Consider the following 71,927-nt stretch of genomic DNA (forward strand, 5'->3'; position numbering starts at 1 on the left):
ATGTACAGTTGTTGTATTTGGAGTACTACCTACAAGCTATACTGAACACCGTATTGCAAACATTATAGCACTCCTGAAATGGAGAGAAGGCCTATGGTGTAACGTATATAACTCAGGGATGCTGACAATGTTATATTTGTCAGGGGGCCAGGAAGTTCAGTAGTTAGGGCATGGACTAGGGAGCAAAGAAATGTGGGTTCTATTCCCAGCTCTGCCAATTGGGTCAGTAACTTCAAATGTATATGTAGCACTTTAAAGACTAACAAGATGGTTTATTAGATGATGAGCTTTCGTGGGCCACTGTATTTTGTTTCAGCTACACCAGACTAACATGGCTACATTTCTATCACTATTAAAATGTATATTGTGCCTTAGCTTCCCCACTTGTCAAATGAGGATAATATTTGTGACCCACCTGTGCAAAGCACATTTGGATCGTTGCATAAAAAGGTGCTGCAGAAGTGTGTATTATAACATGGAAGCTGATACTTCTACCTATGGTGAAGGATACAGAACACACTATCCTATTTTTCATCTCTGTGACTCATATATATGCACGGACCATTTAACATGTGTGCTAAAATGTCAGGAGAGTCACATTCAGGCCTTGGCTTGATGATCCTGGAAAAACTATACAGAAAACCCACTAGTACTTCCGAGAATGGTGGGGAGGGAGAATGTTGCGTAATTCTCTAGTGACTTCCTCTGATCCAAGAAGTGTTATTGGTCCTAACCTGTCGGTCATCCCTCTTCTTCCTTTGGTAACAGGGGGTCAGGATGTGAAAGAGCAAATGAAAGGGTTTCTAAGGCATCAGAACAATTCCTTTCCCCCTTAAAAGGTGTGCAAAGCTTTCAGGACAATGCCCATTTATAAAACATATGTGAGTGATACAATTTGGTCTAAAAAGCCCCAAGTAAACACCAGGGATCCTTGGTTCTGGCAATTTAATCTCTAAAAACGTGTATTACAGTAGCACTTAGAGACTCCAGTTGGGAATTGGACCCCATTGTGTAAGGTGCTGCACAAAGAGGTATTAAAATCCATGCTCTGGCCCCATCTCCTTCCACAAATTCATTGCACTAATATGCAGTGAATTTCTTTTTCTAGTTTTGGTTTTACTTATTCAAAACCATAAGCCAAATGCTAGTCCCCTGGGACACATGGTGCTTTAGCCCAGATCCACAAGTAACTTTTTACACAGGTGAGCAGTTCCATTGAACTTGGTGAGACTAGTCACATGTGCACTCACTTTTCTAAGTGCCTGAAGGTTGCAGATCTTGACTTGCCTTTCTTTCATAGACCCACATGTTTGTATGTGTTCAGGGAGGGAAGGTGGAATAGCTCATAGAAATATTAATAAGTCAATGCAATGCAAGACAAAAGAGAGATTTTCTTAGGCATAAAATGTAACAGGAGCCCTTCAGAGGTGGAGGGATATTCAAAAGCATTTAGTACTGGGCTAGCTCTACTTCACAGAAGTCAGTGTGAGTTTTGCCATTAACTTCCATTGGAGCAAAGTTAAGCTAAGTTGACTACTTCTGAAGATCTCACCACAAGCTTTCCACAAGGAGACAATACCCAGTCCAACATTATCTCTGAGGAAATCTGTGTGGACTTAGCTTTACACACTTATGTACACAGTGGCCAACATGCAATATTAAAAAGCATTTTTCTTTTATTTACATGCAGATAGTATGTGATCTTTTTTAAAAAGACTGTTCATGGTTCTAAGATAATTGTTCCAAAAAGCAGACTGTAATGAAAATTAAAAAAAACAAAAAACACCCCACCAAGTATACAAGAAAATCAATGCATTTAATAAAATAAAGCAAATCTTTGTCTCCCTTTAAACTGTATGCAAAAATATGTAAATATGTCTGTTCAAAAAAAATAAATCTCTTTCATTTAGTGGTGCATAATAATTACTCAAATCTATTAGACAAATGTATTTGGTGGGTTTGAATTAATAGGCCATGCAAGCTTTTTTTCCTTTGCTTCTCTGTCAAATGAATCATAGATTGAGTCTTTGGTTACAGTTTTGGTTGGTGCAGGGATTTCTGAGATTCCGACATAATTTTTTTTGGCTATCCTGGAACTGGTGGTGATGGTGTATGCATTGCTTCGATAGCACTTCATAGAGGACATGCAAAATGTTTCTTTCATCCCTTTCCTGAAGTTTGCATTATACACTGAGTACAGGATGGGCTTAGAGGCTGAAGAACTAAAGGATATCCAAGTGATAGCCATAAAAACCAAGGAACTCTTTCTGTAGTCTGTTTCCTGTGGGTGCCACAGCTGCACCACATAAAAAGGGAGCCATGATAGTAGAAATACTAAATTTAACATCAGGAACATCTTGATGGTTTTCACTTTTGTCCTTGGAACTATATTCATGGTCCGCCTAACTGTTCTGCCATCAGTACCTATCCTCCAAATGTATTTGATGACCTTTTGGTAAAACAGGATGATGAAAATGGATGGAATCAAAAAACTCACTAATAGGTGGATGATGCTATAGACAGCTCCCTCCCAAGAATAAGGGAGAAAAAAGTTGCAATGGTTGTCCCAGCTAGAGCCATAGAAGAAGAAAGCTGGGGACACAAAAGCGGCATCAAAGATCCAAGATGCTGCAATCATTTTCTTGGCTTTTTCTCTGGATACTTTGAAACTCAAAGGGTAGACAATTGTGTAGAACCTGTCTACGCAGATGGAGAGCAGCACGTAGATCTGGACTCCAGGGGTGAGATACTGAAAATATCTCACCAGTTTGCACATGATGCTTCCAAGGGTCCACCTGCCAGACATAAACTGGAGCAGCACAAATGGAGCACTTGCCATGCTAATGAGGAGATCAGCACAAGCCATGGAGACCACAAAGTAGTTGGTTGTAGACTGAGTTCTCCTGCTCCTGTGGATCACTAAGCAAACGAGGGAATTTCCAAAGACAGAGAACAACCATAATGCTCCAAAAACCATGCTGGCTGCTACTATTTCCCCTGGTCTCAGTTCATACTGCAGGACAGTACTGTTCCTCTCTGACCTGTGTTCCTGGGAGAAATCTGCCATCTCATGGCTTGCCAGAGACATAGAGGTGTTAGAGTGGCTGTCGTTCTGTAGTGGTAGCAGTACTGTTGGGATAACAAAAGCACTTTTGCTACTATCCATACCATGGGCAAACATCATAGTTATGTTTTCCTCTTGAGCTCTGCATGGAGACAGAAGCAGGAACATTATTGTTAAAAGGGGGAGGGAAAAATATGGTTAACAACTAATACATTTGGCTTTGGGATATTACTATGAAAAGTAAACAAACCCACATTTGAGTATAAATCGCACCTTTTTATAATCCATTCCATACTTCCCTGACACCCTGGATATGTGGGTGTTGGTGTGTATATATATTTTTATGTGTACATGCATGCACGCACGCGCGCTGCCATGTGGTATATATCTGTATTTATCTATCTAGCCCTGAGGGACCTGCGGAAGAGATTATAAACAGGAGCTCTTTTTTAAAATTCACATGTGGAGTGGAGATTTGTTTATTTTTCATATCAGTAGCCCACAACTTCATGGACCAAAGGCCAAATCTTGCTCTCCTCATTGTGAGTCAGAGCTTTACTACTGACAGCAGCAGAACAGATGTTTGGACCTATGTTCACAGAGAGCTGCAGTGATGAGAGAGTCACAGACGAAACCATGACTGGGAAGCATAGAAATGCTAAAAAATTCTAAATTAGTAACCTTCTGCAAAGCTGCTCATGAACTCACTTCCCCTTGTTGCAGCAGCCTGTGTGCTGCCCATCCCTTCAAGCAGCAGCAGCAGCAGGTTGCTGAATCCTTTCTCTCCCCTGGCATTTCTCAAGCAGCCAAGGACTTGGTGGTTCTGGGGAAGAGCGGCATACGGCCAGATGTGAAATTCAATGCCCAGACCCCTCGTGGTGGACAGGGAGGGAAGATAGGGCCAAATATGAGGAGAAGAAGCCCTTGCATCTTGGAAGGAATCAAGGGAAATGATTCCCATAGCTCCTGCTTCCCTGCCACCTATGAGAGAAGACAAGAAGATCCTTTCCCTGCTATCTGGGAGAGCAATCGGCAAAGTAACGTGAGTGAAAAGTGATGGTAGGTAACTGAGAGGAGGGAATGGGGGAGAGAGGAGAGAGTGTGGAGGGATGTGTGCCCACTGGTGGTAACTAGATAACTGACAAAGGTGAGAGAGAGAATTAGGTATGTATGTGACATGGGGGACTGGACATCTAAATTCCAGGTTCATAAAACTCCCACTGAACCCCACAGGTGCCTAAATTAACTCTGCTCCAAAGCTTTTGAGAGAGAAACTCCCAAAGTGCCAACGTTTCTGCTTCCTGGACTACCCTGCACACTCTAGGTGTTCGAATGCTTCTCTCCCACCTATGTCACAGTGTGATCCACAAAATGGCGGAAAATTGATGTTCACCTGCCTTTCTCATGTGCAAGACCCCATCTGTAGGCATACGTAGAGGCTGCCTACCCAACCTGGTCTCATTCAAAAATCTGGTTGCCAGAGGAAAAGGTTAACAACTTGCTTCAGGCTGCAGTCTCACCGTTGTCCTGTTGCTTTCTTTCTCTGGCCCAGGCACCCTCTGATCGTTTGTCCATAGTGGAACAGCTTCAGCAGGAGAGACCGAGTTCCCTCCCTCCCTCCGCCAATCCCTCGTCAGACTGTCTAACAGCACAGTGTTTGAGCAGTGGCAGGTTCTTATCTTCCCCTCTAATAGAGGGAGGGATTGAACTGGGATCGCTGCCAGGTCGGTGCTTGGATCACTAGGCTAACAGCTATAAGGTTGGCACTTGCAGTATCTCTTCTGGCTGTTAGAGGGGAGAGGGCCTAACTCATTCTCACAACTGGCAGGCGCCTTGGCTGTCCGACTCTGGGAGAGGCGTTTCTGGCTGTGGATCACTAGTAGAGATAAGTGCCTGAAACCGTGTGCCCAACATTGAGAGAGAGGTGGGGCTCAGGACTTCTCATCAGCATCGCCTTGTTAGCTGGCTGAGACAGTTCCTAGCATGTTGGCTTTTATGGATGGTATTCAGAGGTGGCGGTCTCTTCCTTAGTCATTGTATAAGGGGGAGCCTGTCTCAGGATTTGTTGATCACAGTGTTGATCCTGTGGCTTTCTTGGCTCCTAAAAGTTAGGCATTGTGATGCTGAGCATTGCCGTGTGTGAGCTCCTTGGGTAAGGGAGAGGAGCAAGTGGTGGAAGCAGAGATGTGTGTATGGTGGGTGACTGGTTGTCATGGTAACCAGGTAAGGGAGATGTGTTATTGGGGGCTGGCTTATTGGGGTGAGTAAATGGCCACAGGGAAGGTACCCGAGAGTATTGGTGGGGTGGTTGTCTCCTGATCTGTCCACCATCCAATGTGAGGCTTCGTGCCATTGTACGCCATTTCCTTCAGCAACTGGAGAACCATACACTTGAATAAACTACCCCGGAGAACGCTGCCTCACTCGCTTCACCCCTCCTTAGTTATCTGCTTCTCTCTCTCCAGTCACTTCCTCTGAGGATTAACTGCTCATGAATTCAAAATCTTTTTACCAGCTGCAGAACTTTCTCAGTAGGGCTGGGGAAGAAGATGGCAGAAAAAAGTCTGTTTGTGAAAGAGTTGGTAGAAGGTTGGGAGGTGAGGGGGAATCCAGTTAGGTTTTGTCCCGTGCACTGATTATCTTGCCTTTACTCTGCCTATTGCTTTTTTTTTTTTTTTTTTTCGTTAGACAGGAAATACAGCCAGCCTCTGAGGATTGTGTGCGCTCTGGAGGGATCTCTGTGTGAGGACTGCAATCTTGGCTAGGACTAGGGATCTCCAGCGCAGAAAGCACAAGTCTCTATAGCTTGAACTAAAGGGTCAGGCTGTCCAGCTGGGGGCTGTCACAGAGGGATACATATGCAGCAGCACTCGGCTGTCATTTTGAGGATTTGCACTGACATTCTTGGAGTAGGAACTCTGAATATTAAACAAGCACCTGAAAATTCTGGTGCACAGCTAATTTATGCTTAGTTGTGTCCTGTGACTCTGCCAGAGAGAATGAGTGAGAGAATATACTTGTGTCTACTTTAGATGCACTGTAAAAATAAATCCTGTAGCTTTGTGACTGGGTTATAAACTGCTGCAGTAAGCTGTTGCATGTAGAGATCAATTCACCACTTAAAAGCTGAGACTTTTGGGACAGCTCCTAGCTATTTCACAGAAAAACTCGTGCCCAGCTCTGGGAATAAGTGATGTTTGGCTGGTTTTGAGATGGGTGAAATTATTTTCTCTGTGTTTTGGGGGCCACACTATGAATTGACACATTGCTTTCCACTGGGCCAGAACCGATTGTTTTGGAACAATCAGTCACATGAACACAAACTTATCTTTTTCTATGCTCACATGGCTCCATCTGCTTCCCTACTGGAGCTCTGCAGAGACCCTTATTTTCTCTAACTTCCTAGTAGTACAATCCATGCAGCTGTGTTAGAAGCCTTCATGCCTCTAAAGAGGAATTACCTACCAACCCATTAGTCAGAAAAGAAAGTATAAGATTGGAAAGTGCATAGGCCCTTGATCACGTAAGGGGGATGAGTGCCCTAGAATTGCACTGATGTTAGTGGGATTTGAGAGCACTCAGCATCTTGCCAGGTGGGACTCTTGGTCTCCTACTGAGCACTGAAGAACACTCTCACCTTGTCAGTGCTCCAATTAGGGATGTAAGAGACTAGTTGATGATTTCATATGCATATGCTTATCGGATAGTCGATTACTGACTTGATTAGTTGCTCCCCGCCCACCTTGCTGCCTCTATCAGAGACAGGCAGTAAAGCAGGGGAGCAGGAGCCAGTGCTGGGGGCAGCCAGCTTAAAAACCAGTTGCCCCCAGCACCGTGTGTGTGTGGGGGGAAGCGAAGCAGTGGGGAACTGGCGGCACTTCCACCTTTTGAAATGTAGCTTTTGCTACATTTCAAAAGCAGAAGCGCTGCAGGGAGTATGGGACGAGTGGGAGATTCAAACAGTCCCCCACTGGCCCTATGCTCCCTGCTTTTGCAATGTACAAGAGCCCCTGGGACTCTTTTGTATTTCAAAAGCAAAGCGTGCGAGGAGCACGGGGCCAGCGGGGGACTGCTTGAATCCACCGCTTGCCCCGTGCTCCCCATGTCGCTTCTGCCGTTGAAATGTAGCAAAAGCCAGAAGAGTTCTTGCTACATTTCAAAGGTGGAAATGCCCATATTGACTAATTGAATTAATTTAATTGATTGAATTAATTGAATTAATTTAGTTGATTAATCTAAATTTAACATTCCTAGCTCCAATCCCAAAGGCTAAGCATAAAAATCATGAGTAATAATAACAGTCCCTTATTTTTATACAGTGCTTTTCATTCACGAGGCTGCCCAAATTATTTCTCAGTGTTTGTATCTATACAGGAATTGTTTCATGTCACGGAAATGCAGCCACCTCTGGGGTCGAATGCAGCTGTCCTTTTTTCCCAAATGAATTTTTAGGAAGCAAACAAAGCACGACTTCTCCCTTTGAAAGTACAGAGGAAATTTGGTGAGGTAGGATGTAATTGTCGAGTTTGAGATTTGGCTGGGGAACTGGCACCAACACATCTAATCTTGGAGAAAATTTCAGTGAAATCTCTAATGATTGAGCCGGAGTTCCACATTGCATCTGAAACACAACATCTCCCGCACTGCAGTGTCCCAAGTGATGACACCAATGGACTTGGAGGAAAAAGTGTGAATGACTCGTTCACCAACACCACTCGTTGAAACACCTGGTTTTCCCTTGCAGATGTCATGTTGATGAATCCAGGAACTTCCAATGTCACAGCTCAAGCTGAAGGCTGAGTGGCTTTAAAGGAAGCAATTCAGAGGTAATAATGATTGCTTCTGATTACTCTTGTAATTTTTAAGTGGTGGCAACTATACTCAGGAGTCTCCTGACAAATTGATGTAGTTGTGCACTGTTAAAAAATCTTCAATCTGACTGCTAATCTACAACTGTTAGATGTTAAGAAACTATTCCGAGTCCCTGAGACAATGGTCACAACACACAGAATAATTCAGGATGGGGAAGAGATGCAAAGTTGGCCTTGAGCTAACTTTGTACTCCCCTGATCCTCACAGACTTTAAGGCCAGAAAGACCACCATGATCATCTAGTCTGACCTCCTGCACATTGCACCTCACCTGCCCACTCCTGTAACAGACTCTTAACCTTTGGCTGAGTTACTGAAGTCCTCAAACCATGATTTAAAGACTTCAAGTTACAGAGAACCCACCATGTACACTAGGTTAAACTTGCAAGTGACCCAGGCCCCATGCTGCAGAGAAAGGCAAGTCCCCCACCCACCTCAGAGTCTCTGCCAATCTGACCTGGGGGAAAATTCCTTCTTGACTTTATACATAGTGATCAGTTAGCCCCTGAGCATGTGGGCAAGGCCCAGCAGCCTAGTACCTGGGAAAGAACTCTCTGTAGTAACTCAGGCTAGGTCTACACTACAGAATTTTTGCACAAACATAGCTGTTTTTGCACAAGAACTTGCGGAGTGTCCACACTCAAGTGCATTTTTGCACAAGTAAAATGAAAGAGCAGAGGGGGTTTTTCGGTGTAGGTGTTCCTCTTTCTACGAGGAATAACTCCTTTTTGTGCATGAGCTCTTGCACATAAAGGTGCGTGTGGACGGGCAATAGGGGTTTTTTTGCTCAAAAAGAGGCAATCGAAAAAAGCACAGGTGCGCTGGTGGCCATTCTGTAAATAGCAATCAGAGTTTCCTTTCAAGAGAGTGTCCATGCTGTCTTGATGCTCTCTTTCGCAAAAGTGCATTGCTTTTTCAATGCACTTTTGCAGTGTGGGCACTGTCTTCTCAAGAAGTTTTTATGGAAGATCTCTTCCGCAAAAAGCTTCTTGCGCAAGAAGCCTGTAGTGTAGACAGCCTCAGAGCCCTCCGAGCTAGTATTCCATCCCCCGCCATTGGAGATGTTTGCTGTTTTTGTCCCCATTGCACCTTTTGAAAGGCTGTTCCAGAACTTTACTCTGATGGTTAGAAAGCTTTGTCTAATTTCAAGCCTATGGCTATGTCAACACCACACTTTAGTCATTAAAACTTTTGTCAGAGGTCTGAAAAAACAGCTCCTCAGAACAACAAAAGTTTTAATGACCAAAAACTCTGGAGTAGACCATGTTTTGTCAATGGGAGATGCTCTGCTGGCAGAAAAGCTACTGCCCTCGTTGGAGGTGGTTTTATTTTGTTGAGAGAGGTCGTTCTGGTGATGAAGAGCAGCTACATTGCATACCTCACAATGGTGCAGCTGTAGCTGCACAGCCATGCTGTTGTAAAGTGTGCAGTGTAGACATGGCACTAACTTGTTGATAGTTTAAATCCATTTGTTTTTTGGTCCACACTTGCACTTAACTTAAATAACTTTTTTCTCACCCTGTTATTTCTCCTATCTGATGTATTTACAGAGAACAATTGTATGTCCCCTCAGTCTTCTTCTGGTTGGGCTAAAAATGCCAACCACTTTGAATCTCTAATCCTTGGATCATCCTAATAGCCTTTTCTGCACTTGTTCCAGTTTGTCTTCATGTTTCTTAACCATGGGAGAGCAAAATTGCACATGACATTCCAGGTGAGATCTCACCAGTGCCTTATGAAAGGGTACTAACATTTCCCTGCCTCTAATAGAAATACCTCGCCTTATGCATCCTTGGACTGCATTCGTCTTTTTCACAACCACATCCCATTGGTGGCTCATAGTCATCCTATGATCAATCAATACATGCAGGTCTTTCTTCTCCTTTGTCATTTACAACTGATATGCCCCCCACTCACAGCAAAAATTCTTATTAGTCCCTAAATCAGGGTGGGCAAAAGGGCCTCCACGGGCCAGATCTGGCCCACCAAGAAGGTTGATCTGGCCCGCGGAGTCCCTGCTGCTCCCCCGCCTCCAAGCCAATTGGAGTCGGGAGGTGGGGGAGCATATGAAACTTCCTCTCACCCTTCAAGGAGCATGCTGCCCTTCAAAGTGCCGTATGCTTACACAGGGTGGGGGTTGGGGCAGGGCAAAGGAAGCTTCGTGCAGCTCCCCTGCCTCCAGACCCTGATTGGCCTGAGGGTGAGGGAAGCGCGTGAAGCCTCCTTCTACCCTGTGAGGAGCATGTAGCACTTTGAAGTGCCTCATGCTCCTCGCAGGGTGGGGTAGGGCGGGAGGAGGCTTCAGGTGCTGCCCTTGGCCCCAGGCCAATCAGGGCCTGGGGATGGGGGAGCTACGCAAAACTACCTTTGCCCTGCCCCGGCCCTGTGAGGAGCGCACGGCACATCAAAGTGCTACATGCTCCTCACAGGGCGGGAGGAGGCTTCGGGCACTTCCTCTGCCCCCAAGGGTCAGGGCCTAAACCAGAAGGGAGGGGCAGTACACTTCTGGGCTACCCCACCCACAGACCATGATTGATCTGGGAGCAGGGGAGTACTCAAAGCCTCCTTCTGTCCTACCCCCACCCTGCGAGGAGCATGCAGCAGGACGTGGTGTGGGTGCCTAGTGGGAACAGGGGGGCAAAGGGGCTCCCCCACCCCCAGACCAAACATGGTCTGTGGGTGGGGTAGCCCAGAAGCATACTGGCTCTGCTCCTTCTGGCTTAGGTCCCGCCCCTTCTGGGTGGCCCAGGGACACTTCAAAACTTTTTGAAGTGTCTCCCAGCCAAAAATTATTGCCCACCCATGCCCTAAATGGATGACTTTGCACTATTACATTTCATCCCATTTCTATTACAAGGTTTACAAGGTAATGCAGAGCATCTTGTATGATAGTCCATTCCTCCTCCATAATGACAATATCTCCCAATGTTGTGTTAGCCACAAATTTCATTCGCACACTCCCACTCTTTGTGCCAAGGTCAGTAACAAAAATGTTAAATATGATTAGCCTCAAGACTCGTCCTGGAGGAATTCCACTAGTAACCTTTCTCCAGCCTGGCAATCCACTTTTCAGTGGATTGATGGGAGTCTTCCCTTTAACTTCTCTTATCCGCTTTTCAGTTCTCCTATTAATTCCTATCTTTTCCAATTTAACTAACAGTTTCCCATGTGGAACTGTATCTCAAATGCCTTTCTGAAATCCAGGTAGATTAGATCTACTGCATGTCCTTTTGTCTAAAAAATCAGTTATCTTCTCAAAGAAGGAGATCAAGTTGGTCTGGCATTAGCTACCTTTGGTTAAAGCATATTGTATTTTATTTGAGTTACCTTTCATGTCTGTGTCCTTAACTATGTTCTCTTTCAAAATTGGTTCCAAGACTTTGCATTCAATTGAGCTCAAACTAACAGGCGTGTAAATTCCTGGATCATTTTTCCTCCTCTTCTTGAAAATAGGAACTATGTAGTAACTCCTCATTTACTGTTATAGTTATGGTCCTAAAAAATGCTGCTTTAGCGAAACGATGTTAAGCGAAGCCAATTTCCCCATAAACTTAAATGTATATGGGGGCAGGGGATGGGTTCCAGATGAATTCTTTTCAGCAGACAAAAGGCAGTATATACATATATAGTAATAAGTTTTAAACAATTTAGTACTGTACACCGCTCTCATGATTGTGAAGCTTGGTTGAGGTGGTGGATTCAGAAGGTGGAATATTTCTTCCAGAATGTCTTGCTATAAATGATGAACTAGCACTTGGCCGAGTCCTCGAGGGTTAACATCTTAATGTAGCTTTATACTCTAGAAGCACCATGGGCTGAGGCAGGCGGGAAGAAATCCAATAGAGACAGGCCAGTGGCTGCAAATACTTCCCCGCTGAAACTGACCGTGATGATGAACCCATACTACCCCCCGGAGTGCGCCACTCTCGCCTCCAGATGGTTCATACCAGGCTGCACAGCACCAAGAGTGTGTGAGAGAGACAGACAGAGACATACACGCTGTATGTGTGCATGTTTGGGAGAGAGAGGCAGACAGATGTGTGTTGCCCCTTTAACTATGCTGACCTCACTTCAAGTACACTGCAGTTGTAAGTAAAGTAGACTATGAAGTCCCGGTACAGGACTCTGTAGCTGTGATATCCTACAGAGGATTACAGTTCTAGAAGTCTGGTATTCATCAAATGGATTAGAAGCTGCCTAGAAGATGAGTCTCAATGTAATAGTGAACCAGTCAAAACAACACCCCCACCCAGAAAAACACACAACACCCACAAAAATATACTCACTGCCTCCTAACCATAGAACACCAGAACTGGGAGGAACCTTGAGAGGTCATTGAGTCGAGTCCCCTGCCCTCATAGCAGGATCAGGCCCCATCTAGATCATCCCTCATAGAAGTTTGTCTAAAAGCCAATCCCCTTCCCTCTAAACAGCAGGGGCTTCCCTCCTCCCTGCTCCTTGTAGCCAGACAGGAACCCCCTGCCACATCCATCTTGCTTGCCCCTCTAAGATGCCTCAGAAGCACATACGGCACAGAGAGCAATAAAATCAGCATAGTCTTTGATGCCTTGACAGAAGGCCCGGATATGCTGGCTCATCGTGTCCCTGGACAACTGTAAACATAGATAAGAGGGCCATCAAGCCAGTCGTCAACCAAGAGGCTGCAGAAACTGCCCTTAGCTAGCACAGATATTGATATGATCACACAACTGTCCCGGGAGAGGAATCTCCCGCTGAGTAAAGAATGTTCAGTACTCCCAATTTAGTTATCTCTCTCTTACAAGTGTAAATGATGTTCACAACTCCCTGGTAAGAACTGGCGTCACAAAGACGAACCAGCACAATTTGGCACCTTAGATAAGAAAGAGAATATGTGACCCCACGGGTATAAAGATGGGTCCAGCAGCTCACTCACTTTGAGTATCAAGCCATCAGCTGGCTAGGTGATTGACTCCCGAGATCCACATGGGGATGCTCAGCCTCATATTCGTCTTTCCGAGGTATTGAGTGACCGATCCTGGCCTGACACGCTGGACTCGAGAGACGCAGAAGCGGGTAAAAATTGTACCTGTATGAGTCCTTTTCTTTTGTCATTGTGCACGTATAGCATTAGAGCTCTATAAGGCTAAGTTGTCATTTTGGTATCATTATTTTGGTGTGCTTTGTTTTCCCTCCTTCCCTTGTAACCATTTAAGACCTGTATTTGCTAGCAGTTAAGAAGTTGAGCAATAGCCATTGTAACCGTATGATTATAAGTTTCTCTAATAAACCTGTAACTGTTTAAGCTTTAACCTGACTCCTTCTGTTGCTGTAACAGAACCAGACACAATTAAAAGAGTCATAGCCAGTCAGGGATAAACGCAGTAAGAGCTAAGTATTGAGTCATGTCGCCTCCACGGGGCAGACTCTTGGGGCACTCGTCAGCCTCCCAGGCTGCCTGCTGCAAAGGGACCTTCGTCCTAGCAGTCAAAGACTCGGGTGTATTTGGGCTCACAGACCACTCGCTACCCCGGCCACTGGCTGACACCCCTCCAACAGAACTTCCACTTAACAAAGCTGGTAAACAGGGGTACGTCTAGACTACGTGCCTCTGCTGACAGAGGCATGTAAAATAGGCTACTCGACATAGTCAATGAAGCAGGGATTTAAATATCCCCCGCTTCATTAAAATAAAAATGGCCACTGCACTCTGCTGGTTCAGCTGATCACTGGCACAGCGTGCGAGTCAAGATGCGGATTGGTCGACAAGGGAAACCTTTGTTGACCGTTCCCCTATGCCTCGTGGAGTGAGGTTTACAGGAGCGGTCAAAGATTCCAGAAGACAAGGAAGATTCCAGAAGTGCCAGGGAAGATAATGAAGCAAGTAATTAAGGAATTTGTCTGCAAACATCTGGAAGAAAATAAGGTGTTAGGTAACAGCCACCATGGATTTGTAAAGAACAAATCATCTCATACCAATCTGATAGCTTTCTTTGATAGGATATCAAGTCTTGTAGATAAGGAAGAAGTGGTGGACGTGATATACCTAGACTTGAGTAAGGCATCTGACACAGTTTCGTATGACCTTCTTATCAATAAACTAGGCAAATACAACCTAGATGGGGCTACTATAAGGTGGGTGCATAACAGGCTGGATAACTGTTCTCAGAGTAGTTAGTAACAGTTTACAGTGATGCTGGAAGGGCATAACAAGTGGGATTCCTCAGAGGTCTGTTTTGGGGCCGGTTCTGTTCAATATCTTAATCAACAATTTGGATGATGGCATAGAGAGTTCACTTATCAAGTTTGCAGATGATGCCAAGCTGGGAGGGGTTGCAAGTGCTTTGGAAGACAGGATCATAATACAAAATGATCTGAACAACTAGAGCTGTGGTCACCAACCCGTTGATCATGATTGACTGGTCAATTGGGAGGGTCCGACCAGTCGATCACAAGGTGTTCAGCCCCCCCATTTCCCTACACCCCCAAGAAACCTCACTACCTACCTCCAGCAACAATGGAGGTAGCGCCAGCTTCCTGCGAGGTGGACAAAAGTACTGCAGCTGCACCACTTCCTGGGTTTCAGGAAGTGCACTGGCTGCTCCCCCTCTCCCAAAGAGCCGGCGCAGTACCTGAAAGGTCAGGTCTGTGGCATGCCAGGGATGTTCTTACCCTGTTTGTGGCGGGGGGAGGGGCGGGGGAGGGAGAAGGTGTAGAAGTCCCCAGAGGAGGCATGCATGGACTTCCCTCCTCTGTGGGGTGGGGGGGAGGAAATAGGAATCCCTGGAGGAGGCACGTGCTGGGGACTCCCTGTTCCCTGCCCCATCACCCACCAGCAGCCTGCTACCTGCCTCATCACCCTGTCCCCTACCCCCACCAACACCCTGTCCCCTGCCCCAGCACCCTGCCCCAGCACCCTGTCCCCTGCTGCAGCACCCACTGGCATCCTGTCTCCTGCCCCCATTAGCACTCTGTTCCCACCCCAGCACCCTGTCCCCTGTCCCCACTAGCACCCTGTCTCCACCCCAGCACCCACTAGCACCCTTCCCCAGTACCGTGTCCCCTGCTCCCACCAGCACAGTTGGGGCCCCATTAGTGAGGCGTGGGGGTGGGGGTTTGGAGGAGTCTTCTAGAATCACCTTCGACTTCCATGACTTTTCAAAGATGATAGCTAATAGCTCAGATACCTCCTCCATCAGCTCCCTGAGCATTCTAGGATGCATTTTAAGGTATTTTGCAGGTTTCCTTTAAGGACAAAGACTTCAGTGGTGAGATGTGGAGTGACTGTTGTGTGAAAAGTGTTTGCCCACAGGTGATACAGTCTTTTATAATTTTCCTTTGTGAATTCATTCGAGAGTGTGGTGACTGTCAAGTTTCAACCTCATAGTTCTTATTGCTACCTTTAGTACACTGGATAAGGTACACTACATTATTATGATAGGCATGTATAGGGCCTATGGATCTTGAAAAGCATGTTGTGGGGGGAGGTACTGATAATTGTAGCAGGGGAGATGTGTCTGCAGGTTTGTCATCTGTTGTTATGGCCTCTTTGAGTTGGTGGGTCTTGATCTGTGGGGAGCTTACTTCTGATGAGGAGTTTGGAGAGGTTGGCGTGTTGTTGGAGGGCCCAAAGTGGGGATTCAGGAAAGATTCCTTTCAGTATGTGGTCCCCATCAGGGATGGGTCGTAATTGTTTACTGATACCTCAGAGAAGTTACAATGTGGGGCAATCGGTGACAATGAGAGGTGTGTGGTCACAGGGTTTCCCCCCCCCTTCTGTATTGAGTAGATTCTTACAGGATATTTGGGGTGCCCTGTCCAAGGTGTAATTTGCTTCTCTGTTCGGGTGTCCATGTTTGATGAAAGTAGTCTTAAGCTGAAGGTTTATGCTCTGGACTTTATTCTTGGAACATATTCTGTGGTCTCTTAATGGCTTACTGTAGATAACAGATTGCTTGCTGTGTTTGGGATGATTACAAGCCAGTTACTAATTAAATATACCAAAAAATCTATTCGCACTCCACCAGCAGGATTTCTAGCATGGTTATAGTGCAATGATACATTTACTGTCATGGTTAGATGCATGACTTTCTGAGTTTTGTTTGATTCACTAAGGAAAGCTATTTTAGCTTGTGCTAGAAATTATCCTTTTGTGACTCATGCAAAGGCATGATACATTTTTCTTTCCTTTCATAGCATTAAAAGGTTAATCAAATCAATTAAGAGACCAAGCAGTATATGCTAGTGGCATAAAATCTGAGTACTGAGTGAGGATACATTGATTTTTTTTGTTATTATCCAATGCATTATCTTACCTTCCCTGTGTCAGGAGTGTACAATAGCAAGCTCATCTGAAGACATGGGTTTTGCCCACGGAAGCTCATGATATTATATAAGTTCATGATATTATATATATTTTTGTTAGTCTCCCAGGTGCCACAGAGCTACTTGTTGAAGTTAGATTAAACCTGCTGCCCCTCTGAGACTTAATAGCAAGTATATCCTGCGAAGCATTGCCATTAAAAAGAATGCACTGGACATTCATTTATCAGAGTAGCAATAATTTTACATAATACTGCAAAGCCAGCTAGTTAGTGCAAATTACTGGACATACAAACATCACTTGATTCTTGTTGATGCCACTTAGTATTTTTTTAGCTTCTTTTGGATGGCAAAATGTTTCCTGGGGAAGCCAGATTGTCAGGTGTGGTGCAGGAATTCCAAATGTACTCGCATTTGTAATCACACTTAATACCATGTTGGTTTCTGTTCCTGTTGTTCACATGGTACTAATGAATATGCGTAACATGCAGCCCTGCTACTGTTAGTAAGGCTGGTCTGCATCTCACATCTCCTCAGATATGTAAGAATGCTCTAGAGAGCTCCAGTTTGGAGGTGAGGTGTTGTGTCTCCCCCATGTCTTACAGTGGAAGGGGAAAATGATCCTCCCTACTTACAAATAAAAGGAACAAATAAAATAAAATAATAATAAACTAGGGATCAAGCAAGAATCTGCACCATTGGTTTTTGTTGTTGTTTTGTTATTGTTTTTTTTTGTTCCCAGCCTGACACATTCAGGCGGGCTGAGTTTTGTACTGTATTTAGGAAAGTGTGCAGGGAAGATTGTCTGTGCCAGCAGCAGGCCTACTCTGGTTATTGTGCACAATGTACTGTGCTAGCAGTGGTAAAAGTTCCTAGTACGATCTCACCTGGCACAGCTGCTTTCTCTTACTGCAGGTATAGAGGTGGTGAAAGGAACTGGTGTCCTCAACAGCACAGTATACCCCTGAGGAAATTCTGCATCAAAAATTAAATATTCTGCACAAAATATTTGGAAATTCTGCAAGTTTGATTTGTCAATAATTAAATCAGAGACTCCAGCATGGCAGTGAGGAGCACCGGCCCCTGGTACCTTTCCGAGACCTGCAGAAGAGCTCTGAGTAAGCTCGGAAGCATGTCTCTCTCCTACAGAAGTCGGGCCAATAAAAGATATTATTACACACACCTTGTCTGTCTAGTATCCTGGGTACATGGCTATAGCAGTGCATACAACAGTGTTCGGGACATCCTGCCTGAACATCACTACAACGTTTTTGTTTATAAGCCAAGCAGGGAAGATGACAACCACACTGGGCCCTAGACAGTAGGATGGGGGCAGACTCAGCACTTGGGTGGGAGTGGGGCAGCCAGCCTGCAGTGCCACCCAAAGTGTGCTGCATGGTGCTCCAGCAGCAATTAAAGGGCTTGGGGCTCTGGGCACTCCTGCTGTTGCAGTAGGAGCCCTGGGCCCTTTAGAATTGCCAGACCCCAGGGTAGTTGCCTTCCCTTTAACTCCCCCCATCCGTGGGCCTGAAGCCAATATGGTATTGCTTTTTGTATCATGTATAGTCTGGTACTTCACATTGGTCTGTGTGCTTCCACAGCCTCCGTGTAAACTGTTGCATCTTCCTCTAGCCTATAGGCATCTGAGTGTGATGCTGGGCTGTGACTCTGTCTGCTATTTGATTTGTACCAGGAATATAGTCAGTGACTGGCTTAAATCACATTAGTTTTATTAAAAGACGTTGGCATTTTAGAGGCCTTTTCTGTTGATAAGGGTTACAAGAAGTTTATGGTCATCTCTCAGTGTAAAGGAACCCAATACACGAGACATCTGTAGAAGGTCTCATGTGCCCTTACGCTTTGTCAATCGCCACAGATTGTTTTCTGTAAGTGTACAAGAGCGGAGAGCAATTAGCTTCTGCTCCGTTCTGTGCAGCTGCAAAAATCTACTGCCAAGGCCATAGCTTCAGCACTGACCATGCTGCGTTTGTTTACAATACAGCAGTGAGGAACCTTTTTTGGGTCAGGGGCCGCTGACTCACAGAAAACTCGGTCGGGGACTGCACACAAGTGAGAAGTAAAGAAACAAAAACAAAAAACACACCCTCACTGGCGTGGCCCCTGACTGAGAAGGACAAAGATGCTCCCCACATTCTCCTCTCACACCAGAGCCTAGGCAGGGAGGGGGGAGGGAGAGGGAGGCTAGAAGATTGTGTGCTCCAGCTCCATGGTGGGGAAGCAGAGGGGCTGAAGCACCAGCATGAGCTCTCTAATGCTGGGGGGAACCTTGAGTCTTAGGGGTTGGATCCAGGCAAGCTGGGGGCTGCATTCAGCCCCCGCGCCTGAAGTTCCTCACCCCTTGTTTACATCACAGAATTTTAAAACTGGAGCAGCTGAGAGAATTTTTTAACTGTCTTTGGAAATTTTCTGGTAATCTTTGAAAACGAAGTCTGACAAATGGCATAATGAATGTAGTCAATCTAGCACTCTCTTTGGTTAACAGAATTTGTTAGAAACAACTAGAGACATCTAGCATAGAGAAGATGGTATCTCATGCCACTCCAGAAAAAGACGTCTTTTCCTCTGACTACTGATTCAGTAAATCTTTTAAGGTTCACACAGATTCTTATTTTTCCATTTTTCTTTTTTGCAGGTACCATTCATACCCACCATGCAGTTGGCTCAGTGATTTTCTCTATTATCCATTCTTTTCCATTCTCTTTACATCAGTTTCTACTTGATGAAGTAACAAGATAGGAATTCCATGTGCCATATGTACACTATGGCTGTGTGTACACTGGCCACTTATTCCAGAAAATCAGCCGCTTTTCCGGAATAACTTGCCAGCTGTCTACACTGGCCCCTTGAATTTCTGGAAAAGCACTGATGATGTACTGTAAAATCATCAGTGCTTTTCCAGAAAAACTATGCTTCTCCCGTTCGGGCAAAAGTCCTTTTCCAGAAAACTGTTCCGGAAAAGGGCCAGTGGAGACAGCACAGATTTCTTTTCCGCAAAAAAGCCCCGATCGTGAAAATGACAATCGGGGCTTTTTTGCAGAAAAGCGCGTCTACATTGGCACGGACACTTTTCCGGAAAAAGTGCTTTTCTGGAAAATCATCCTGCCAATGTAGACGCGCTTTTCCCGGAAATACTTATAACGGAAAACTGTTCCGTTTTAAGCATTTCTGGAAAATCATGCCAGTGTAGACGTAGCCAATAGGTTCAGCATTGTCCCTTAAGATTATTTCTACAGCATCTCTTTTTAAATATCTAATATTGCCAGATAGTCCATCAACTTATTCCATCTTTCTCTCCCATCATGGCAACCACACTGCCATTGAGGAGACTATCAGCTTCCAGTTCTTTGATCACATGCACACTGAAATTAAAAGTTTTGACTTCATATGCTGTTTCTGTGAAAACTGTTCAATGCAGTTCAAAATGCCTTCAGGGCTATTTAGGACAGTGTCTGTTGTTTCAGCTGTAGGAATGGCTGAAGGTGATTGTAACTCCTGATACCACTGTTGCAACGTACGTCTGCACTCTAATGTGTTTTAAGGTTAACAGTCTTTGCACACACATTCAGTTCGAATGTGTGTCTTTGTACACACATTCACATTCAAGCTGGCTCTTTGATTCCAGGAAAAAAATGACTTGATTCTCAGTGGCCACTTTCTAGTTTGCAGTTTTGTGACAGGCTGGGCAAAATAGCCAATTTTCATGCGTCTATGAAATTTGGGTCCTTTGGCTGGGCAATTGCCTTTTGGACTGTGATCTTTCCCACATCTTGGGCATCTAGTCTGAAAAGTATTATATTTTGCCTGCAGCTAACTCCACAATGCCTGGGAGGATTCACTACAGTTGCTTTCAGCTAACATGTCACTTCATGTCACTTTTTATGTCACTTCCTCTAGGTTTCTTTCTGGTGTCCACTAATCTCTATTTTGGTTTGCAAACATCCTGATTGTCTTGCTATTTCTACTGCAGGGTGAAGAATTAAATCCATAGGTGCTTTTATTTCCCCCCAGGAGTGCTTCACCCCTGTTCTGCCCTAGAACCCTGTCCCCACTCCAAAATTACCCTATAGCCCTGCCCTCAATCTGCCTCTTCCCACCCCTGCTTTACCACCTCCAGGAGGCTCTGCCCTTGCTTTGTCTCTTCTTGCCACCACTCCAAGCTCTCACTCAAGACCTCCACCTGCTAGTCAATTGTTGATCTCTGCCTTCCTCCAATCACCCTCCCCTACCACCAAACAGCTGATCTGATCACCATTGTTTCCTGTGGGTGCTCCTATGATTAAATCTCTTTTCACTTGCAATTTCTCTTGCATGATGCTGTGGCCTAGAATGCTCGTCAAACTTAGCCAGCACCACCATGTTACTGTTCTTTGAGCTCTTTTCTCCAAAGGCAAAGAATTTGAAGATATATTCAGTGTCCCTACCCATGTCAGATAGGGGAGATTCAGGTTAAATCTGTCTCCTTATGAAGTTCAGTTGTAATGCAAAAAATGTGCAAATGAATGTTCATTCAGGCCAGTCTGATGGCCTGTCAAAGCTGAAGGTCCCTGGTACGTGAAACATTATATTTTGATAAAATTCTGCAGTTTTCAAGAGTGGAATTGTTAGCTTTTTCCCCCTTTTCCTTTCATACCTTGTCATTTGCACATGTGAAGCATGTTTGCCTGGCCATGCAATGGTATTCAAATACCCAAAGTGGAAGATTTTGAAATATTGGCTTTTTCAAACACCAGAAATGGCAACATCCTTTTTATCAGCTACTAGAAATAGTATAGTCTCCTAAAATATACTCTACTGCAGCCACGCTGTTCCAGGCTTCTTGGCATTGGTGGAAACATTCTTTCTGTTGCTTGATTAATGGGAAGGAATGTCTGCTGCACAGAAGATCTCAGTCGGATTTTTTACATGCACAATAGAAGACAATAATGGCCACACCAGAGGATGGAGGTTATGTCTACACTACAAAGTTTTTTTTCAAAAAAAACCAGACATTTTTCCCAAAAAAATGTCAATTACGTCCACACTGCAATTGCGTTCTTTCAAAAGAAAATCAAAAGAACAGGGGTTTTTCTGACATTAGTAATCCTCATTCTACGAGGAAGAAGCCTTTTTCCAAAAGAGCTCTTTTGGAAAAGGGCGTGTGTGGATGGGGAAGAGGGAGTTCTTTTGCAAGAAGAGGAAAGAGAAAAAAGCACAGGTGCCCTGGTGACCACTCCGTCCATAGTAATCACAGTTTACATGTGAGATAGCATCCATTCAGTGTGGACACTATTTTTCGAAAAAGCAGATCGCTTTTTCAATGTGCTTTTGCAGTGTGGATGCTGTCTTTCAGAAGAAATTTTTCCGGAAGATCTCTTCCAAAAAAGCTTCTTCAGAAAGAAGCCTGCAGTCTAGACATAGCCGGAGTTAGCAAATATGTTGCAGGCTGTTTCCAGTCATTCTAACTCCAATCCTTCAATTTACTTGCATATCTGTAATTGGTTAGACATGCAATTGCTTTTAATGCTCCCAGATGCCTCAATAAAAAACACCAGAGGCCAAAAAGTCATCTCAAATTGCATTTTAACATGGAATAACACCTTTGACTTCATAAGGACAGCATTGGCCCTAAAGCCTGGCCCTGGAGCACCCACAACACAAAATGTTGCATCTCATCAGACTTTGAGCTCACCATGGGACTTATTTATTTCAAAAAGCTTTGCAAAATTAAGTTTACACTAATCAAATGTTCTGAGTACCTAGATTTTTCATGCCAATATTTACAAATTGTGAAAAAAAGCTGATAGCTTCCTTTTCAATGTGCCCAATGTCAATACGTTTACTGGACATTTTCTTTAACCAAATCAGAGGTGTTGATAGCAAGTGGAGTTGGCATTTTTTTTGGGGGGGGGGAGGTTGAGTAGAAATTTCCCCCCAAAATGCATTTTTAAAGGATCTTAAACTATTTGCAAATTGGAGTAAAATTCAGTGTATAGTTTTGGCCAATAAGAGAGAAACAGCTTGGAAAAAATTGTTTTGAAAAAAACTTAAACAACAAATAGTCCTGCAGCACCTTAGTGTGCAGCTACACTGCACTGTTATTTCAAGATAACTAGCGTTATTTTGAAATAACAATGTGAAAGTCTACACAGCTATTCTGTTACTTCAAAATAATTTTGAAATAATGGCTGGCTTATTCAGAAATCTGTAAACCTCACTTGGAGGAATAACAGCTATTCTGAAATAGCTATTTTGAAATAAGGCATGTGTAGATGCTCCACTGCTGCTATTTCAAAATAGCCCCTCACCAGGGCCATTCTAAGTTATTCCTCCCCCCCCCCCCCCCGTGCCTCCTGGGGCTCTAAATCAAGATAGCACGTCCACATTAGGGAAGCCTGCCTTGGACTAATTTTGAGGCTTCCCTGCAGCGTAGACATGCTATTTCGACATAAACTATTTGGCTGTGTCTACATTAGCATCCCTTTTCCGGAAAGGGGTGCCAATGAGACCAGTCGGAATTGCAAATGCCGTGGGGGATTTAAATATCCCCCGTGGCATTTGCATGAACACGGCTGCCGCTTTTTTCCAGCTCGGGGTTTTGCCGGAGAAAAGTGCCAGTCTAGTCGGGATCTTGCGGAAAATAAGCCCTTTTCCGGAAGATCCCTTATTCCTACTTTCACCGCACACCTCTTCAGATGAAAAGATTGACATGTTTTGTTTTGACTTATTATTTCAAAATGACATTTACTTTTCAAATGTGGCCAATTTTTTTTAAATACATACACGAAAGAGGATGGAAAACATCTGAATTTAAATTAAAAAATAAAAGGTCTGAGTCTCTTAAAATGTTTTGATTCGTTCAAAGCAATTTGAGTTTTTTTTATTCAACATTTTTTAATTTATTTTTTAATGGAACCAGATTTATTTTTCAGATTTTTCAACCTGTCCCCCAATCCTTAATTCATCCAGCCCCCATTAGAAGGGGCCTCCGGTGTTAACTGAATGACATGCAAAGAAAGAAGGGGATGGTCAGAGAGCCTGCTGAGTGCTGGCAATTTTTGTGGTTAATCATATGATGGCTACAGATTGCTGTAGAATGCATGACACCTGATTCAGATTTACATGAAGGCTGCTTTAGTGTCCTGGCAGTGAAAAAGAGCCTTAGAGTCCATTAAGTCATGTTTATATCATAGAATCATAGAATCATAGAATAATAGGACTGGAAGGGACCTCAAGAGGTCATCGAGTCCAGCCCCCCGCCCTCAAGGCAGGACCAAGCTCCACCTACACCATCCCTGACAGATGTCTATCTAACCTGTTCTTAAATATCTCCAGAGAGGGAGATTCCACCACCTCCCTTGGCAATTTATTCCAATATTTGACCACCCTGACAGTTAGGAATTTTTTCCTAATGTCCAATCTAAACCTCCCCTGCTGCACTTTAAGCCCATTACTCCTTGTCCTGTCCACAGAAACCACTTTCAGACTCCCTTCCACAGGGGTATAAAATGGCTTCAGTATAAAGAAGAATCAGGCCTTCGTAATAGCCCCATGCTGAACACAGGGGTGGTGGTGGTGGTGGTGGGGATAGTCTCTCTTGTTTACAAGCAAGCATACTCCCGTGTAGCTGCCAAAGCTGCCAGGCATGGAGGCACAGGGAAGGAAAGGGGAGGTAGAAAGGCTGGAGATAGCAAAGGTGCAATAGTGCTGCTTCAGGTTGTCGCTAAGAAAATAGCCAAGAGACCGCAAGCCCTAAAATTGAACGGCTGATAGACTTAGTGGGAGGCATGGGTCCAATAACTGATCTGACTGACAACAAACTAAGGAGGGTCAGTTAGGAGAAGCTGAGATCTCTAGAAAGATCACAAAAAAAAGCGGTGACACCTCCCAGCATCAAAATACTCCCCTCCCCCACCTCTGCAGGTATAACATGCAATGGAATGGATGCTGGTCTCTCTAATAATGACTGGGTTGGATGGGGGAGGGGGGAGAGGGGAGAGGAGAGGGGCTGTGTGTGGATTGCATGCCCTTCGGCATAGAGCTCAGTTTGTTTGAGAAGGGGTCCCCTCACAGTAACATGGGTAAGAATTGGCACTGTAAGGATCTTTATCCTCCTGTCACCATGGGGTGGAGAGCTACATAAGCAGTGAATTGCATAGGAGTAGGTTATGTGGAATGGCTGCCTTGCTGGAAACTTTCTCTGCCCTGCATCTTGTGCATCTGCCCAGCACATGGGTAAAGCTACTCATATGGTAGAGTGCTGGATTTTTGCCCAAGACAATATTAGTGGGTGAAAATGCTGACATATTTGCATACACGTATAAACTAATATAGCAATGGATGTTATTCTCCCCTCTGGAGGGGAAACCCCATGAAAGAGGGAAATTGCTTCTAAAACTCATGGGGCCATTTCTAATCTCACATTAGAGTAACTCACTGACTTCAGTGGAGTTGCTTCCGATTTATATCAAATAATCCACCCTTTGATTGGGGCCTCACAAAATATACATCACCAATCAGGGTTGCCAAAATAGGATGCCCCTCACAGTAGACTGTGCAAATGTTCAAAATACAGCTGGTAGAAACTTGGAATTTTTGTTTCATAAGACATTTCAGCAAAATTTTCCTTTGTTCCAGACTGGAATGAAAAAAAAATCTTTAAAAATGTCCTGCAATATGGATTGTCTAAAGAATTTCAATTTTGAAAAAAAATGTTAGAAATTTTTGAAATTTCAATTTCATTTAGAAATTTATTTTAGGTTTTCTTCATTTATTTTACTTTATTTCATGACATGTCAGTAATTAGTAATGAACAATATGTTAAACCGTCATACTCTTTCATTACAAAACATACAGGAGACAAGTTTATCCAAAAAAATAAGATTTCAGTAAGCAGTAGCAGCTGTCCTTAATGATCTTAAAAATAAAATCAGACCATTCAGCTATTTTATGTCATATTATGAGATTGACACTATGTAATATGTCTACTGATATGTCATGAAGTCATGTAAATGTTATAGTAATGGGGAAAAAAACCTATATAATATCCAAAAATTAGATTTTAAAGCTTTCCTCAACACTAACTTTCCAAAATTATTTTTTTTTGGTTTGAATAATTTTCTCTGTGGGAATGTTCACTGAAGTTATAATTTCACAAAAAAAATAGTTGAAACAGTTGTTTCAGACAAACTGTTTTGACTATTTCCTGCTCCCCGCCCTCCTGATCCACTCTAGTTCAAAATAGAATTTGGCATATCACTTGGTTCCGCCTTGGTGGAGCTTCATTGTGTCCATTGGTTCATTTAGGCCTTTTGGGCAGGATGCCTCCTTGATTGGGGGGGGGGGGGGAACCAAGGGGAGTAAGAGATGCTATCTCTCAGATGTTTATGGCACCCTGTGACGGGGCGGACAGGCCCCGCACTGATGAGCAGGGGATAGCCCAGGCCCAGCTGGCAGAGAAAGCCCCGCCCCTCCGACCCTGCTGGGCATGCTCCCAACAGTGGCCGGGTATAAAGGCAGAAGAAGCCCAGCAGTTGGGGAGGCCCCAGGGTGAAGGAGGAGACCAGGCTGGGCCAGTGTTCTTGCAGCTGCTGGGACCAGAGTTGCCGCCCGCGCCGGATCCTGACACGGAGGAAGCAGCCGCTGACCCTGGGCGGCAGGAGCACGCCCGCAACCCCGACAGGTGCTGCCTTGGAGGCGAAGGGGCCGGGGGGAACCAGGGCGCGGTAGGAAGCAGCCCAGGGCAAGGGATACAAAGTTTGGCTCGGCCTGTATCGGCTGGATCCCCCGCCGAGCCGGCAGGAGTCATAGACCCTGTCTAAAGGGCCCTGGGCTGGGACCCGGTGGAGAGGGAGGACCCGGGTCCCCCTACCACCCATTTTTCCTTCCCTGGACAAGCAAACCCTGGACCAGGGGAGGCTTCTCAGAGCGGCTAGGCCTCTAGTACCGTATATGCCCTGATAGAAGGGCCTAGACTTTTGCATTGGGACTTTGGTACCATATATGCCCTAATAGAAGGGCCCTGACTTTTACGTGGGGACTGTGGGGGGTACTGCGTAGACCCAGTAAGAGGGGGCTGACACCCTGGACAGGGGCGTAGCCCTTGACACACCCCAGAGAGATGTCACTCGAGTAAATAGTGTAGACTTGTGATTTTCCTTTCTCTCGCTTTACCTCTGAATTGACCCCTCTGTGAAATGAATAGGGCAGTTCACACCAATTCATGTATGCATTGGTTAAAAAAGGTTCACATCTGGAAGTTTTCTTTGCAGCCATAACACTGAAATACTTATCTACTATATAGTTAAAAGCGTTTTTCTGTCTGTGTGTGTGTCTGTCTGTTCAAGAATTCCTCCTAAATGGTAAGAGCTAGAACCACCAAATTTGGTGTGCTGCTTCCTATAATCCAGGCATGTCCAAAGTCCGGCCCGAGGGCCAATTGCGGCCCGTGTTCCGGTTTAATACGGCCCCCCAGGTAATTTGGCAATATCTATCTTTTATGGCCCCCAACGAATCCATATGTATTGAGATGAATACATTGTAAAATCTCAGTTAATGTCAGTTGGTCTAAATCAGTTATAAATATATTTGGACACAACATGTATACTTGGTGTTATGTTCCTGTTCATATTTTTTGAACTTAAAAGTTGACAGACAACCTTTATTACCAATAATATGTAATGTACTTTACAATGTTCCTGACATATATTTCAGCTTCCTGGATTTTTTTTTTCATCTGGCCTTCAGATATGAAAGGCAGAGTGATTTAACACCTGTTTAGATTTGTCATCCATGTGACGAAATGAAAAGTATGCCGTTTGCAATAAACTTTGCATAAAATAGTTAATTTGCATTTAATTTTAATGGTTCAAAGAATGTCAGGCAAAATGGTCGGCCCTCACGCATGTTCACTTCATCAAATCTGGCCCTCTTTGAAAAAAGTTTGGACACCCCTGCTATAATCATAACTTAAAGCAAGGTAAGAGCTTGATTGTGCCAGGAAAATGGGATGTATGTGGAATGGGATTGCTTCTCAGAAAACCATACAGAAAAGAGACAGGATCACCAGGCAGGTGAAAAGGGCTGGCTGGGGGTTTGACTCCTCCCCCCCATCTGAGCCTGCCCCAACTCCGAGCCTCTCACCTTCAAACTCCCTTTAGGAAAGGGGGGGCTGTAGCTACCCTCGCGTTTCTATAGAGACATTGCTGGCTGTCCTCTTTTATCAGGGTGTGAGGGAAAGTGCACAGTTTGCTGCATTTCTCACTCTGGCTGGGGAGCACAGGGGGCAAATGAACCTGGACCTTCCCCAGCTGGGTGACATGCACCTTTCCCCTGGCTGTACCTACTGTAGCTGCAGCAGCCATAGAGAGGCACTTCTTACCTGGCCTGAAGCTGCTGCAGTGGGAGAGGGCTGCGGTAGAGCAATGATTCAAATGAAGTATATACTTTTTTATTTTCTAAAATACAAACATTAGTTGAATTAAGGACCCAGGCAATGCCAGGTACGTTTTCTGGTGTTGAAGGTAAAAGTTGTGATTCTGGAGAATAAATAATTTCAGAGAAGTAGTGATCGGGCATAAGGGGTTGAACTGGCTGTTTCCAAGCCCTGTTTTTGAGTTCCCTCTGTGCTGTGCAGTGGAGGAGAGTACGGGGCTCTTGTATGACTAAATCTGTCAAGTATTTGTGCTATACTTCTTGGAAGGTTGGTATGCCAAGCAGTTATTCATCTGGTCCTTTCTCTGGTTGCTGAATTGCACGTGCATTTTAAAAATTAATTTAGAAGAACATCTTTCATTTTTTCTAGCTAATAAATACAATGCAATGAAGCAGTCCTAAAACTATCAAGCAGAACCATCAATCTTTGGATCTAAAACCAGACAAGTCTAACATATTCAATAAACTGAACATAATGCTGATCTCATGCATGCTGGGGTAAATCAGGAGTAAATCCGCTAGTGAACGATGTTATATTGGTGCAAATGAGATTTTAATCAGCCATGCTGTTTTCAAGAGAGCATTAGTTAGTGAAAAACAGAGAGGTTTTGTCTAGAGGAAGGTTTTGAGACCGAAGTGTCTTTGGGGATCAAAAAAAATCTTTCTTAAACATTTTCCATAGATGCAAACAGCAGCAGGGTTTCTTGCATCTTCCTCTGAAGTATCATGAAACTGAACTGAGTAGCCCACTGATCTGATGCAGTGTGGTGACTGCTACATCAAATATGAAGATATTCTAAAATGTACCCTGTATGACTGAACTCTGAAACTTGGAAAGAGTGAAATACTGACATTTTGTATAGAATGTAAATGGGTGAAATTCTAATGAGGGCAATGGAGCTCTGACAATTTACACTGGCAGCGAATTTGGCCCTTTCAGTTTATCATCCTCTTTGCATTGCTGTCACCAAAATATTGACTGGTGATTTTCCGATTGGTATTCCATGGCCTTTTTTAAAATTATGAACTTTATAAATAATTGATATAGTCTTACTAAAAATGACTTTTCTAATAGTTGAGAAATTGAAACCGTTTTTGCAGTTCTATGGGGCCTTGCATCAGAGGACTTACAAAAGCTTTACAAATAATTATTATATCTCCACACCTTTGTGGAATTGCTACTATCTATATGATGAATGCTAGCTGTAGGATGGTCGTTTTCATGTGGAAAAACTGAGGTCCATAAGTTTTGCTCAAGGCTTTAAAGGCTGAGATGTTTAAAATGGGGGCCAGAACTGGGTTCTTATCCATATTTCAACACACAAATAAATGACTTGTTTTTTTTTAATGCTATGTACCCAGCAGATCTCATTCTTTGAGATGGTTGTCTATGTGGGTGCAGCAGCGGACAGGGTGGAGCACTCACAGGGGCAACCATCTCAAAGAACCTTTGTTACTGCACAAGGTGAAGAACCCTCTCTTCATCTCAGTAGGAGCTTCATGGTCCTTAGCACATTTGAAAATCAAGTTGCTTAATTAGGCCTTCAGCGAATGATTTTGGGCACTCATTTAAAAAAAAAAAAAAAAAACCTTGGCCAGAAAGAAGTAGAACTGTTCCTACCTGGTCTGACAAGCCAATTTCTCCCCTTCACAGTACTGTGGAACCCTCACTCCTTTCACAGTGCAGACAGCTAAGCTGCATAGATTCAAAATACTGCCCTTATTTTTGAGGGAACATGTGTCTGATTTACTGACTTGCAGGCAACAGAACTTGCTGACTCTCCTATCTCTAGATAAGCGAAGGTGGTTTGCTGCTCTGCCAGGCTTTCCCAAGTCGCTCCAGTGTCCCACCCACTAACAGTGTGTCCCTTTCAGGAAGAGGAGGAGACTACCAGGAACAGAAACACAAAGGCACGTTTTAACACAGTAACAAAAGGAGAAAAGCCGCTCAAGTATTTTTCCCCAGAGGTAGGACAAATCGATCATCTCTAGTGAACAGAATTCATTGCTACTTAAATGGGACTGCCATCTTTAGGCACAGAAATAAGTGGCCTGCTTTTCAGAAAGCTTCTAGTGCCTTAAAAGCCCCCTCTTCTGTATTCTAAAGAACCGGACGCTGCTTTCAGGTGAATGTGTTTAGCTCCTGCTCCAGGAAACCAAACCTCTTCTTACCACCCCGGAAGGCGTGAAGGAAAGGCTGGTGCCACTCCCAGTCAGCAAAGCAATGGGAAAAGCACAGCGCAGGTCTATCCCGGAAGAGGGGCGCTACCCCCTTCGAATCATGACCCGGTTCAACGCCCACTACCCACCAAGGCACTTACCTGCTCCCAAGCACAGTCCGAGGAGAGCTGCGGTTCCTTTTTCTACTCGGAATCCCACTAGACAGCACCTCTGGGCGGGCACCCGTCATAGTGGCAGCCACGAAGCATGTTGACTGTTGCTCTCTTGCCTGGGCAGAGCCATCTGTCCGGCGGAGAGGGCGATGTTTGCATGTGCCTCTTCCCTCGGCTGGAGAAAGGGATGACGTTTTGCAGGGCTGGCTGCTGGCACCCTCTTCTTTCCAAGCACCGGAAAACGTCACGTGGGAAATGGATCATGTGGCTTTTTTTTGTCGGGCCTCCAGGATCTAACAGCCTCGATTCCCCTCCCTCCCGGCCCCTTCCTCCTCGCCCTTAAAGCTACCAGGCAGCAGGACAGGTGCTGCCTCCGCGCTGCGCAGCAGTGGGAATGCCCCTGCCGCAGCCCAGGCTTTACTCCCCGCCTCGGTTTCCCTAGATTCCCAGGAGCTAGAGTCAGGCACATTAGTCCCCTGCCCTGCCTCTCGCTTCCCCAGCCCCTGCCCATCGCTCCTGGGGAAAACACCAGGAATTGGGCTCTTCCTTTCAGTACCTTGGACAGCAGCGCCCCGCTTGGGCTCCGCGCTGGCGGCTGAAATGTTTGCCAGCCTGCACCCACGAGCCATGGGGGGGGGGGGGGGGAGCCACGTCTCTCTCTGACCTCGGGCAAAGGGGCCTGAGGTGCAACTGGGCCGCCAGGCAATGCGGCGTCGCTTCCCTCCCGAAGTCCCCAGCAAAGCCGGGGAACCAGCCCCCCCGCCCCCCGCAATGCGATGCCCCCGGACCACCTCCCGCCCCGGGGCAGGGCAGCGCGGCCAGAGGCCCCTGCGCTCGGGGTTCGCGCCGTGGCTGACGTGCCGGTTGCTATGGCGCTGCGCGCCTGTGGAAGAGGCTGGTTTTCCTCAGCGATGGTCGCCATGGGGCCCTGGCAATGGAAAGGGGGCGGGGGGGGGGGGCTCAGCGAGGTTCCTCCCAGCCCCGCTGCCCCCCCCCCTCTGATGCTCGTATTGCCACACTGGGGCGCGCAGCCGGGTGTGAGACCCGGCAGCCCACAGCGCGGCCCCCTCCCCGGGGTGCGAGCCCTTTGCGTGCCTGGGGCGGGAAAGGCGGGACGCCCCAGTGCTAAGTCCCCGCACCGAGATGGCCCCAAAGAGCTGGGGTGGGGAGTTGTGCGGGCTGCCTTGCCGGTGACTTCCAGCGAGGAGCACGTCCCGTTGGCCTCACTTGGCGCCCCCCCCTCCCCTCAAGACACAGGCCGTTCAAGGAGAGTCCTGGGTGGGGATCTTTGTTACTCGTAGCATTGGCTCCTGCTCTCACTGGCCTGGGGCGCAGGCAACAGCTCCATGGCCAATTATGATCACATACCTTGACATCTAATTTTAGAGAGAGTCTGCAGTCGGTTTGTGCAAGAGCTCCTCTTAAACCATAAACCCACTAAATGCAGTAGCAGCTTCCTCTTCCCCTGCCTTAAAGCAAGGCCAGGGTCTGGTTGTACCAGGACCACCAGGAGCCCCAGGGAAGGGACAGTTTTCCATAACATGCAAAGGGAGGGGCTGCGGTTCTGAGGGACGGGATATGAGAGTGGCCACAGGGGCCAGCGAGCCTGCAGGGGAGAGCTATCCTGCAATGCCACTGAGAGCAACTGTACCACCAAGGGAGTGACCAGCAGGGCTGGGTTTCCATCACCTTGCAAGGGAGCACCTTGGTAAGTAGCACCCCTGCCCCAAACCCTTTCCCTCCTCCCAGGCCTTGGCTGCAGAGCCCATCCCTTACCAGCTATAGGCCATGAGGGGCACTGGAGGCTGGGGCCAACCCCTGAAGCCTCAGCCCCCCGGACAGGCTGCAGGACATGGGGGAGAAGGGTGCTGGAGGCTTAGCCTGGCCCCTGGAGCCTGCCCTGCCCACAGACAGCCTGTGCCCCCTGGGGAGAGGGAGGGAGAAGGGACTGCAGGCTGTGGGCAGCTCCCAGAGTCTCTGCATCACACAGAGAGCCTGCAGGCTGTGTGTGTGTGTGGTGGGGGGGGAGGGGAGGGACTGGAGCCTGACCCTCAGAGCCTTGCCCCTGGACAACTGCAGGACATGGGGGGGGGGGGGGGCTGCTGAGGCTGGTGTCAGCTCTGGGACTCTTGCCCTCTCCTACTGCTGGAGCCTGGAGCCAGCTCTCTGACCCTCACTCCCCCCAGACAGGCTGCAGGACATGGTGGAGGGATAATCTGGAGGCTTGGGCCAGCCCCCTGAGCCTTGCCCACCCAACTGATAGCCTGCAGGCTGTGGGGGAAGAGGGGCAGAGGAGAGGGTGCTGGAGGCCTTGATTGGCCCCCAGAAGCCTGCTCCCCCCATGGACAGCCTGCAGGCAGAGGAGGGGTGATACAGGCTGGGGGCAACCCCCAGAGCCTGCCCCCCCACAGAGAGCCTGGAGGCTGGGGTCAGTCTCAGAGCTTTGACCCCTCTCTCTGGACTGGCCTTGCCACCTCCTGCCCCAGACAGGCTGCAGGGTGGGACCAGCCCATGCAGCCCTAGCCTCCTGGGAGGAGCTGCCAACTAGGGATTGTAGCCCAGCCCTGCAGGTGCAGCTACTGGTTGGAGAGCACAGTGCCAGCACCCCGCCACCCCGCACCTCAGAGGAGTTGCAGCTACAGCATCCCCACCCTGGCTGCCATGGGCAGCCCAGGTAAGCTCCCTCTGCAAGCTTCCCAGCCTCCTGCCTTTAATCTTGTCACCTCACAGTCCCTGCCCTCACTCCTGCACACTCACCCCGTGCCTGAACCCCCCTCCCCACCTTCCACTCTGAGCTCTCTGCTCTGATTCCCATGCCCTACACAATCATGTAAATAAAGCATGTACATTTTCCTTTTAATTTACAAAACCAAACTCCAAATATTACTACAGTTAAGGACCGAGTAACGCTGGGTACATCTGCTAGTACCTTTAAATAGCTACAAATCAACTACTGGCTCCTCTCATTTAGCCTTGCTCCTATATTTATTATTACTCATTGGACTTTTTATGTTGTATCTGTACACAGCCTATGGTCCCACCATAAGCCTATATGTGCCATGTTAGTCCCACTTAAAATATAAAAAATAGGATTTAAGTGGTGTTTTGGCTCTATGCAGAATTTCACTCATGAATAGTCTCAATAGTTTTGTGTATGGACTAACAGCATCAGTTAGGCTTGTGACCATTTTTCACTCCCAGTAGACTAATTGTTTTGACTAGTCCACAGACTGGAGATGGTGACATGACCAATCCATCTAATCTCTGCATTGTCTGTATTAATGAATTCAACAATGTGGTTTAAATCATGAGTGAAGTCTTTGGCTGTTTCCTTCTTTTCACCTTCCTCTTTAGATAATTGACTAATGGAATATTGTCAAGAATAAATGCTTTATTACTAATGTGAGAAGAAGTAGCCACAAAACAGCAGATTCTAATACAGTTGAAATTTTTGAATGTCTACAGGCAAATAGAGCAGGGATGTACATGCTTCCCAATAAATCTCATGTGGTTATATTGATTGTTCTACAGCAAGTTATACTGTGCTAGTTGAACGAAAAGTTTTTGCTCTCTATTTTAAGAAACTACCATAGTAATATAAAGAAAAAGACACAGAAACCTTTTCCTTATTCCTTTGACTCATTCCCTGATATCATTTTGGTGTATTTTCTATTTGGTGTTGTGACTGTAAGGTGGGAAACTGAGTCACAAGTCCATCTAATTTAGGCTTCAATAAGTTTTGTCTTTATTAACATTTCAGACATAATTATTGTCATCTATGGTGTCAAACCACCCATTTATGTCAGGCAATAAACGGATAAGACTGAATAGTTAGGGATCACAAATTACTGCACTCTAGGAACCAGGAAGTTCTCTTGTACTTCATGATGGTTATTGCTACCTCTGGTCTGGTTCTTCAATCCCACTGCCTCAGTTTCTGTAGTTCAGTGTTTCTTTTACTGGATCTTGTTCATTTCAGTCTTTTTATACATTTCTTTGCTACTTCTTTCTGAACCTTTCTCCAATCAGTTTTAATCAGCTTTGTTAATTACATTTTAATAATTTATAATTATGGATAGCAAATGAGTTTAGATGAGAACACCGAAGTCAAGGCCTTGTTGAGCTAAGTGTGGTTTCTCCTACACAGAATTGCTGAGAGGACACTAGGGTATGCCTAGACTACATGCCTCTGCTGGCAGAGGCATGTAAATTAGACATACCGACCTAGTCAATGAAGCGGGGATTTAAATATCCCCTGCTTCATTAAAATAAAAATGGCCGCCGCATTGGAATAGGCAATGCAAATGAAGCATTGATTAGCATTTTCTCATGGTTCGTTTGCATAATCTCTTCCACTCCGTTTTTGCGCAAGAGGTTTTTGCGCAAAAACATGGAGTGTGGACATGTCTGTTTTGTGCAAAAACACTTTTTGTGCAAGATCCTGCCCACCACTAGTTAGAGCAGTGCCAAATTTGGATTGGGAAAGGGTAAATCAAGCCCTGAATATTTTCATTCTTCCTATTTTTGTGTGTGGCACAATCCAAATACACTTTAAAGAATCACATGACATATTTTGGAAAAGCACATTTGCTTTTTGAGAAATAGATTAAAGGGAAACAGAGTGAAAGGTTTTTTTTATTACTATACAGTATTCTTTTATCTCTTATGTTATTCTACATGATGTGGCTTCTGAAAATTCAGTGGCTTTGAGAATCAAGCCAGAAGTGTTTTCTTTGGTTTTAGCAAATAAGTGGGACTTTAATCTAACCCTCCAAACTGCTGTATTGTCTATTGTTCAATTATCTACATGTGACTTGTAATTGTTTTTCAAGCTGAACAGAAATATCATCATTAAGTGTAATGACATCCCTGGGGTATGCCCACAATACAAAATTCCCACAGAATATAGATCAGTTTGTTGCAATTAGCTGTTCCCCCCAAGAGAATTGCACAGCTAGAACTCCTTGCAAGCCAAGAGTACTTCTCATTAGCTTGTCTGTGTATGCAAGCTAATACACACTGTACGTGGCTCTGCCAAGTACTGCTAGCACTTCTGTTGATCATGACACATTTCTAATATCTTTTGCACTTTTTGTCTGATGATTTCAAAATACTTTGCCACTAGGAACACTCATGGTGTCCCACTGAGGCTGTGTCCAGACTCCATGCCTCCGTCGACGGAGGCATGTAGATTAGCCAGCTCGGAAGAGGGAAATGAAGCCGCGATTAAAATAATCGCGGCTTCATTTAAATTTAAATGGCTGCCCCGATCTGCCGATCAGCTGTTTGTCGGCAGATCGGGAGAGTCTGGACGCGATGCCCCGACAAAGAAGCCTTTCTTCATCGACACAGGTAAACCTGGTTTCACGAGGCTTACCTGTGTCGATGAAGAAAGGCTTCTTTGTCGGGGCATCGCGTCCAGACTCTCCCGATCTGCCGACAAACAGCTGATCGGCAGATCGGGCCAGCCATTTAAATTTAAATGAAGCCGCGATTATTTTAATCGCGGCTTCATTTCCCTCTTCCGAGCTGGCTAATCTACATGCCTCCGTCGACGGAGGCATGGAGTCTGGACACAGCCTGAGGTATTTGTATTATTAGTGTCTTTTCCTCTTTACTACATAATAATAATAATTAATAAATAATTAGGTAGAAACCACACAGGAATAATAACATTCTAAATAACTATGGGTATGTCTACACTACAGCGCTAATTTGAACTAACGCGTCTAGAACTAAAAACTAGTTCGAATTAGCGTTTTGCTAATTCGAACTAGCGCGTCCACACTGATTGGACGCAGGGGGGCATTTAAGGGCAGCTGAAACCAGTTCTGGCAGGGTATCAGGTCAGTAGTTGCTTTGTGTGGCTGCTGTCTGAGGCTATCTGAGGCTCGTGCTTAAAGGGACCCCCCCCCCGGACAGCCGGTTCTCAGCTTTTCCTGCTTGCTTGGCAACCTCGCCGAGGGACAGCAAAGCGTTGATCTCTGCGCCCGTGTGTGTCGGTGCTTCCCTTCGGGGACGCCACCGCAGGTGGCAACATGGAGCCAGAGCTCACCCTGCACCTTCTGGTGCACTTTCTGGACTTGCTGCTGCAAGCCTGCCAGCAATGGCTCGAGGCTGCCTGGCACCTCCTGGTGCACGTCAGCCCCCTGCCTCTCCACCTAGCCACCCTGGGGGCCATGGAGGAGCCGCGGCGGCGCCCCGGCACTGGCGTGCCCCGCCGCATCTGGCATCTGGACACCAGCAGCGACTGGTGGGACCGCATCATCCTGGAGCGCTGGGAAGACCGACAGTGGACCCAGAACTTCAGGATGAGGAGGGACACCTTCCTGGAGCTCTGCGAGCGGCTCGCCCCTGCTCTGCGCAGAACAAACACTCGCATGAGGCCCGTCATCCCCCTCCAGAAGCGGGTGGCCATCGCCCTCTGGAAGCTCTCCACGCCGGACAGCTACCGATCCGTCGGGAACCAGTTCGGCGTGGGGAGATCCACTGTCGGAGTGGTGCTCATGCAGGTATGGCACTCGTCGGCCACTGCGCCGGGGGGGAGGGATGCAAGGAAGGGATGGGCCGCCCCAGGGACAAAGGGGGGGGGGAGGAGGCGAAAGCGCCCCGCACCAGAGGGGTCGGTCTGTCCTGGCCGTACTACACGCCGCCAGGGGGGGTTGCTTCCGGGAGTGGGGTGCGGGGCACTGCCAGGGCACGAATGCTCCCAGCCACCCGGGCACCCCACTGATTGGCGCTTTGCTGTGTCTCTCTCCGCAGGTGGTCAAGGCCATCAACCGGGTGCTGCTCCGCAGGGTGGTCCGCCTCGCCGACCTGGACGCCGTCATCTGGGGATTCGGCGCCCTTGGCTTCCCCAACTGCGGGGAGGCCATCAATGGGACGCACATCCCCATCCGTGCCCCGGAACACCAGGCGTCCCGTTACGTGAGCCGCAAGGGGTACTTCTCCATGATCCTGCAGGCCGTGTATGACCACCGGGGACAGTTCACGGACATTAATGTGGGCTGGTCCGGCAAAGCACACGACGCCCGGGTGTACCGCAACTCCTCCGGTGCCAGCGGCTGCAAGACGGGACCTTCTTCCCCGACTGCCACATCAGGGTCGGGGACGTGGACATGCCCGTGTGCCTGGTAGGGGATGCCACCTACCCACTGCAGCCGTGGCTGATGAAGCCCTACACGGGGCACCTCAATCCCTCCCGCCAGGCCTTCAATACCAGGATGACCAGGGCCCGCATCGTGGTGGAGGGGGCCTTCGGGCGACTGAAAGCCCACTTTTGATGCCTCCTCACCCGTCTGGACCTGGCCGAGCACAACATCCCTCCCGTGGTGGCAGCATGTTGTGTGCTCCACAATTTATGTGAGAGAAAGGGGGAGGCTTTCCTGCCAGCCTGGATGGCTGAGGCTGACCGCATGGCTGGCCACTACGGTAAGCCCCGCACCGCCGCCATCCGGGAAGCCCAGCGGGGGGCCGTCCGTATCCGGGAAGCCCTGCAGGAGAGCTTCCTGGTGGTGGAGGAGGAGGACTGACCTCTCCCTGCATGCCCCACTGGGGCCTTCTTCCACCCTACCCCCTTCCGCTTTCCCCTCCCTACCTACTGTCAAAGACACCTGTTTTTCAAACAAAAACATCTTTTTATTTAACATAACTGGGGTGGGGGGAGGGAGGAAGGAGGGTGGGAGAGGGGAGGGGGAAACATGGGACGAGGGAGCTGGGAGGGGAGGGAAGGGAGGAAGGGAAAGGGTGGGGGTCTGGCTGCCTCTCCTGTCTCGCAACACTGCGGGTCCGGGGGCGTCGGTGGGGAATGATTGTGGAGGGTGGGGCAGGAGGGACGGGGGTGTGGAGGAAGCAGGAGCGGGAGGAGCAGGGGGAGGAGCAGGGGGAGCAGGAGGAATTGGGAAGCGGTCGAGCAGGCTCTGGAGGTGGCCTCGCAGGGCACAGCCCTGCTCCTCCAGTGCCTCCAAGCTCCTCCGGCGCAGCCTCAGGTCCTCCTGGACCCAGTGGTCCTGGATACGGAGCTGTTACTCCAGGAACCGGAGGTGCCGCCTCTGGTACTCCTCCTGGTTCCTGGCTCACCTGCTGGCCCGGGCGCGGACGGCTGCTGCAGGAGGGGTGGTGTGCCCTGCAGTCCCAGGTGCTGCGGCTGTGGTGAAACAAGAACAGCGGTCAATTGCCCCAGGGGCCCAGGTGTGTGAAACCCAGCTCCCCTCTGCAAGGCCAGGGCCCCTGCAGGATCCCCAGCCACTGCTCCGTGGTGGGCAAGGCCCAGGCGCACAGTCCCTGGGCTCCCTCTTGCCCCAGCCCCCCGTACACATAACGGGAGCACGATGGTACTCACATGTGGACACTTCCCCGGCCTCGGACGACACAGGCGAGCGGCTCTGTGGGGTGCCTCGGGGGTCCCGGGTCCTGGGCAGGCTGCCGGCAGGCTCCTGGCTCTCGGAGCCCTCCTCCTCCTCCTTGGTCTCTGGGGGTATGTCTACACTACAAAGTTAGTTCGAACTAACGGACGTTAGTTCGAACTAACTTTCATAGGCGCTACACTAGCGCTCCGTTAGTTCGATCTTAATTCGAACTAACGGAGCGCTTAGTTCGAACTAGGTAAACCTCATTTTATGAGGATTAAGCCTAGTTCGAACTAGCTAGTTCGAATTAAGAGCTGTGTAGACCCTTAATTCGAACTAGTGGGAGGCTAAGGCTTCCCAGGTTTCCCTGGTGGCCACTCTGGCCAACACCAGGGAAACTCTATTGCCCCCCTCCCGGCCCCGGAGCCCTTAAAGGGCCACGGGCTGGCTACACACTTTGTGCCAGTTGCAAGGCTGCCAGCACCCGTGCCAGCACAGCCTGCACCTGCCACAGGATGAGCCAGCCATCCGAGGGCTCCCAGCCCTCCACTGCTCCCCAGGACCAGCCTGGCGGCTCCCAGGAGCCTGCCCGGGGGCGCAAAAGGCGGGCGCCCACCTGGTCAAGTGCGGAGATCGTGGACCTCATCGAGGTTTGGGGGGAAGCCTCCAATGTCCACGATCTCCGCACTAGCCACCGGAACGCGGCCGTCTACGGCCGCATGGCTGCCAGCCTGGCCGCCAGGGGCCACCAGCGCAGCCGGAAGCAGGTCCGCTGCAAAATTAAGGACTTGTGGCAGTCCTACTCCCGGGCCTGCCAGCCAGGGGCCGACCTGGAGGCCTGCCCCCACTTCCATGCCCTGGACCGCCTCCTCGGGGCTCATGCCGTCTCTGCCCCCCGGGACGTGATTGACCCCGGGGCAGAGGGACCGCTCCTGGAGACGGAGGAGGAGGAGGAGGGCTCTGAGAGACAGGAGTCTGCTGGCAGCCTGCCCAGGACCCGGGACCCCCGAGGCACCCCACAGAGCCGCTCGCCTGTGTCGTCTGAGGCCGGGGAGGCATCCACCTGTGAGTACCCTCATGTTCCCCTTATGTGTACGGGGGGCTGGGGTGAGAGGGAGCCCCGGGACCGTGTGCCTGGGCCTTGCCCACCAAGGAGCAGCAGCTGGGGATCCTGCAGGGGCCCTGGCCTTGCAGAGGGGAGCTGGGTTTCACACACCTGGGCCCCTGGGGAAATTGACCGCTGGTCTTGTTGCACCACAGCCGCAGCACCTGGGACTGCAGGGTGCACCACCCCGCCTGCAGCAGCCGCCCGCGCCCGGGCAAGCAGGACAGCCAGGAACCAGGAGGAGTACCAGAGGCGGCACCTCCGGTTCCTGGATCAACAGCTCCGTCTCCAGGACAACTGGGTCCAGAAGGACCTGAGGCTGCACCGGAGGAGTTTGGAGGCCCTGGAGGAGCAGGGCCGTGCCCTGCGAGGCCACCTCCAGAGCCTGCTCGACCGCTTCCCATTTCCCACTCCCGCTCCCGCTCCCGCTTCCGCTCCTGCTTCCTCCACACCCTCTGTCCCTCCTGCCCCCCCCTCCACAACCATTTCCCACCGACGCCCCCGGACCTGCAGTGTGGCGAGACGGGAGAGGCAGCCGGACTCCCACCCCTGAGCTTTCCTTTCCCTTCCTCCCTTCCCACCCCTTCCAGCTCCCTCGTCCCAGGTTTCCTCCTCCCCTCTCCAATCCTCATTCCTCCCTTCCCGCACCCAGTTATGTTAAATAAACAGACGTTTTTGTTTCAAAAACAGGTGTCTTTATTTTACAGTAGATAGGGAGGGGAAAGGGAAAGGAGGGAAGGTGGAAGAAGGCCCCAGTGGGGCATGCAGGGAGAGGTCAGTCCTCCTCCTCCTCCACCAGGAAGCTTTCCCGCAGGGCTTTCCCGGATCCGGACGGCCCCCCGCTGGGCTTCCCGGATGGTGGCGGTGCGGGGCTGACTGTAGTGTCCAGCCATGCGGTCAGCCTCACCCATCCAGGCTGGCAGGAAAACCTCCCCCTTTCGCTCACACAAATTGTGGAGCACACAACATGCCGCCACCACGGGAGGGATGTTGTGCTCGGCCAGGTCCAGACGGGTGAGGAGGCATCGAAAGCAGGCTTTCAGTCGCCCGAAGGCCCCCTCCACCACGATGCGGGCCCTGGTCAGCCTGGCATTGAAGGCCTGGCGGAAGGGATTGAGGTGCCCCGTGTAGGGCTTCATGAGCCAGGGCTGCAGTGGGTAGGCGGCATCCCCCACCAGGCACACGGGCATGTCCACGTCCCCGACCCTGATGTGGCAGTCGGGGAAGAAGGTCCCATCCTGCAGCCGCTGGCACACGGAGGAGTTGCGGTACACCCGGGCGTCGTGTGCTTTGCCGGACCAGCCCACATTAATGTCCGTGAACTGTCCCCGGTGGTCACACATGACCTGCAGGATCACGGAGAAGTACCCCTTTCTGTTGACGTACCAGGACGCCTGGTGTTCCGGGGCATGGATGGGGATGTGCGTCCCGTCGATGGCCCCCCCGCAGTTGGGGAAGCCGAGGGCGCTGAAGCCCCGGATGACGGCGTCCGGGTCGGCAAGGCGGACCACCCTGCGGAGTAGCACCCGGTTGATGGCCTTGACCACCTGCGGAGAGAGACACAGCAAAGCGCCAATCAGTGGGGCGCCCGGGTGGCTGGGAGCGTTCGTGCCCTGGCAGTGCCCCGCGCCCCACTCCCGGAAGCAACCCCCCTGGCGGCGTGTAGTACGGCCGGGACAGCCCGACCCCTCCGGTGCGGGGCGCTTTCGCCTCCTGCCTGGGGGGCGAGGTTGGCAAGCAAGCAGGAAAAGCTGAGAACCGGCTGTCCAGGGGGGTCCCTTTAAGCTCGAGCCTCAGATAGCCTCAGACAGCAGCCACACAAAGCAACTACTGACCTGATGCCCTGCCAGAACCGGTTTCAGCTGCCCTTAAATGCCCCCCTGCGTCCAATCAGTGTTTTAGTTCTAGATGCGCTAGTTCGAATTAACTAATTCGAACTAAGTTAGTTTGAATTAGCGCTGTAGTGTAGACGTACCCTGGGAGCGGTCCCTCTGCCCCGGGGTCTATCACGTCCCGGGGGGCAGGGACGACATGAGCCCCCAGGAGGCGGTCCAGAACATCTTCTACTGCACAGATCACAGTGAGAATCCTAGAGTGTTAAAAATATTTAAAGAAATACCATTCTGTTCCTACATAGTGCAGCTATTATCCAAATTATTTACTCAGATGAGACAAAGAGATGAAGGGATCCAATTCTGTTCCCACTAAAGTCAATGGCAAAACTTCCATTGATTTCAAAGATGAAGGATCAGCTGCTTAAGTGGGCAGTGACTTCTGTGGAGCTACATTCTGCAAATGCGGAACATCACATCAATGGCCATGCAGCAGGCACAAGATACAAAAACAGAGTCAACCACTTGCTTACTTGGTCATGCTCAGCTCTGTCTCCATGAAGTGTTTAGATTACCAAAGTCAGTCACTGCACAGCTGTTTCCCCTCTGAAATGTGGACATAATGGAAAGAATGTAACCTCTAAGTTTAAGTCAGCATTTACATTTGGTTGTGGTCCAATGATTCCAGTCAGAGAAACACCAGTAGGTTTGACAATGGCTAATGAACACTCAGACATGAATGCTACAGCCTCCTGCCCTGTGTGCTATGACCTGCAACTAGCTCAAGCTCACATCAGACTTTTACTGCTCTAGCTGACTGCAAGAGAATAATTTGCAGCAAAGTTGTGTGTGAATGAAAGGGTCTTCTGGTCGGGCTACTGGGGAATATGTTTATGGCTGACATTAGGGCCTGATACAGGCAGTCCCCGGGTTACGTACAAGATAGGGACTGTAGGTTTGTTCTTAAGTTGAATCTGTATGTAAGTCGGAACTGGCGTCCAGATTCAGCCACTGCTGAAACTGACCGCCAGTTCTGACTTACATACAGATTCAACTTAAGAACCCCAAGTCAGCTGCTGCTGAAACTGATCAGCGGCTGATTCCAGGAAGCCCGGGGCAGAGCAACTGTGCCTCGGGCTTCCTGTAGTCAGCGCTGGTCAGTTTCAGCAACGGCTGACTTGGGGACACCTGGGGCAGAGCAGCTGGGGTGCTGCTGGGTTGCTCCAGTAGCACCGCTCCTCGGCGCTACTGGACCAACCCAGCAGCACCCCGGCTGCTCTGCCCCAGGCGTCCTGATTCAGCCGCTGCTGAAACTGACCAGCAGCGGCTGAATCAGGACGCCTGGGGCAGAGCAGCTGGGGTGCTGCCGGGTTGGTCCAGTAGTGCCCAGAGCGGCGCTGCGGGACCAACCGGCAGCGCCCCAGCTGCTCTGCCCCAGGGTCCACAACAAAAGCCTGGTCTGCTTGGGGTGGGGGGCACACTAGCTGCGCCCCCCCCAGCAGACCAGGGACACGGGGAGCAAAGCCGCAGCGGTGGGGTGCCTCGCCTCTGAGGCTTTGCTCTGGCGTGGGACCCGCCGCTGCTGCAGCTTAGCTCCCGGTGCCCCTGGTCTGCTGGAGACGGTCCCCAGCAGACCAGGGACACCGCGAGCAAAGCCGCAGCCGCGTCCCGCGCTTCTGAGGCTTTGCCAGAGCAAAGCTTCAGAAGCGCGGGACCCCGCCGAGGCTGCGGCTTTGCTCGCGGTGCCCCTGGTCTGCTGGGGACCGTCTCCAGCAGACCAGGGGCACCGCGAGCAAACCCGCCGGGGCTGCGGCTTTGCTCCCGATGCCCCTGGTCTGCTGGAGACGGTCCCCAGCAGACCAGGGGCACCGGGAGCAGCTTTTCTCGCCCCGGAGGTCGAGGTGGCTGACCGCTGCCTGCGAGCTCCGGGGCGAGAAAGCCCTGTTCGTAAGTGCGGATCCGACATAAGTCGGATCCGCGTAAGTCGGGGACTGCCTGTATTGCAAAAGACCTCTGTTCCATCTGCTAGTGTGTGGGTGCAAATGTAGGTAGGTGCATTTGTGAGGGCGTTCGGGGAGTTAAATTTATGTGACATCAGTGATGCCTGCAATTATTTGTGCCTGCAAAAATATACCAGTCTGTATATGTTCTTTTAAAACACAGGTATAAGCTGTTTTCAAAAACAGCCCCAGTGTGTCCTTGCACAGTTTACAGAATAGGATTGTTAATGACTGTTTCACCACATGCCAGCTTCATTCCCAAATATTTTTCTCTACATATTTTGGGGACCTATTTTACTGCTGTTTTCCCTCTGCAGTTTTATTACATTATTTTCTGGTGATTGTCAGAGAATGATATTGATAAAAAGATAATACAGTTCTGCACTTTCATTGATAAGCTTGTTTTCCTAGTGGAGAGTAAGGGAAAAAATAGCTAAAGGGTTGGCATTGGATACATTTTGGTGAGCTATTGTTTCAGAGCACAGCAGCTTTGTGCATTTGTCTGACTAGGGCTTGAAGTCAACTTCATATTCATTTTTTGGCACCTGTCACAATCTCAGGATTGTAAGAACCTTCACTAATGAGTTCAGTGACAAAACCAGACATGAGGTCTCCCAAGTGGTACCTGATTGTAGACAAAACAATACAACAACCACCAACCAATCAACTGAACAAAAAAACCCCAACAACAACAAAAACCTCATGATGTGCACAAAATACTAGAGGGCATATTTTAGCTGGAGCCAGGTGAGGAAAGAAATATGATTAAATATACAGGCAGTCCCCGGGTTACATGGATCCGACTTACATCGGATCCCTACTTACAAACGGGGTGAGGCAACCCCGCACTAGCTGCTTCCCCCCTGCAGACCAGGGAGACGCGAAGCTAGGCCCCCCCCCCCAGCAGACCAGGGAGACGCAGAGCGGCTTTTCTCAGCAGACACCTCAGCTTGAGAATAAAGGACTGAGGGAAGTGAGGTGTGGGAGAATAAAACTGAGCTCTGGAGAAATGTTTGGCTAGAGTTTCCCCTACAATATGTACCAGTTCCAACTTACATACAAATTCAACTTAAGAACAAACCTACACTCCCTATCTTGTACGTAACCCAGGGACTGCCTGTATGTTGTTTCCAGTAAACATCTCACATGGCATATAATGCCTCCTAAGTGTGGGGACCATTATGAGAAAGGTAACTGTGGCAAGGTCCTGGTGCAGGGACCCCTTCTTCATCCACAGATCAACCAGAGACCCTCTCTGGTGCAATCGCTTTGTCTTTTATTGTCCATACCAATTTCCCACCACCTTCTATTTACAGAGCTTTGTTCACAGCAAACTCAGCCAGCCTCTCTTTCTGGCTGGGGTGCACAATCAGCCACACTCTGGCTCCTTCCCCTTCTATTCTCCCTGGCTGCCTTATCCAGCCTTCTGGCTAATGAGGCCCACAGCTGCTTCCTTTAGCCCCTCAGGCTTCTATTACCCTTTTCAGCCTGGCTCTTAGTATACACTGTGTGTCTCCATAAAGCCATACAGTGGGACTGAGACTTGATACTTACTGCACATGTGACATTATCATTTAGGCCCACGTTACAACAAGGAACTGAGAATGTGCAATCTTGAACGAATTCTATTCCTAGCTCCATCACTGACCTGTTGTGTCACCTTGGATAAGCCATTTAGCCTTCCTGGGCCAAATTCTGATCTGTTACACCAGTGTAAATCCAGCCAAAATCATTACCAGGTTAATTCCACTGCTATACCTGAGATGAATTTGGCCAAGATGCTTAAAAAATAGGTCTAGCATGTAAATTACTCCTGACTCTGCATTGACACTGAATTTCACTCTTCCTACATGTAATGGGGTGGACAGATCATTTGATGCACGTTGGAGAGGGTCCCACAGGCCTGTCAGACCTCACTCACCTAGCACCTTGGGAATAGACCGAAACAAAGGATTCTTTCTTGCTTGCTTGATTTTTTTGCTTGCTTGAAAACCCAGGTGTGGTTTCATAGTCCTAGCTGGGAATCAAGTCAAGCGGGTACTACTGAGCCTAGCTGGGCTCAGACCTGTGGTCTTTGTCTATACTGTAAAGTGTTGCTGGCATAGCAATGTCAGTCAAGGATATGAAGAATCCTTCCCCGCCTTCCAGCAATTTAACTGTGCTGGCAAAAGTCCCAGGGAAGGGTCAGCTCTGTTGCTAGAACAAAACTAACATAGCAAGTGTTGTTGTGCAGGGAGGTAGTGTTACTATGCCAGCAGAAAAACGCCTTATAGTTGTATTAGACAGAGGCTCAGCTACTCCAGTAAGGGAGAGAGAAGTCAGGATAGTGAGCTCTGGAGACAGAGGCTCCCAAAGCAAACAACACTGATAAAATGGTGGGAATATGGCCCAAGAAGACTTTTATTAATTTGCGTTCTTTTGATTGAAACTCTCCCCGCCCCTGCAAATCAGAAAACTGAGTGAAGGTCCTTGGTTTCCTTAATGTGGACTCCGTGGACCTTATTTCCACCTGCTCATACCCCAGCTCTGGCACTGACTGTAATACAAAGTTCACCAGGCCTCAGAGCCAATGGACCCAATCCTTATGCATTTGTAATGTATGAAACCTGGACCAGGGACTTGAGTCTTTGGAGAGAGCAGTTCAGAGTGTTAGAAGTGCACTGTCTCGTGGCAGTCTTGCTCTTTTAAAATAAATGGATGCATATCAAAAGATGGGAAAGCTGAGGATAAAGGTTAATGAAGAATTAAGTGTCAGTCTAATGTCTGCTTTATAAAAAAAACAGATTTCCCTGAGATATAGTACTGTAGTCCTTAGGAAGGCATGAATTCTATTGGCTTCTATTAACGCTATGATGGAGTACAAATTGTAGGGTTGGACTCAAACAAAGTGAGGAAGGACTCCTTCTGAGACTTATACATTCACCATAAGCCAAAATGTGACATACATGCCCGAGTGTGAGCAGAGCATGAACAATTTTTTTAAAGACTGGATGGGTGTTTCACTTTGTTCTTCCTATTAAAAGAAAAGCAGAAGTGTCACCTGGCTGCTTCAGAGCAATCTCATTGGCTTGTGACACTTCTAAAGTTAGTCCTGATTCTATAGGTAGCTAATGGGTTGGAGAAAGAAAGCTGAATCTTGATGCATATAAATACACCCAACTTTAATGATGATAGTCTTCGAGTTGTTGCATTAATTAAAGCCCTACTTTGAAAGATGGTAGTGGGTTTACCATTGGGATTTATAATGTGTCCTTGGGAGGCATATCCCCAGCATAAACTAAAACTTGTAGCTATATGCTTGGGGCCTGGTTCCCCAGAGTATTGATCAAGTTTTATGTAAGTGTAACTCCATTGGTTGCATTCCTATAGAACCAGTGCAACATAGTCATAATCCACCCCATGGAGTTTAATTTTCTACAAAAGAGAATGGGTCAAATCCTCAGATAGCATAAATTGGCATTGCTCCATAGAAATTGACGGCACTACTCACCTTTGCATTAGCTGAGTTAGAACGAGGCTAACGCACCAGTACTTCCAAAGTGTTCAGACAAATTACCTTATCACAGACAAATGTTTCCTGGCAATGCTGATATACAAATCATTGCAACATGACGTGGCACTGAAAGGAACAAATCAATGATCTTGAACCAAGTGGAGGTCATCTTTGCACCACATTGGCAGAAACTGTAAGGAGGCACCTCTTGACCTCCAATCACAGGCCCGGCATCATTTAGTTGCTGCTTTGAATACTGCCAAGGCATTTGACGGTACAGAATGGCGAGGCTTGCTTCACGCTGCTCAGGTTATATTTTCATTACAGTTTTGTTTAATCTCTTCCCTCCCTCTCTCCCCACCAAACAATTATTTCCAGGGCAACACAATCAACTGTGATCTCAAATACTTGCTCAAGAAACAGAAGCTTAATTAGAAAAATAACATTTTAGCTGCCTCCGTAGTTAGTCCTGTAACAGCCACAGATGCAGAGTGTCCTAATGAACAATAATACTTGGATTTTACATAGTGTTGTAACAGGGTTGCCACTTCCTCAGCAGTCCCTTATGGCCAGAATTCCCTTTTCAGCTGCCTCTCTCTGGGCTTCTTTTCCAGGGCCCCTTACAGACTCCCCACAGCCTTTTCTGTCACTCCAACCATCCTCCATAGGTGTGTGTGCATGCGCACGTGTGCTTTAATTCCTGCCAGCAGTGCCATCTCTAGACCAAATAGTGCCCCGGGAAAGGAGTATCTTTGGTGCCCACTTCCAGTTGTTAAAACTTTGAATACCTCAATTTTTATTGATTGGTAGCTGATTTTACAACTTTGATGCATGATTTGTCCAACTCATGTAAGATAATAAATTTGCATGCCAGGATTGGTAAATCTATATTTATTCATGCCATATATAAGCAAATAGTTTCCTCTAAGCTCCTAAAAACTTTTTAATTTTAAGAATAACTGAAATGTGGGGGCACCAACAGCTAGGGTTGCCAGGTGTTCAGTTTTGAACCGGACAGTTTAGTATTTGAGTTTTCTGTTTGGGAAACAAATTGCAAAAATATAAATGAGAAAATATAACTGTCCGGTATTTTCTAAATAAGATGTAATGTAGATTGTGATGTAATGTCAAGTGTGTCTGGTATTTTTGTTGAAACCATCTGGCAACGCTACCAACAGCCTTTGCAGGCCCCTGGGCAAGGTGTGAGAGGGAAGTTCCACACTTCTGGAAGGAGCAAGCCCTCACAAGGAAGGGGCGTGACTGAGGGCAGCCAGCTCGCCGCACCGCCTGGCGCATGCTATGACCTCTCCCCCCTGCCCTCATCACAACATGCTTGCCACTGCTACAATAGAAGTGGTCACAGCCGAGAGCCCTTGGCCCCTTTGAAATCACAAGGCCTTGAGGCATCTTTCCTGGTTGCCTCCTCCCCCCTCGGTGGGCCTGCTGAAATGTATTAACCTCACAAAATTGAACTGTGCACCATCATTGAGTGGATCAGTATTAAACAGTGTTATAGTAGGTGACAGCCTTAGAATGTTAACTCTAGTGCTGGAGTTAAAAGGTTGCTTTTCTTGCCTTTGCCCTCATGATCTGAAGCACCGTGTCAGAGAGATCCAAATATCTAAAATGTTCTAGGAGGTTAGGGCAAAATGAATCCGCATGTGGAATACCTGAAACATTTTACTGCGAGCATTCTATTTTCCTTTTGCCTGGGTCACCTGCCCCTAAATCCAGCGCTGTCAATAAGTAGTTCCAACTAGGGATGTTAAATATCGGTTAATTGTATAGTTGATTAATGCCATGAATTCTTATTGGTTACTCAACTATTCTATAGTCCCTGGGTGAGGCCGGCAGCCAGTGCGCTCCAGCTCCACTCCCAAGGAGCCCCCTGTCACTGCTCACTGCTGCCTCTGTATCAGAAGCAGCTGCGTGGGGTGCCAGGTGGGAGCTGGTCTGTGAGGGGATCTAGTTTAAAAACCAGCTCCCCTCATGGACCACTGCCTGTACAGGAGTGCGGCTGAGCTCCCAGACCCAGCACACGCTGGAACTGAGCCCGGCTCTCTGCCTGCCTGGCTCCTAGAATCATAGACTCCTAGAGCTGAAAGAGACCTCAGGAGGTCATCAAGTCCAGCCTCCTGCCCAAGGCAGGACCAATCCCAACTAAATCAACCCTGCCAGGGCTTTGTCAAGCCGAGACTTAAAAACCTCTTGGAATGGAGATTCTACCACCTCCCTAGGTAACCCATTCCAGTGCTTCACCACCCTCCTAGGGAAATAGTTTTTCCTAATATCCAACCTAGACCTCTCCCACTGTAACTTGAGACTGTTGCTTATTGTTCTTCCATCCGTCACTACTGTGAACAGCCTTTCTCCGTCCTCTTTGGAACCTCCCTTCAGGAAGTTGAAGGCTGCTATCAAATCCCCCCTCACTCTTCTCTTCTGTACACTAAACAAACCCAAATCCCTCAGTCTCTCCTCATAGGTCATGCTCTCCAACCCCCTAATCATTTTGATCGCCCTCTGCTGGACCCTCTCCAATGCGTCCACATCCGTCCTATAGTGGGAGGCCCAGGACTGGAAACAATATTCCAGATATGGCCTCATCAGAGCTGAATAAAGGGGAATAATCACTTCTTTGGATCTGCTGGCAATGCTCCTCCTAATGCACCCTAATATGCCATTAGCCTTTTTGGCTACAAGGACACACTGTTGGTTCATCTCCAGCTTCTCATCCACTGTAATCCCCAGATCCTTTTCTGCAGAATTGCTACTTAGCCAGTCAGTCCCCAGCCTATAACAATGCTTGGGATTCTTCCGTCCCAAGTGCAGGATGCTACAGTTGTCCTTGCTGAACCTCATGAGATTTCTTTTGGCCCAATCCTCTAATCTGTCAAGGTCACTCTGGACCCTATCCCTGCCCTCTAGCATATTTTCCTCTCCCCCTAGCTAAGTTTCATCTGCAAACTTGCTGAGGGTGCAATCCATCCCCTCATCCAGGTCATTAATAAAGATGTTGAACAAAATCTGTCCTAGAAGAGATCCTTGGGGCACTGTGCTAGAAACCGACCGCCAACCTGACACTGAGCCGTTGATTACTACCCATTGGGCCCGACAGTCTAGCCAGCTTTCTATCCATCTTACAGTCCATTTATCCAATCCATATTCCCTTAACTTGCTGGCAAGGATGTTGTGGGAGACCGTATCAAAAGCTTTGCTAAAGTCAAGGTATATCACATCCACTGATTTTCCCATGTCCACAGAGCCAGTTACCTCATCATAGAAGCTAATCAGATTGATCAGGCATGATTTGCCCTTTGTGAATCCATGTTGATTATTCCTGATTACTTTCCCCTCTTCCAAGTGCTTCAAAATGGATTCCTTGAGGATCCCCTCCATGATTTTTCTGGGGACCGAGGTAAGGCTGACTGGTCTGTAGTTCCTTAGATTGTCCTTCTTCCCTTTTTTAAAGCTGGAACTGAGCCAGGCTGCCTGCCTGCCTGACTCCTAATAAACTTTAAATGCAGGGCCATAGCAGGGGTAGGTCCCAGACCCAGCGTGAGCCAGGACTGAGCTGGGCTGCTGGCCAGCCTGCTAAAAAAAATTGCTATCAGGGGGGAGGGAGAAATGCATGTATCATTAACCTATACGCTTTTGCTTATCGGTTAATCCGTTAATTGACTATACTCTTATTTCCTTGGTTCCAACCTATCCCATGAATAAAATCCATCACTGCAATACAAAGATTCCTACTTATCTCTGGCTCTTCTGCGTTCCCACAGAGCTCTTCTCCTGCTATCACCTGCTCTTCACAGGATTGCTTCTCATAGCTGCCTCTCCCTGAGGTTTAGTCATCTGGCTCTAACTTCTTTCACTTGCCAGTGACTGCTCCATTTTGCAAGAGAAGGTAGTCTATATATTGTTCTCTGCCAGAGAGCTCCTCCAGATTGGCTGCAAGAGAGGGAAATCCTTCCCCATTCTTGGCTATAGAGCTCCTGATCCCTGACATTTAAAGGAAGTGTTTCCTGGGGTTTTCTCCCATCCAATTCCTAACTCTCCTAGACAGCTTCTGCTTCTGCTACCAGGCCATTTTCTGGACCTCTGTTGATTCCAGCTCTTTGAGATGGATTCTCCTGGCTCCCTCTGCTCTTAAAGGACCAGTATACCTCATGACAACACTATAGATCCATAAGTATTTTACTAAGAAGAAGAAGTATTATTATTCCCATTTTATAGTTGGGGAAATTGAGGTGCAAATAAATGAAATTATTTGTCCCAGGTCATACACAGATCAGTGACAGAGCTAGGAGTAGAATTTAAAATCTACTGACTCCTAATCCAGTGCCATATCAGTTGGACTATGCAAATTAAAGCATTAAATAGACCATTATAGATATTTTGTAATCTTAGATACTAAGAACTGACAATTAGAGCTAATTTGGATCTCCACACAGGTCCATAAATCCATTGAAAGGAAATTTGAATGGGAAAGAAGCAATCAATTTGTCTCTACCCATGGATTGTTTAAATGCAACTATTTAAAGAGCCAGCCCTTTTTAGAGATTCATAGGGCAAAAATCTAGGCCTCATTGGAGTCAGTGGCCTGGATTTCACTCATATACTTTAAGTATGGGAGCATTTTTGTCTAGCATTAACATAATACAAGTCAGAGAATTTCATTTTTAACTCTGCCATTTTGGAAGCTATATTAACTTTATTGTCACATGATGGCGTTTGTTCAATAAATCCTGCTTCAGTTTTAGACATCCTGCAAACTTAAATTGTCACAGGAGGCTAGCTTGATGTGTGGTTGGGGAGGGGGGCGGATCCTGGCATGTGGCTCAGCTGGGCTGTGGGGATGGGAGGGAGCTGGGAAGGCCAGTGTGCAGCCCAGCTGGGCTGCAGGTGGGGAGAAGGGACACAGGAAGCCTGGAGCATGACCCAGCTGGGCTGCCTGGGGGAGCAAGTGGGGCGGCAGGTCAGGAAGTGGAGCTGGGAGCAGGAGGGCCAGAAATGACCTCCTCTGGTCTGACAAAATTCCTCATCCAGGACCAGCCAGGTCCTGACAGTGCCAGACCAGGGAAGTCCAACCTGTAGAATCTTGAGCTTTCATGGGGAAAACCCACTTCATCAGATGAATTGGAGTGTAAATAACAGAAACCAAGAGCGAGATATAACAGCCGAAGAAGTACCTGTCAATTGTAGGGTCCATGTTAATGAAGCTAATTAAGTGAGCTGTATGTCTCCCATACATAGCTTTTGATGTGGAAATGCAGATGTTAATGGGAGGCTTTGTAATGTGCCAACCAGTTAATCTGTTTGTTTAGGCCCAGGGTAAAGATTTCAAATCTGTAGATAAATTCCAATTCTGCATCCTCCCTCTCTAATTGGCTTGTGAAATTCCTTTGTAGAAGAATGGCTACTTTTAAATCCATGACTGAGTGATCAGGCAGGTTAAAATGTTCCCCCACAGGTTTATGTGTGTTACCGTTACTGATGTCTGGTTTGCGTTCATTTATCCTTTGTCATAGAGACTCTGCGGTTTGGCCAATATACATGGCAAAGGGGCATTGCTGGCATTTGATGGCATATATCACATTCTATATATTTTGGTTAGTCTCTAAGGTGCCACAGGACTACTCATTGTTATTGCACAACATTTGTTAGTTTAATAAGAAAAGCAATGGTGCCCCCCCATGGCCTAGTGTTATATTAGTGTAATAATCAAGGTAATCACTGAGTTTTGAAAATATTTAGCTCATCTTTTTTGTGCAAGGGGGAAAGAAGGGCCACAAGATAGTGAGAGTTGTATGATTTGTATGTAGTATACCCACAGCCTTTGTTAATTGACATAATAGACTGCACAACTTTCAGGTTTTGTTTTAATTCGGAGTGCTTACTTTGGATCCTTCCATGACAGGACATTCTACTTGCTCCTTCAGAGGCATAGCTGGCTTCTCTTTTATCAACACCATTTCACACAAAAGCAGCCATTCCTGGTACTAAAAATTTCCAGGCCATTTCTGCTGACAGGTATCTACTGTGTTCTGGAGCTAAGTATGCTTTATAGTTTTTTAATTGCGATTAGTGAGCCTTAAGAATGAGAGAGGATTGCTACTGCAGGAATGTTCTGGGCAAAAATGATACTTCCTGTAGTTTAAATGAACGGAGAGGAAAACTGGCCAGCTGTGCTGATGTTAATTAGTTAAACAATTAATGTAACTTTTGAGTCACCCCAGTGAAGTCAATGGAATTCTGACTGGATAAAAAGTGAGTGTCCCTTTCTCTCTAAGAAGGAATGACGGTTGCTACTGAGAAGCTCTGTCTCTGGTGTTATTAACTTAAGGAAAGATGTTGGGACACTTGCCAGGGACTTGAGAGACCTAGATCCAATTCCCTGCTCCACCACTGATTTCCTCTGGTACCCTGGGAAGGTCCCCAATGGTACATCTACATGGCAATAAAAGACTTGCAGTATGACTACAGCTGGCCTGATTTGGCTGATCCAGCCTCATGGAGCTCAGGCTTCTGGGATAAAAATTGCAGTGTAGATGTTTGGGCTTGGATTGATATCTATGCTCTGAAACTCAGTAGCAGGCAAGGATCTTGGAGCCTGGGCTCCATTCTGAGCCTGAAAGTCTGCAGTGCAATTTGTAGACTCACAGCCTGAGCCCTGAGAGCCTGAGTCAATTGACCCAGGCTCTGACACTCAGCATGGGGAATTTTGTAGTGCCTTGTGGAATCATAGAATCATAGAACTGGAAGAGACCTCAGAAGGTCATCAAGTCCAGCCCCCTGCTCTAGGCAGGACCAATTCCAACTAAATCAACCCGGCCGGGTCTTTGTCAAGCCGAGACTTAAACACCTCTAGGGATGGAGACTCCACTACTTCCCTAGGCAACCCATTCCAGTGCTTCACCACCCTCCTAGTGAAATAGTTTTTCCTAATATCCAACCTGGACCTCTCCCACCACAACTTGAGACCATTGCTCCTTGTTCTGCCATCTGTCACTACTGAGAACAGCCTCTCTCCATCCTCTTTGGAACCTCCCTTCAGGAAGTTGAAGGCTGCTATCAAATCCCCCCTCACTCTTCGCATCTGCAGACTAAACAGACCCAAGTCCCTCAGCCTCTCCGCATAAGTCATATGCTCCAGCCCCCTAGTCATTTTGGTTGCCCTCCGCTGGACCCTCTCCAATGCGTCCACATCCTTTATGTAGTGGGGGGCCCAGAACTGGACACAATACTCCAGATGCAGCCTCACCAAAGCTGAATAAAGGGGAATGATGACATCTCTGGATCTGCTGACAATGCTCCTCTTAATGCAACCTAATATGCCATTAGCCTTCTTGGCTACAAGGGCACACTGTTGACTCATATCTAGCTTCTCATCCACTGTAACCCCCAGGTCCTTTTCTGCAGAACTACTACTTAACCGGTTGGTCCCCAGCTTGTAATTATGCTTGGGATTCTTCCGTCCCAAGTGCAGGATTCTACACTTGTCCTTGTTGAACCTCATCAAATTTCTTGTGGCCCAATCCTCCAATTTGTCTAAGTCATTCTGTACCCTATCTCTGCCCTTAAGCATATCTACCTCTCCCCCCAGCTTAGGGTGTGTCTAGACTACATGCCTCCGACGGAGGCATGTAGATTAGCCAGATCGGAAGAGGGAAATGAAGCCGCGATTAAAATAATCGCGGCTTCATTTAAATTTAAATAGCTGCCCCGATCTGCCGATCAGCTGTTTGTCGGCAGATCGGGAGAGTCTGGACGCGATGCCCCGACAAAGAAGCCTTTCTTCATCGACACAGGTAAGCCTCGTGAAACCAGGTTTACCTGTGTCGATGAAGAAAGGCTTCTTTGTCGGGGCATCGCGTCCAGACTCTCCCGATCTGCCGACAAACAGCTGATCGGCAGATCGGGGCAGCCATTTAAATTTAAATGAAGCCGCGATTATTTTAATCGCGGCTTCATTTCCCTCTTCCGATCTGGCTAATCTACATGCCTCCGTCGAAGGAGGCATGTAGTCTAGACACACCCTTAGTGTCATCCGCAAACTTGCTGAGGGTGCAATCCATCCCCTCATCCAGATCATTAATAAAGATATTGAACAAAACCGGTCCTAGAACCGAACCTTGGGACACTCCGCTAGAAACCGACCGCCATCCTGACATCGAGCCACTGATCACTACCCGCTGGGCCCGGCCTTCTAGCCATCTTTCTATCCATCTTACTGTCCATTTATCCGGTCCACAATCCCTTAACTTGCTGGCAAGAATATTGTGGGAGACCGTATCAAAAGCCTTGCTAAAGTCAAGGTATATCACATCCACTGACTTCCCCATGTCCACCGAGCCAGTTACCTCATCATAGAAGCTAATCAGATTGGTCAGGCATGACTTGCCCTTTGTGAATCCATGCTGACTATTCCTAATCACTTTTCTCTCATCCAAGTGCCTCAATATGGATTCCTTAAGGATCCCTTCTATGATTTTTCCAGGAACCGAGGTAAGACTGACCGGCCTATAGTTCCCTGGATCATCCTTCTTCCCTTTTTTGAAGATGGGCACTACATTTGCCTTTTTCCAGTCATCCAGGATGTCTCCCAATCTCCACGACTTTTCAAAGATAATAGCCAAAGGCTCCACAATGACATTTGCCAACTCCCTCAGTACCTTCGGATGCACTAAGTCCGGACCCATGGATTTATGTACGTTTAACTTTTCTAAATAGTTCCTAACCTGTTCTTTACCCACCATGGGCTGTCCATCTTCATCCCATCTTGCGTCACTTGGCGCAGAAGTCCAGGAGCCGACCTTGTCCATGAATACAGAGGCAAAGAAAGCATTGAGTACTTCAACTTTCCCCACATCATCTGTCACTAGGTTACCTCCTTCATCCATTAGGGGCCACACACCCTCTCTGATCACCTTCTTCTTGTTAACATGCCTGTAGAAACCTTTCTTGTTATCCTTCACATCCTTAGCCAGTCGCAATTCCATTTGCGCTTTCGCCTTCCTGATAACCCCCCGGCATTCTCGAGCTATACCTTTAAACTCCTCCCTGGTCATTTGTCCAAGTTTCCACTCTTTGTAAGCTTCCTTTTTGTGCTTTAGTTCACCAAGGATTTCCCCTGTAAGCCAGTCCAGTTTCCTACCATGTTTGCCTCTCTTGCTACGGGTCGGGATGGTTTCTTTCTGTGCCTTCAATAAGGCTTCTTTAAAATACTGCCAGCTGTCCTGGACTCCTTTCCCCTTCATGTTAACATCCCAGGGGATTCTGCCCATCAGATCTCGGAGGGAGTCAAAATCTGCTTTTTTGAAGTCCAAGGTGTGTATTTTACTACTCTCTTTTCTTCCTTTGGTCAGGATCCTGAAATCTACCATCTCATGATCACTGCTTCCCAGGTTGTCACCTACCTCTACTTCCCCTATTAGTTCCTCCCTGTTTGCGAGCAGAAGGTCAAGCTGCGCACGGCCCCTGGTCGGATCCTTCAGCACCTGTGTCAAGAAGTTATCCCCAACATTCTCCAAAAACTTCCTGGATTGCCTGTGTACTGCCGTATAGGTTTCCCAGCAGATGTCAGGGTGATTAAAGTCCCCCACGAGAACCAGGGCCTGCGATCTGGAAGCTTCGCTCAGTTGTCCAAAGAAAGCCTCATCTACCTCATCCACCTGATTCGGTGGCCTGTAGCAAACACCAACCACAACATCAATGCTGTTTTTTGCTCCTTTAAACTTAACCCATAGACTCTCAACAGGTTTTTCTCCCTCTTTATACTGGAGTTCAGAGCAATCGTAGTGCTCTCTTACATATAGTGCAACTCCTCCTCCTTTTCTCCCCTGCCTGTTGTTCCTGAACAGTCTATACCCTTCCATGACAGCGCTCCAGTCATGCGAGTCATCCCACCAAGTCTCTGTTATCCCAATTAAATCATATTTCTTGGTCTGGGCCAGGGCCTCCAGTTCTTCCTGTTTGTTGCCCAGGCTTCTCACATTAGTGTACAAACACTTCAGGTAACCAGTTGATCGTCCTATCTTCTCCATTCGAAACATGGGTCCTCCTTTCTTGCCCCTTCCTCTCTGCATTTCTTCCCGGTATCCAACTTCCCCACTCCCCTCAGGATTTTGGTCACCATCCCCCGATGAACCTAGTTTAAAGCCCTCCTCACTAGGTTTGCAAGCCTGCCCGCGAAGATGCTCCTTCCTCTCTTCGTTAAGTGGATCCCATCTCTTCCTAACAATCCTTGTGCCCGGAACAGAGTCCCATGGTCGAAGAAACCAAAGCCCTCTCTGCAACACCATCTGCGCAACCACGCATTTACGTCCTTAATTCGACGATCCCTGCCCAGTCCTTTCCCTTCAACAGGGAGGATGGAGGAGAATACCACTTGCACTCCAAATTCTTGGATCCTTCTTCCTAGCGCTACATAATCCGCAGTAACATGCTCAAGATCATTCTTGGCTGTATCATTAGTTCCCACGTGGAGAAGCAGGAAGGGGTAGCGATCCGAAGGTTTGATCAGCTTGGTAAGCCTCTCAGTGACATCCTGAATGCGAGCTCCCGGTAAGCAGCACACCTCTCGAGAGTCCAGGTCCGGACGGCAGAGGGATGGCTCAGTCCCTCTTAGGAGGGAGTCCCCGACCACCACCACCCATCGTTTCCTTTTGGGGGTGGTGGCCGTGGAACCCCCATCCGTAGGACTACGCATCCCATGCCTTCCAGTAGATGGTGTTCTCTTCTGGTTTCTTCCTTGTGAGGTCCCTTCCAGAGCTTTCAGCACTGCAGAGCCTGTGGAGAGAGCTTGAAAGGGATTGCTTACCTCTATAGCATCGGGGGATTCCCGTGCTGGCCTTTTCCCCCTTCTAGAAGTTACATGCTGCCAGTTCTCTTCTTGGTCACGTACTGCCCTCTCTGGCTCTTCTGCCTGCCGTGCTTGAAGGATTAAATGCTGCCTTCTATCGAGGAAGTCTTCATCCTCTCTGATCAAGCATAGGGTCGACACTTGGGCCTCCAGTCCTCTAATTTTTTCTTCCAAAATGTCGACCAGCTTGCACTTGGTGCAGATGAAATCCGTTCTTTCTTCCAGGAGGAAGACAAACATGGCACACGCTGTGCAGGTAACAACAGCAGACCCATCACCAACCATCGCTGCTGTCCTGGAAAAAGTATTTAAAAAGAAAGGCAAGAGAACCTCCCGCCCTTCCCTCTCCCCTTCCAAACTCCCTCTCAAAACTCCCTGTTAGCACTTACCTGTTCACAAGCTCCTTGGTTGCTTGCCCACTCCCTTATAAAGCCCCTCCCCCTACCAAGGCTCAGCTAATCAGCAGAGGCTTCTAGAATTCAAACTTTAATTAGAAGCCAACAGTTTCCAATCACAGCCAATCACAGCACAAACTCCATCAAGGGGAGGGGAAGGGCAGAGGGGAGGTGGGAAAAAAGGCAGAGGGGAGGTGGACATACCCTCTGTCTCTCTGTGCCCTCAGCGCTCTGTCTGTCGGCTGGGGCTCTGTCCCTACCTCACAAGTGAGTTGGGAGGGTAAGTGAGAAGCACAGACACTGTGCTGGGGGTGGGGGGAAGGGGCCCAGATGAGTACCTTAGACAGAGAGGTGCCAGCACCAGGGTACAATGGGTTTACTTGTTTGCAGCTTCTGTATTTCAGGAAGATTGGGATTGAGAGCAGAGTGAGGCCAGTGAAGTTGGTGGCAGTGCTACCAGTAACTACACTGTGTGCAGAGTTAGAGCAGTGAGCACTTTGGAAAACCCTACCCGACATGGTTAGCATGCCTCTGACAGTGTCCAGTCTGGCTCAGCTGCTTGAGCTGCTCTGGACATAAACTATTCATCCCAATTTTCCAATTCTAACCATTTACAGTACAGTGGTCAATTGGGTATGTCCTGCCCACCCCCCATCCCCGGTAAGGTCCCCTTCATGTTGCTCTGAAGGCCAGAGTCACTAAAGAACCCTCTAGCAGAAGGGTGGTGAGAAGGTTAGCTGGGAGGCTGATTTGGGACAGGAGGAAGAGTGACTGAATCCCAGCTCACGTAGGCAGTTGTGCTGGAGCAGCTAGAAGTCATAGCAGCCCCTGAGACTGTACTGTAGGCTGTGTCCTGAAGCAGCCCAGGAGCTGAGAGGCACAAAGGGAACTTAAAGTCACCTTCTCTCCTCTTCCCAACCATAGGTGTTGGAATCAGGGGTACAGAGGGTGCTGCAGCAACATCAGCTTTTGCACCTGGCTTCCCCATGCCTGGGGCTTAGACCTACTGCCAATTTGACAGCCCTGAGTCCCAGCCTCCAGGCAGCCCTTCAAGGGTCCCTCCAGCCCCCCTGGCTTTGGCACCCTAAGGTCCCTCTGCCTGCCTTCCTTGCTAGGTTCTTCAGCTTGCCATCCTCAGGCTCCAGGCCACCAGTCCACAGGCTCCAATGCACTCAGAGTCCCACCGCTGGTCCAGGACTCTGCAGCCGCCACTAGGTGTGACTAGGTTGCCATCTCTCCCGGACTGGATGGACCAGACACATTTGTACAATGGCATCTGGTCTGTCCAGTCTGGGAGAGTTGGTAACCCTATGTGTGAGCTCAGCCTGAGATGGTGAAGGGCACAAACAGGTATAGGGGGCCCAGCTCAGACAACCCACCCTAAAAATAGTTCCAATGCCATGAAATCCCCACACCTTGCTCTGTCTGGTACCTTCAGATTTGCAGCATAGAATCAGGCCCAGTAATTTCTGATTCCAGCCTACATGTCCCAAGATGCCACACACTGAGCCTTTCAGACTTGCTAACCCCTCCCCTTCCCCTTACCCAAACTCCCTTGATTCCTTCTTCCCGTGCTGTCTCATGCATGTCTCCATTTCACTCACCAGGTGTCAGCAGTGCTTAAACCAATCATACACCTACATAAATCTCTGCCTTTCTCTCAGCTGTCCTCCTCCACAGAGACAAAACAAGTGAAACCCAAAAGAAATCTCTGGCAAACAAAATTAGTGGAGGATGCAAACCAAATACTATAATGTGACGTAGCGAGCTGAGGTTTGGGAGATTTTCCTAAGTGAGTAAAAATAACTCTGTTAATGCTGACTCTACTGTGCAAAGTTGAAAGTTCTGGAGGAAATTTTATGCCTGTCCGTTCTAGATGTCAATTATGGAAAAGCATTTTTTGAGCAGAGAGGACTCATACTCTGGAAAAAAGACCTGAGCCCCGTCTACGCTAGAGGTGCCATCTGTGGAGCAGTAATGACATTGGATCAAGGATCCTAATTATCCTAGTACAAGTTGAACCTCTCTTGTTTGGCACCCTCAGGACCTGACTGAACAATGCCAAACAATGGGAGGTTAGTGATGTCCAGCTGTGTTACAAGCACTTGAACTGCTTGCTGGGCTCTTAGAAGACATTTAGGGGTAACTTAGAGCTAAATAGCAGCACAGAATACTGAGAGTCAAGACCGGTCTCTGTAAACAAACTTTATGGGACTGTGGAAATCTTGACCACACCCATGATATGTGGACATTCGGCTAAACTAAAATCATGCTGGACCACACATGTTGCTGGTCCAGAGAATGCCGGACTAGGGATGTTCAAATTGCATTGTAGACAGATCCTCAGTGTAGTGTGGGTGGAGGAATGAGTTCTAATCCTGGTTCTGGCAAAACCATGGGATGTGACGTTGGGCATTTTACTTCATCAGTCTCAATTTGCCCATCTGTAAATGAGGTTAATAGTACTTATCCACCCACTTCCCATGCTTGTAGAGTAGGTTACTTACTTCATTCCTGTACTGTGCTTGGAACAAATGAAGCACAACAGAAACAGGATACATGAGATAGGAATCAATGCTCTTAGCCATTTTGATTTGAACAACAAAAATAACTATCTGAAAAATATGCCTGCTTCTGGGGGCAGCTGACAAGAATGGCTGGGGAGACAATGACATGTCTTATAAACTCTGTGGACTGTAACTCCCATGATGATTGTTTGGATCAAGACAAAATAATTGTACCAAATCTGATGTTTTACAGAGTGTGCATGTGCAATTAAATTGACTTACACTGCTGCTGTGTTCCAACCCAGAAGCTGCTGCATTTGGCAGGTTGAATTACATGATTCAGGTAGGCTCAATATCTTGTTTTTGAAGTATTATGGCAGTGATGAGCAATCAAGCTAGTGAGTTGACTGCATGAGTGGCCCTCCTTCATCTCAGTGAGCCTCAAGATTGAAATAGGGCCTGTGCACTAACCATGATCCCAAGAATAAGATTAAATATATTACACTTGATTTTCCTTCTTTATCATGCTTTTTATAACACAAAGTGATCCATCATTGGGGCACATTACATTGCTGGCAAAAGTAACACAAAGCAGCAGAAGGAGTGCACAGCATGATAGGATAACAAGTCTTGTGGATATGTGAGAAGCAGTGAACGTGGTATACCTAGACTTTATAAGGCATTTGATACGGTCTCACATGAAGTTATCAATAAACTAGGGAACTACAACCTACAAGGGCTATTATAAGGTGGGACCATAACTGGTTGGATAACCATTCTCAGAGAGTAGTTATTAATGAATGGTTCAGTCATGCTGGAAAGGCATAACAAGTGGGGTTCTGCAGGAGTTTGTTTTGGGACTGGTTCTGTTCAATATCTTCATCAGTGATTTGGATGATGGCATAGAGAGTACGATTATTAAGTTTGCAGATGATACCAAGCTGGGAGGGGTTTCAAGTACTTTGGAGGACAGGGTCATAATTCAAAATGATCTGGACAAACTAGAGAAATGGTCTCAGGTAAGTAAGATGAAGTTTAATAAGGACAAATGCAAAATACTCCACTTAGGAAAAGCAATCAGTTTCACACATGGAGAATAGGAAGTGACTGCCTAGGAAGAAGTACTGTAAAAAGGGATCTAGGGGCCATAGTGGACCAAAAGCTAAATATGAGTTAATAGTGTGACACAGTTGCAAAAAAATCAAACGTGATTCTGGCATGCATTAACAGGAGTGTTGTAAGCAAGACACGAGAAGTCATTCTTCCGCTCTACTCTGCACTAATTAGGCCTCAGTTGGAGTATTGTGTTCAGTTCTGAGTACCACATTTCAAGAAAGATGTGGGAAAATTGGAGAAGGTCCAGAGAAGAGCAACAAAAATGATTAAAGGCCTAGAAAACATGAGCTAGGAGGGAAGACTGAAAGAATTGGGCTTGTTTAGTTTGGAAAAGAGAAGATTGAGAGGGAACATGATAGCAGTTTTCAAGTGTCTGGAAGGGTGTTACAAGGAGGAGGGAGAAAACCCTGGTCTCCTTGGCCTTTGAAGATAGGACAAGAAGCAATGGGCTTAAACAGCATTAAAGGAGGTTTAGGTTTGACATTAGGAAAAACTTCCTAACTGTCAGGATGGTTAAACACTGGAATAAGTTGCCTAGGGAGGTTGTGGAATCTCCATCTCTGGAGATTTTTAAGATCAGGTTAGACTGACATCTGGGATGAAACAGTCATTGGTGCTGCTGTGAGGACAGCGGACTGTACCTAATGACCTCTCAAAGTCCCTTCTAGTTCTAGTGCTCTATGATTCTATGAATTAGCATGCATCTCACATGTGCCCTGGTTTTAAATATATTTTAAGTTGTCATTTTGCCAGAGGCTGCTTTCCCACCCCCTCTGATGCAGGCTATGCCCCCACTCCATCCCTTCCCTCAAATCCTCAACTGGCCTCTTCCTTGCCTCCTTCTCCATATGTACCCCTTCCCTTCTCCTTTCCCTCTTCCTCTCTCCCAGCATTTCCAAGCTATGAATCTGCTGATTCATGCCCCGCCCCCAACACCCAAGTTTAAATGCCACAGCATTCAAGCTTTGGGAAGAAGGGAGGGAGGGAGGAGGAGGAGGAGTGGGGATACAGAGCAAATCAGCCTATTCACAGCTCCCCAGCAGCGTGGGAGGGAGGAAGTGGAGGTAAGTGTGGACCCCCCCAGTGCATGAGATGTGTGGGAATGGGCAGAGGAGGGTGCACCACAGGCTGCCCACCAATGTACTCCAGAATGAATACAATATTGGGAATAACTAAGGATAGATAGGGAGTCCTGAAATCTGGCCTGAGTTCCTGCCACAGACTTTCTGTATAATCTTGGTCACTTCACTTTCTGTGGCCCAGGTCCTCAGAATTATTTAGGCACCTAACTTCCATCCATTGCAATGGACAGAAAGGGTGCATCTACACAGCAGGACTGAAGTTGAATATGTAACTTCAGCTATGTCAATGGCGTAGCTTAAGTCGAAATAGCTTTATTCGGCTTTAGGCACTGTCTACGCAGGAGGAAGTCAAAGGAAGAACACTAGTCCTTCGACTTCTCTTACTCCTCGTGAAATGAGTTAACATAAGTCGGAGTAAGAAGTCCTCCAGCTCGACATTATTTTGAACTAAAGGCTTGTAGTGTAGACATATTCTACATTATTTCAGAATAACATCAGTTATTCCAAAATAACGCTGCTGTGTAGATGTACCCTAAGAGCCTAAAAAAACTGAGGATTTGGGATACTATGCCTCTCATTCTCAAACTCTGTCAAAAGGGCGTTGTAAGGTTAATACATCAAAGATTGTGAGACGGATATTTGGATGCTATGCAAATAGTGGCCATATAAGTATTTAGAGAAAATATTACTATTTATTATGATGTTTCCAGGGCTTGCTATTTAGAAGAGAAGGAGTATGTGGAGACAGAAACTGAGGGTTTGTCTACACTGCACTAAAACACCTGTGACTGACCCCAGTCAGGCTTACAGATTGAACAGTTATAAAATTGTAGTGTTAGGGCTGGAGCCTGGGCCTGAATGTCTACTAGTGGCAGAGATGCAGCCTATACAGATGGAAGGGGATTTTCTGTCAGCATAGGAACCCTGCCTCCCCAAACAACAATATCTGGGTTGACAGAAGTACCTCACAGTGTCTGCTCCACTGGGTAGGTTGCCATAGCTACACTGAGCGGGGTGGCTCCTGGAGTGACACAGCAATGTCAGCCTAAATTGTAAGTGTACACCAGGACTCAGTCAGACTTAGCTGTGGGAGGAGGTATGAGGAAGGTAAAAAAGGCACTTGCATTCTACCTGTCTGGCTGATGGAGCAGTGCTGATGGATTTCAGCAGGAACCATAACCAGCTTCCTCCAGAGAGTCTATTACCTCATCACGGGCCTTTGAAGGAGCAGGAAATGGGTGATCCCAGAAGGCCCTCATAAAATAACAGGAAACACCAAGCTGAACGGCCTTTGAAAAAAAAAATCCTACTACTACGCTATTCTGTGTCCCTGGCTAAAGAAACTTCAGAAGCACCTCCTATTGCAGGGACATTATTCTTCTCCACCCTGGTTTGGAGTGGCACTGGACAGCAGGCACCTGGCCAACCCACTTCAAAAACAAACAAACAAACAAACAAACAAACAAACAAAAACAAGCAAGCAAGCAAACAGCTCCAATAATGTGACCTCAGGTAAGGAGGGAAGATGTGCCACATACCAAACTGAGTCTCAATTCTACAGTCACATCACTGAGTAACGTTATGCACATAAATAATCCCATTGAGGCTGAGAGAGACTCAAACACTCCTCACTGCTTTTTACAGAGGCACAGCTTTTTACTTGATCAGCAACATAGGTACTTGCCAATAGAATCTCGCTATAGCAATAACAGCAAAACATTATTAAATTGTATTGTCATATTATAGTAATCAAACAAGTGCTGTGCTAAGAGACAGAGGGACAAAACATCCTCTTGGTTGCATGACTGCAGCTCTCCTTGATTTCAACGAGGCCTTCACGCATGACTGAGGGCTGAATTTGGCCTCCTTTCTGATTTTGAGCAGGCTTCCACCCATCAAAAACCATTCTCTCTCTCTTTGGTTAAGTTTAATTTAGAGAAATAGAGTAAAGCCTTAGGTGCTATTGCTTAATACTCTTTTCATATGTCATTGTTATGGTGTCAGTAATTACTCCCTGACACATTTCACCTTGATTTATATCTTGAAAACATTTTGGTGCCAAATTGCACTGTAGATGAATCATGTAATTTTCACACGGTGGCAAGGATGGGAGGAGAAAGATACAGAGCAGCATGATGCATCATAAAAAGCAATGTATGTTACCTTGCAAGCATAGGCAAAGTGTATCCAGAATTAATACACTCTTCTTAGAAAGCTGGTAGACGCCTATGAAATGTTGGACTGGTCATCTGTTAAGTTATTTGCACTGAGGCAGAACCAAAGAAACAAGTGTTTTTAACCCATCCTTAAAACCCATCAATGATGGGCATTCTCCAACTCCTTTGGAAGCCTATTCCAGCACTTAAAAATTTTCCCTACTATCTAACCTAAATCTCTCTTGGTACAAATTAAGCCCATTGTTTCTTGTCTTTTTTTCAGTGGGCAAATAGAACAATTTATCACAAACCTCTTTGTAACCACCCTTAACATATTTAAAGAATGTTATCAAGTCCCTGCTCCTATCAGTCGTCTTGATGGAAGAGGTGGAGTGGGGGTGGAACCTGGGGAGGAGTGGGGGCAGGGCTGGGGAAGGAGTGGAGGTTGGGGCTTGGAAGAAGGGGTGGAGTGAGGCTTGGGGAGAAGTGGGGGAAGTGCCTGGGGCAGAGTGGGGGTGGGGGCTTGGAGGAAGGGATGGAGTGGGGACAGGGCCTGGTGAAGCACCCCCCAGGACATGAGTAAGTCAGTGCCAATCTTCCCAAGTCATCTCAGGACCCATATGCAAATCCGGCAGAGATCATCCTCAAATTGAGGGATCACCAATGATGCCAGTTATTACAGCCTGTGCTTTTAACCCCATTTTCTCCCTACCGTAGGGCACTACTGTTATGGGTTCCTTCATAGCCTCACTTGTATGTGTTTCACTACAGTGCAAGGTAGACTAATGATACTGGTGAGAGAACTATTTATTGGATTGACATTTGCTGGGTCCCATTTAAAACAGTTACATGGCAGACACAGCAGGGGGCACTTTGGTTTCAGTCAAAAAGGACAGCGAGGGAGCAGCTGTTACTGCACCTCATAAAAAAGGAGGTCTTTCATCTCTGGCTACCTGTGTGCTCGTTCCTCTGACATTGAATGTTTAGACAATATGTCACTACTGCTGTCTACTGTGTGTATGTGATATATGTCCTGCTTCTTGCATGGTTTGTGGAGTCTGTATTGTCTCCCCACATGGTCCCCTATTCCTATCTTCATTCTCCCATCACATCCTTGGCTGACACCTCTCATGACTCCAGTCACCAAAGAGGGATTGAAAGAGGACTCTATACTTAGCCAGTCAATATTATCTAAATTATCTACATATTCATAGCTCCTCACAGTTGTACCTATTTGTAACTGGCCAGAAAGCCCATTTTTGGGTATTATCTTCCCCCTTTGGACAGGTGTGTTTTGGCATACTGCCAGCCTGGGGACTGAAGGTGCATCCACACTGCACCCGTAGCTTGAAATAAGCTACGCAATTTGAGCTATGCAAATTGCATCGCTTATTTCCAGTCAGTTTTGAAATAGCCTATTTTGTAATTTGATGCTGTCTACACAGCACTTATTTAAAAATAAATCGCTGTTCCCAAACATCCTTTACTCCTCGTGGAATGAGGTTTACAGGGACATCAGAATAGCGAGCCCATTATATTTCAAAATAATGGGCGTGCTCAAAAGCTGCAGAATAGCTGTTTCGGGATATCTTCGGTATCCTGAAATAGCGCTGCAGTGTAGATGTAGCCTTAAAAGATTGAGTTCTCTAGTATGGTGGAGTCAAACTGGGTCTTTTGTGTAGCACTGAAAAACACTACCAAGATACTGGTCCTGTCTATAAATATTCAGTAACAGAGATCATAAGTTATTTTATTGCAGCCCCATATTTGCTGGCCCAAGGAGAATCTTTGCTTTCATATCAAGGTATTCATGTAGATATTGGTACAAATGCTTGCATGAGTACCTATAGTCTGTTCTGGGACCAATCCTATTCAATTTTTTTATAAGTGATCTAGAGAACGGGTAAACAGTGAGATGGCAAAATTTACAGATGATACCAAACTGCTCAACATAGTTAAGACCAAAGCAGACTGTGAAGAGCTTCAAAAAGATCTCACCAAACTGATTGGACAACAAAATGGCAAATGAAATTTAATGTTGATAAATGTAAAGTAATGCGCATTGGAAAAAATAATCCCAACTATAAATTCAATATGATGGGGACTAATTTAGCTACAACTACTCAAAAGAGAGATCTTGGAGTCATTGTGGATAGTTCTCTGAAAACATCCACTCAGTGTGCAGTGGCAGTCAAAAAAGCAAACAATGTTAGGAATCAATAAAAAAGGGGGATAGAGAATAAGACAGAGAATATCTTATTGCCTCTATATAAAACCATGGTATGCCCACATCTTGAATACTGTGTACAGATGTGGTCACCTCATCTCAAAAAAGATATATTGGCATTGGAAAAGGTTCAGAAAAGGGCAACAAAAATGATTAGGGGTTTGGAGCAGCTGCCAAGAGAGATTAAAAAGACTTGGACTTTTCATCTTAGAAAAGAGGATACTAAGAGGGGATATGATAGAGGTCTGTAAAACCATGACTGGTGTGGAAAAGTGAATAAGGAAAAGTTATTTACTTATTCCTACTATATAAGAACAAGGGGTCATTAAATGAAATTAATAGACAGCAGGTTTAAAACAAACAAAAGGAAGTTTTTCTTCACTCAGTGCACAATTAACCTGTGGAACTCCTTGCCAGAGGATGTTGTGAAGAATAGGACTAAAACAGGCTTTAAAAAAGAGCTAAACAGATTTATGGAGGTTAGGTCCATCGATGGCTATTAGCCAGGATAGGTAGGAATAGTGTCCCTAGCCTCTGTTTGTCTGGAAATGGATGACAGGAGAGGGATCACGTGATGATTACCTGTTGTGATTCCTTCCTCTGGGGCATCTGGTATTGAGCACTGTTGGAAGAGAGGATACTGGGCTAGATGGACCATTTGGTATGACCCTGTATGGCTGTTCTTATGTTCTTATGAACTATGTAAGCAAAGAAACCAATATTTTTAGAGCAGGTTGAAATTTGTCCATTTTTTAGGAAATTGGGGTTTTTACATTTTTGCTGAAAGTGTTATTTTTCTCAGTGTGTGTGTGTGTGTGTATATATATATTTATATATATTTGTGTTGTAAAATTAAATTGTTGTGGACAAAAACAAACAAGTTTTCAGCTGAAAATTGTTTGGGATTTTTTTGGCAGCTTGCACCAGAAAATTTTGATTTTCAAGATTTTGGTTATTTGGACAAAAAGTTGAAATTTTTCACTGAAAAATCCCCATTTCTCCCACCATGTCACCATTGGGCAAGCAATGTGCCCAGTCACAATTCTGCAAAAATGTCTATTCTACCAGGATAGGAAGGAGGAAAGGAGATATGTAGCAACATTTAGCTCTCAGTTTCCTATTATATATGACAACATCTGATATGTAGAGTTAGTTGAAAAATGGGATGAATTTTTTAAAATGTTTTGAGGAAAATGTGTTCTTCCTTCATGAGAAAACTTCAAAATTCTGTAATTTTGGTCCAGCTATACTGATAGGGTACTTCACTTAACAACAATAGTCACAGAGAGTGCAGTTATCAAAATATAGTGTTCATTGAGTTGTGAGTAGGGATTCAAGTCCCAGCCTGATGAAATCAGTCTGGTAATCCTGTTGTCAAGGTACTTGTTCCATTCACTTGTTATATGTTCCATTCTGTATGGCCTGAGAGTCTGTGAAGACTCTGAACCCTACTGAAACACAAGCTGGTGACTGGCAGATCTCAGAGCAGCAATACTGCCAGCAGAGTCAAAATTGTATTGCCTCTCTTATGATTTCTCTGCGGAAACTTATTGGCCAATATGATTTTAAGCAAAATTCTGGACCTGGCCTGGTCATGTTTTAATATTTTAAAACATGTTAGCTGGTAACAGCTGAAGGGAGCTTTAGATCAACCGTAGAAAGATAACATACTTTGACAAACATCCTATTTCCTAGTTTAAAGGCACTAATAAAAGATGAGACAATCATGCAACTGGGTGTTCTTCCCATTAGGGCACTAATTCCCCTTGAAGTATGAGAAAATAACTCCCCTTACACAACAGTTTTCATTTCAATACCATGCGGTGTTCATTGCTGTTTGTTTAAGAGGGCAGTGTTTCCACATTCAAGGAGGAAGATCCATGTACGGGCAACTGCTTTGGTACCCCACAGTGTGTATGTGGAAACATTTTCACTGCAGCCATTGCTCTTACTTGGGTGTTGCCCTCACCCCCTTCCTATCTGCACACACAAAAACCTCTCATAGGTGTTTGGTGGTACTTTAAATGTGGACAAGCTGGCCTGACTGGGGCTCCAGGCTAAAACTTGGGCTTTCACTAAGGCTGGTAACCCACCCACTTAGCAGTGAAGATGCAGGATAACCCACTCATGTGCTGATAGAATCATAGAAGATTAGGGTTGGAAGAGACCTCATGAGGTCATCTAGTTCAACTCCCTGCTCAAAGCAGGACCAACCCCAATTAAATCATCCCAGCCAGGGCTTTATCAAGCCTGACCTTATAAATCTCTAAGGATGGGGATTGCACCACCTCCCTAGGTAGCCCATTCCAGTACTTAGCCCTCCGAGTGAAATAGTTTCTCCTAACAATCCTCCAATGCGCGCCCACAATTCTTCCCCAGCACCCAGAAAGACTGACAATGTATCCCACAATTCATTGGGAAAGAATCGTAGAGTAGTTCAGCTTGCTGTAGTGTTAAGAAAATGGGGGTATGCCCCCAGAAGTCATCATGACACATACAGATAAATAACAGCCAGCATGGATTTGTAAAGAACAAATCATGTCAAACCAATCTGATAGCTTTCTTTGATAGGATAACGAGACTTTAGTAAGGCATTTGATATGGTATCGCATGATATTCTTACCAATAAACTAGGCAAATACAACTTTTAGATGGGGCTACTATAAGGTGGGTGCATAAATGGCTGGATAACTGTTCTCAGAGAGTAGTTATTAATGGTTCACAATCCTGCTGGAAAGGCTTAACAAGTGGTGTTCTTCAGGGGTCTGTTTTGGGACTGGTTCTGTTCAATATCTTCATCAGTGATTTGGATGATGGCATAGAGAGTACGATTATTAAGTTTGCAGATAATACGAAGCTGGGAGAGATTACAACTGCTTCGGAGGACAGGGTCATAATTCAAAATGATCTGGACAAACTGGAGAAATGGTCTCAGGTAAATAGGATGAAGTTTAATAAGGACAAATGCAAAATACTCCACTTAGGAAGGAACAATCAGTCTCACACATACAGAATGGGAAGTGACTGCCTAGGAAGAAGTATTCTAGAAAGGGATCTAGGGGCCATAGTGGACCACAAGCTAAATATGAGTTAATAGTGTGACACAGTTGCAAAAAAATCAAATGTAATTCTGGGATGCATTAACAGGAGTGTTGTAAGCAAGACACGAGAAGTCATTCTTCCGCTCTACTCTGCACTGATTAGGCCTCAGTTGGAGTATTGTGTCCAGTTCTGAGCACCACATTTCAAGAAAGATGTGAAGAAATTGGAGAAGGTCCAGAGAAGATCAACAAGAATGATTAAAGGTCTAGAGAAGATGACCTATGAAGAAAGACTGAAAGAATTGGGCCTGTTTAATTTGGAAAGGAGAAGACTGAGAGGGGACATGATAGCAGTTTTCAGGTATCTAAAAGGGTGTCACAAAGAGGAGGGAGAAAAATTGTTCTCCTTATCCTCTGAGGAAAGAACAAGAAGCAATGGGCTTAAACTGCAACAAGGGAGGTTTAGGTTTGACATTAGGAAAAACTTCCGAACTGTCAGGGTGGTTAAACACTGGAATAAGTTGCCTAGGGAGGTTGTAGAATCTCCATCTCTGGAGATATTTAAGAGCAGGTTATTTAGACATCTATCAGGGATGGTCTAGACAGTACTAGGTCTTGCGTGAGGGCAAGGGACTGGACTCGATGACTTCTCAAGGTCCCTTTCAATTCTAGTGTTATATGATTCTATGATTCTAAGGGAGCACAGCACCAGTGCGGGTGCAGTAACTCAGGTGTGGCTTTTCACACTTGGGCTTGACTAACCTGGGTGTTCAAACCTAGAAGCCAAACATCTGGGCTCATTTTGCAGTCAAGATGCATCTTGTGTCCCCTCTAGAAGGGGGCTTCCCATCAATAGTAGTACCTCTGGGGAAAACATTCTTATGTATTGTGTATCTTAGCAAATAAACTGAAGGTCAGAGGGATTTTGAACCGTGCTTTTCCTTCCCCACCTCACTTGAGAATCTGTTGAACTGTATTATAGATTCAGAGTTTAAAGACCAGCATGGACCATTGTGATTATCGATTCCTGTATAGCACTGGCCATAGAACGTCTCCTGTTTACCTTGTATTGAGCCCAATCACATACATGCTCAGATAGAGCCCCCATGTGTGCCACAGATGTATGAAATGTTGTCAGGACACTAGCTGACAGCATGCAGTCTCTGTTTAAATGTAGAACTGCAAGGCATCTTGGTTTACTTTTCTTAGTAACAGTGATGAATCATTTAAATTAAAGTAGATGATCAAATTAATTCGTGCAGTCTTTTGCATTTAATTAAGGCATAATATAAAACGTACTCAAATGAACAAGGCTGCTATGGAATTGGCAGTGTCCCACCCTCTCCTTCTCTTCCATGGGGAAACGGAGCTCAAGTCACTCTGGGTATGTCTACACTACCCCGCTAGTTCAAACTAGCGGGGTAATGTATGCATACCGAACTTGCTAATGAAGCCCGGGATTTGAATTTCCCGGGCTTCATTAGCATAAAGCCGGCGCCGCCATTTTTAAAGCCGGCTAGTGCGAACCCCGTGTCGCGCGGCTACACGCAGCACGGGCTAGATAGTTCCACGAGGCGTACAGATAGTTCGGAATGGCTACGTAGTTCGAACTATCTAGCCCGTGCTGCGTGTAGCCGCGCGGCACGGGGTTCGCACTAGCCGGCTTTTAAAAATGGCGGCGCCGGCTTTATGCTAATGAAGCCCGGGAAATTCAAATCCCGGGCTTCATTAGCAAGTCGGTATGCATACATTACCCTGCTAGTTCG

General features: G+C 46.9%; 1 protein-coding gene and 1 long non-coding RNA gene across 2 annotated transcripts; one reads left to right on the plus strand and one right to left on the minus strand.

Moving 5' to 3' along the window:
• Positions 1-1,845: 1,845 nt before the first annotated feature.
• Positions 1,846-30,361, minus strand: GPR19 (G protein-coupled receptor 19). The gene is made up of 2 exons (XM_006115490.5): positions 29,987-30,361; positions 1,846-3,206 (listed from the first exon to the last, which is right to left on the minus strand). The coding sequence occupies exons 1-2, from the start codon at positions 30,073-30,075 to the stop codon at positions 1,937-1,939; spliced, it is 1,359 nt and encodes a 452-aa protein (XP_006115552.2). The 5' UTR covers positions 30,076-30,361; the 3' UTR covers positions 1,846-1,936.
• LOC149525632 (uncharacterized) lies at positions 25,589-30,295 on the plus strand. The gene is made up of 2 exons (XR_016347344.1): positions 25,589-25,914; positions 29,541-30,295. It is a non-coding gene; the product is annotated as an uncharacterized LOC149525632 (long non-coding RNA).
• Positions 30,362-71,927: the final 41,566 nt, after the last annotated feature.

This window comes from Pelodiscus sinensis, chromosome 1 (assembly GCF_052426305.1).
Source record: "Pelodiscus sinensis isolate ZL-2025 chromosome 1, ASM5242630v1, whole genome shotgun sequence".
Lineage (NCBI taxonomy): Eukaryota > Metazoa > Chordata > Testudines > Trionychidae > Pelodiscus > Pelodiscus sinensis.

What these genes read in the sequence shown, in the direction of transcription:
- GPR19 (XM_006115490.5), bottom strand. Translation starts at nt 30,075, where the DNA reads ATGACGGGTGCCCGCCCAGAGGTGCTGTCTAGTGGGATTCCGAGTAGA. An exon ending in CGGACTGTGCTTGGGAGCAG is followed by an intron (nt 3,207 to 29,986) that starts GTAAGTGCCTTG and finishes GTCTCCATGCAG; the next exon opens with AGCTCAAGAGGAAAACATAA.